The 72,089-nt window shown below is 38.9% G+C and overlaps 1 protein-coding gene and 2 long non-coding RNA genes across 3 annotated transcripts; all 3 read right to left on the bottom strand.

Annotated features, from left to right (window-relative positions):
• Positions 1-34,880: 34,880 nt before the first annotated feature.
• On the bottom strand, positions 34,881-36,558 carry LOC131255687 (uncharacterized). The gene is made up of 3 exons (XR_009176247.1): positions 36,413-36,558; positions 36,295-36,341; positions 34,881-35,041 (listed from the first exon to the last, which is right to left on the bottom strand). It is a non-coding gene; the product is annotated as an uncharacterized LOC131255687 (long non-coding RNA).
• Positions 36,559-38,880: 2,322 nt separating this feature from the next.
• Positions 38,881-39,343, bottom strand: LOC131255688 (uncharacterized). Its single transcript, XR_009176248.1, has 3 exons — positions 39,253-39,343; positions 39,017-39,154; positions 38,881-38,935 (listed from the first exon to the last, which is right to left on the bottom strand). It is a non-coding gene; the product is annotated as an uncharacterized LOC131255688 (long non-coding RNA).
• Positions 39,344-48,096: 8,753 nt separating this feature from the next.
• On the bottom strand, positions 48,097-49,407 carry LOC131255123 (uncharacterized). The gene is made up of 5 exons (XM_058255817.1): positions 49,165-49,407; positions 48,957-49,061; positions 48,788-48,859; positions 48,453-48,707; positions 48,097-48,363 (listed from the first exon to the last, which is right to left on the bottom strand). Exons 1-5 carry the CDS (start codon positions 49,306-49,308, stop codon positions 48,097-48,099), a joined length of 843 nt encoding a protein of 280 aa, XP_058111800.1. The 5' UTR covers positions 49,309-49,407.
• Between the last annotated feature and the right edge of the window lie 22,682 nt (positions 49,408-72,089).

The raw sequence follows: 72,089 nt of genomic DNA on the forward strand, positions 1-72,089 counted from the left end.
ATATCCTATGCACCCCAATGCTCAAGTAACATTTTTGGTGTCCACACACGGCCATCCACGATTTCTCTGTGGAGGCTACGATCCTGATGAAGTAAGGGTGAATATCCACATGCTATGCAATGCCATATGCATGAATCACACAATCATCCATGCATCAATCCCAAACATCTACCGTGCTCAAGAGGGTAAACTCCATCACTCGGGGAGATATCAACATGTCCTATACAATGACATAACCATGCCCAATCATACCTCAACTAAGCATGCGTATGATGCATATGAGAGTGGGTCATGAAGATGAATAACTGTGTCAATGAGGTGAATGAGAAGGTGTACTCTCTACCTAACCAACATGGTCTAGGTACTTAACAAATTTCTCATAAGGAACACAAACTCTAGTGGGGGCCCATTTACCTGGGGTAGCCCACGAGACTAAGCATACAAAACTAGGGCTTAGATAATATGGGAACGGGCCTAGCAAGAGACTAAGGTGGGCATTCAACCACACTTAGCAACTAATGAGCCTAGAGGGGTCCAAATGGGGACTTTCAACCACCTTGCCTCAAGGCATCTAATCCACAAACCACATAAACATAAGGCCCAAGGTCCAAATCCAAACCATATGCACATGGGTCCCACAAAAGGCATAAGGAAATAGGCTCAATACTACCTCTAACAACCATGACCCAAGGAGTGGAACTAAGGCCCAAAGCCCAAGTCCCATTGGCCACAAGACCCATACATTTAGGTGAATTTAAGGGGCAGCCCATGGGCACAAATACATGGCCCAAAAACAAGTCTAAGTTGGGTGGAATGGGCCCCTTTTACATCAGCCCAAAAACTAGCACATTTAAGTGGGCAACCAAGGGCCCAAATTCACCTTTATCTAGCCCACAAGTCCATCTAAATGGTGAAAATCAGCCCAACATATGGCTGGGCCAAGGTGGTACATTCCAGCCCACTCTGGGCCCACTAGGAAATCCCAAAAATGTGGTCATACTTAGGTCCACAAGGACCATAAAAAGGGATAGCCAAACTATGCACTCATCAAGCCCAAAATATTACCAAAATAGGTGTGCATTTGTTTTCTAAATAAAGTGGGCCCCACATCTCATACAATTGAGTCCAAAACAATATTCATTTGAGCCCTTATTAAATTTTCAGTCCATCAACAATTTGGGCCTGTTAAAGCCCAGATACTTGCTAAAACATGTAGAAAATATTTCCATAAGGGTCAACAATAATTACAGGGGGGCCCCACAGATGGAGAAAGAAGGTGGCGTACACAAAATAGGTGGGCCTGCTGCTGGGCTGCAGGCCCAGGAGCGGCCCATGGCCTAGGCATCCCAAGGCCCATACACACATCAAAGTGGGCTCCACACATTCCTGAGGTGGCCCCACCTAGGACGTCCACCTGGGGTGGTCCTGCACTCCATGTGGGCCACCACAGAGGGGGGAACAGCGTGGACACAAAACGTACATCATGGTGGGCCAGCCCATGGACGGTCCACCATGTTAGACGTCCAGTAGGGGACCACATACATGGTCAAGCTGGTTGGCCCCACTGTTGAGGGTCAAATATTGTATATTAGACCCCAGTTATTGCTTGGATTTACGAACATGATACCGTTTAATGGCCCGCTTTAATCATGTTTGTGATGCAGAGTATATTTACGAGCATGGACTGAAAAGGAAGTTTAAAGCATGGATTTAACGCTCTGATGACACTAAAGGCAAGGGAAGGATCCTAGGGGACCAAGATCAACGGATTTACACGCCAGGGATCCAAGAAAATCAAGCTGTTCTCGTTAAAAAGGCCCGAAATTAGTCTAGAACGCAAGATCACAAGGTTTCCACCACTTGTTCAGTCCGAAACTTCATACACTGCCTGAAGACCTTAAACTAACCGTAAAAGTCAAAATTCACCCATTGGATCATTGTGGAAGTGGCCCGACAGATAGATAAGCCCATAAAACTCTGATTTGGGGCCCGCATGATATTTGGATATGCCTCAATTTTGGTATCAACTGTTTAAATAAGATGATAACGGGGATGGACGAATTGGATTTTGCATATACATCAAGGTGGGGTCCATTTTATGTGAGTGGAGTGCAGAGGAATCGTGCACTCGCTGTGCATCGAACAGACGAAGTAGGTCAGCAGGCGCTGACCCGACGCCCGTATTTAAAAAGGAAACAGCGTTCGCTGATTCGCAACAGAGCTTTGCGAGCAACATCAGGTGGGCCAATATCAGCGTACGTTTTGATGATCCACACCGTTCAATGTGATCAGGAGGTCAAACCGACCACACACTGATCTACGATTTGATTTTCGCAAAGCAATGCATGTATAGGGAGTCCAAACGCCGGTCGGACGGCTGAAGAACGGAGTCAGTGGGCCGCAGTATCGGAAATAAAAATTCACTCTTTCTGCACCGAAATTCAACTGCAAACCCAATGGACAGCATGGATTTCTCAAACCAGTAGTAAATTGGGCCCCAACACGCATCAGCGCAGGCTTTGTAGCGAATGTCCAAGAAAAACGGACGCCGCCCGGCCTTCTCGGGCTGTTGTGTGATCTCGGTCAGCGTCGGATTGGTAATCCAGACCGTCAATCATGTAGGTCGTTCAAAATAGTCCCAGGGGACGTTGTCCTTTTGGAAAGAAAGTAAAGAAGAGAAGAGTGGAGACGCAGCCATCAGAATTGCGTGAGGTATTGTTGCAGCGGCTTCCGATTTTCGCCTATTGCTGTGCGTAAAGACCAACTCCAGCAAGGTCGGCTTTTCAACACCGCCCTCCTGCACTACCCCTGGCACCTATAAAGAGAGAGAAGAAAGGGAGAGAAAGGGGAGAGAGGCGGCGAACGTGAGAGAGCCAGAAGGATAGAGAGTTTTGTTTCTTTTTCTTTTTCCTGTTATTTTTATTTTAATTTGTTTATTTTATTTTTAAGAGATCCAGCCCATCCATGTCTGGCTGAACCTCTTAGCTAGGGCTAAGAGATGAAGCCTGTAGCGTGATGGGAGACCCTTTACTTGTGCTTTTTATTTACACTGAATGAATGTTGATTATAGTTTGATTATGGTAATGTTTTTAGTTTTTAATGGTCTGTTGTGACTAAAATTACAATGGGTCTGCGATAGCTTTGAGCATGTTCCTTCCTTTTTATGTTTATGATGTCAGGAAGTCCTTTTGTCCACCATCGTCTCCTGGGCATGGTCAAATGACGGTACCCTTCCTAACCTTCATAGCATGATGATTGATTGGTAATTAGTTTAATTCTATTGTTTTCTTTGTCTCCTGGGCATGGTTTGGTGATGGAATCCATTCTAATTCATATACTTTTCATCTCTTTAAAATTATATCAGAGGAAGTTCAGTTTAATTTTCATGATTCTTGAAGCAGGCCTAAGATCTCCCTGATCTCTACAAGTGGATCCTCTGAATCCCTAGTTTCTTATCTTTGATTTCTCTTAAGTTTTACATTAATCTCTCACCATTATTCATCAATTTATATTTGATTTAAATTTCATCGTAGGCTAGTTCTATTTCTACATCGTTTCAGATTACGTACAGGTTTCAGTCCCTTGGGATTTGACCTCGGTCTCACCGAGTTTATTACTACATCACAACCCTATACTTGGGGTGTGAACACCCACATACATGGTCCACATGGACCTCAGATACATCAAAGGTGGGCCCCAGTAAACATACACAAGTCAAGCTGGGCTGGGGCCTAAAATCAGCTACAACTCAAGAGGACAGTAAGGTAGCAGAAAATTCCAGCAATGTATGTTGCTGTACCAACTTTGGACATTCCAATGGAGTGGGTCTAGGGCCTGTAAAAATCTAAAAATTTAGGGCCAAGGTCCCTTATCATGTATACAATAAGGGAAAGTCCATAAAGATGACCCACCATCAGAGAAAATATTTTTAAATTATGGTTTTATGTGAGACAATGTTGCTAGAATTTACAGCAAACATCCAGCAACACACCCATATTGGCCCACTCTGTTGGAGACCCAAATGAGATCAGTTGAGGCTGAATTTTGGCATGCTTATAGGTGAGATATACACCTTAAAAATTCATATATTACTTAGTACAAAACTCTCCACCAAAAGCCCCAAAATCCGGCCTTAAGTTGTCCCAAAAACCTGTCCAGACAGTTCTAGACAGTAACATATAACTGAAAAGAATTAAATATAAACATTGTTTAAAATGAGATTTAATCCCAGAAAATTATGAGATGGACCACCCTAATGGGTCCCACAAACATCCAGGCCTTCCCCAATTTACTCCATTTAGGTGGATTTTTGAGGCCACATGTTCAAGGTGGACTGTCCTGAACGTCTAACCTCCATGGATGGTCTGAGTTTTTGTTGGTCCACAAGGTGGGCCACACACACATAATCAGAGGTTATCTACAAGGAAAAAACAAAGATCCGGCCATAAGAAGGGCTCCGCCACTATGAACCCTTCAAAATCAATCACAACCATACATCATGCATACATTAACAAGTACATATTAGATCTTAAACATGCATGGGTCTAGAATCAAAATCTAAGGTGGAGATGCCACCCCCACCAGGGATTTAGAGTCTAGTTGACCCAATCATGCCATGATATTAAGAAAACCACCATGATGGGGCCCATAGATAATGGCCCAATGCATGGATCATGCATGCACATGGTGGGTCGTTGGCCACACCCATGGGATTATGTAGGATCTCCACCATTGTTTGGTGGGTCCTACACCTCCCTTATGAAAGAAAGAAGAAGATCTAAGCAAGGAAATCAGAATTTCTATTCTAGGAGAGCACCCATCTCTAAGGATCAAATCTTCAAATCTACATCAACATGATCTCCATGCCCCAAGGGTCATGAATCAATGGTTAAGATGAGATCTTAATGGTGAGATGGAGGGAAAATAAGGAAGAAAAGGGGCTGCAAAATGGAGGGAGATTCGCTGGACGTCCATGTCTAGCAAGGAAGGCGAGAAGAGAAAATGAAAGAGAAAGGAGAGAGAGAGAGAGAGAGAGAGAGAGAGAGAGAGAGAGAGAGAGAGGTAGTTGTAAAGGGGTTATGATAGCATGTAAGGCTTTGGGAAGAAAAAGGCAATGATGGATTTTCTTGTTTAGAGAAGTAATGATGGGTTTTGGGGAAGAAAACTCATCATGAGTTGCTAGGCTAGGTAGCTAGCTAGGGTAGCCTTTATGGGAGAAGGTGCATTAGGGTGGGGCCCATGGGAAAACGTGTACACCCTACTAGGTGGGTTCCACACACATGATCAAAGACTCAAAATGATGCGCGTCTACAACTTATGATCTACAACTCGGATGGACGCACGGGACGCAACATTGGAACCATGGCAACGATGCGGACAAGATGACATAGGTTTCCGATCGATCTGAGTTGGGTTAACGTGACCAAACTTAAGGACAACTGCAAACATTACCCGAAGGGCGCGGGTCGCCGAGATTCGACTGGTAGGACTGTGTGACCTAAAGAAACAATGTGCATACTTGGGTTAGGGTCTTACACCTTTTAACCTATAAGAAAGTGCCACGTGGCATCTCCCTTCCCTCCACCAATCGTATGCTACCACATCAGCATTTACCCTCCATAATCTCTAAAATTACCAGAAAACCATCCTAAAATGCTATAAATACCCCACTCATCTCCTCATTTCAAACCAACCACTACCAAGTAAGCCTCCACTAAGAAAAGGGGGAGAGAGAGAGAGAGAGAGAGAGAGAGAGAGAGAGTGCTCGTGTTCTCAAGCTCCCATCCTTTTAGTCCCCTCAAGCCTCTTCCAACCATCTCTTAGCCTTTCAGTCTTACTTGAGTCAATCATCCCTAACTATGGTGCACCCAAACATGTAAGCTATTTCAAGTGGAAGCCAAAGATCATGCAATTATCAATAGCATTCATATTTTATCACATTGCATAATTACTTCCCTTCTTAACCCCCCTGCTTCTCTAGATTGCCATCAAATGTATGCTTTGTGACTTGCTGGAACTTCGGATCCTGTCACATCAGAAACTTATGGCAGCCTAGTCCTCTCACATAACATCCTAGCATCTCCTCATCCATTCTCAACCTCCTTGCTCCTCTAGACATTTTCTGGACGTATGATCTGTGGCTTGTCAGAATTTCAGACCTTGTTATATCAGAAATCTGAGTCTATCTAGTCTCATTTTAATACTTGGCATCTTATCATCTTATCCTTTAAGACTATCTTACCATGCGAAGTAAAGACCGTGCATCCGTACAGGCAGAGAGGGTGCCTAACACCTTCCATCTTTGTAATTAAGGTCATTTATTCAGAATCTCAAATCGCAGATCAGGAGTCAACTTAAAGTAAAGGAGTCTCCGGATTCTCTAGCATTTGCATATTCTGTAGGTTTTAGCCGACTGCGGGATTTTGAGTTAATTGGCTAATGGCGACTTGAAGTCTACTACCTCATCAATCCAAATCAGCCCAATCACCCCCACCACAAACATAAAATTAGCGTGGGCGCCGATTTCCAGCGTTCAGGACCAAATGCAATTTAATCTCACCTAATCCCAACCTTCCCAAATGCCCAAAAGAATTTGCACGGGACCAAATGCAATTCCATCCCACCTAATTCCATTTAATACCATGCACTAAATGTCCCCTAAAGTTTTTAATGCTGGACGTCCCAGCCTTTCCATGTGTGGTCCATTTAATAATGGATGAGCCTTTTTTTTGGGCCACGGGAGAGCATTAAGGGAAGAATATGATGAATAGATTGGATATACCATACACATTACGATAAGCCCCACATATCATGAGTGTATATTAACCATTGTGTTCTAACATGTATGAAGCCTTTTTTTTTTCTTTTTTTTTTTTTGCTATAAAGAATTTACCTATAATTTGAAACATGACTTTTTACTAGGTTTCATATTACAACTATTTACAACCTATAAATCCCTTACAGGTAAATACATGCATCTAAACAGCTCCCTGTAATCAGATTACCTATAATCCCTTTATAACTTAAGGACTTTACAGGCATCTAAACAATCCCTAAGAATTAGGGTTTGCCTATTGAAAGTCAAATACATAAAACACAAATAAAAAATTATACTTATTATATATTTTTATCTTATAAAATTATTGTTTTTACAGTGATGTCGGGATAAAACAAATAAAGTAGCAAACTCATCATTACAATTAAATGTAAGTAATATCATCACATGGTTAGTGGAGTAATTAGGTATAATTCATTTTTAAGTATTCATTGTTGTAATTGAAAAGTCAAACACACCCTAATATTCTCGATTTTAAGCACGAATTGAAATTTAAAATTTTGGTTTCAAAATATATTTTGGGAAGCCATACATTTCAATTTCAGTATGATTAAAAATCCTTAAAAGTTTAGCTTTTGAAAATATAAAATTTGTTAATTTGTAAAATTTAAGTGTTTTAATCTTATCCAACTTTCATAACTGCCCTCTTATCTTTTATTTATGCCTTGTTTGGATTGAAGTAAATTAAAAAATGCAAGGGAAAATAAAAAATGTGACATAGGTGGGAGGTATACTAACATTAGAGCTGCTAAAAGTAAATCATTTGCAATTGTTTGTTTATTAAAGCAAAGTCTTAAAAAGTGTTTTTTTAAAAAAAATAAATTTATTTTACATTTTCAATTGTAATACCACACGTAAAAACCTTTTTTCTCTTTAATATTTCCATTTTAAACATCACATGAGATATAAACTCCATTCCCTCAATTTAACTTTTTCTGAAAAAATAGAAGAAGAAGAAGAGATTATACTTGCTTGTTGACTGAAAAGCAAATGTAAAGACTTTGCTGCTAGAGGTGGGCATCAAGTCGAGTCGGACCGTATTGGGTCCAACTCGACTCAGTCCGAAATTTTCAATGAACTGACCCGAACTCAATCCGATCCAGGACTGAGTCCGGGTCATCTGACTCGATCCGATCCGTTACAGTGCTAGCCTAACCCGAACTGAGTTTGACTCGGTCAGGTAAATTGAGTCGGATCGGGTTAGGTACGGTTCGGATCGAGTCTTCTGTTTTATTTTATTATTTTTGAAAAATTTTTAAAAATAAAAAAAAATATGATTTTCACCATTAAAAAATTCGTAGGGCCCACCATAAGCTTTATTTTCCATCTAATCAATTAATAAGGTCACAACTACATGGATGAAGAGCAAAAACAAATTTCATATTGATCCGAAACCTCTGACCCCTAAAAGAGTTTCAATGGTAGACGTTCAACCCCCACTACTTTTTGCAGTGTGGTCCACTTGATCTTTAGATCTGACTTATTTTTTGGGTCAAGCCTTAAGATGAGCCCGCCAAATGGATGGAAGGTTTGGATATAACACATACCTCATGATGGGACCCACAAAACTTGCTGACCTCAATGCACCAGCTGCTGTGTGGTACCCCTGCCCATCCACTTCCTCATGTCAATACAATGTTAGAGTGTCAGAAGTCAGAATTGGTGCTTGAGGCGCCAGCTGAGAGGACTGAGGAGACGGATTGGCTACTCCCCCTGCCACCAGCCAATGGCTAGTGGTCGGTGCTCTGTGGACCCCACCATGATGTATTTATTTCATCCATACCGTCCATCTATTTTTCTTGATTATTTTATGGTATTAAACAAAAAATGAGGTATATCCCAATCTCACGTGGAAAACATTATAGGTAACAGTGTTAAATGAATGTTGTGCGGATCGGATCGGTCCAGATTGACCATTGACCCGAACTCGACTCGATGTACGGTTGGATCTGAGTGGGCCAACTCGATTCGACCCAATCCTGGCCTTCGATTCGGGTGGGATTGTGCCCAGCTCTATTTGCTGCAACATTCGTCACTTTCCAAACTATACAAATTTCTTGTCAATGCAAACTTGTAACATTCCCTAGTTTGACTCTATCCAAACAGACCATTTATGTATTCATACTTATTCATATGTTGGATATTTTCACTTTCATTTTATAAAACCTAATGTACATCCATTAGAATAAGTTTTTTGATCTTAACTCTTACCATCAAGTTGACAGCCATTAATGGCGATGATGGTGGAGCTCACCGGAGATGAAAATGACACCAAATACTTCCTTTTCTAGTGTTCTCTCTGTAATGGGAGCTAAGAACTAACAACATAGGGCGTAAAGTCAGGGACGGGGGCAACATCCTACCTATCGTCGGATGCTTGCCAATTTTGTTTCCCACATGTCTCTCTGTCGCAAGAGAGAGAGAAAACTCTAGCAAAAAAATAACACCTCTCTTTGGTATGGTACTTTGTGGGACATTGACAAACTATACACATCGCACATGAAGGGCCCCCATCTAAATTTTTTTTTAATGATCCAAATCCTCCACTTCATTATCCTGACAACCAATGTCATGGTAGACATTAAAATTCCAACATTCTCCCACTTGGTTCACTAATAATATTGGGTTATATGTAATTAAAATGGTATATGTAGTATACCCTTAATAGCTCAAATTCTTACCATATATTTATTATGTATCAAGAGTAGTACCCTTAATAATCTGGTCTATTAAGATTACTGATATGGAACCATGATAGTCGTCACTACAATTATCATAATGGGATTAAGCATGATTATACATAGCAACGTTCCCAACAACATATATTTTGAAAGGTAGGGAGTGTGGTATGAAAATTTCATGTATAGTGTGGTCTTCCATACAAATTTTCAAGCAGTCCTACCACCTCAAAACTTTAAAGCATTTCGTTCATTTTATGATCATGCATATGAAAAAAACTTTACTTTAGGGAACTAAAACCAAAATGCCATAAAAGAACTTAACTATCTATTATATTGAATAAAATTAAAATAACACAAAACTGAAATATTTGTATATCCCACTAATTAAATACATATTTAATGGGAACCGATCACATGCCATTCACTAACTCCTTAAATGCATTGAGAGGTACGCCCTTAGTTAGTAGGTCCGCAATTATCAACTTTATCCTAATGTGTTCTACAAACACTATATGGTCCTAAATTTTATCATTCACAACTAGAAACTTTAAGTTGATGTGCTTCGACTTATATTAACTTTGGTTGTTATTTGAGAAGAATACTTCTGTAGTGTTATCACAGTAGATTCTTAAAGGCTTTGGAATTGAATCCATAACCTGGAGTCTTGAGATAAAGTTTTATAAACAGATTTCCTAACATGTGACATCATAACAAGTCATAAAATCTACTTTCATGGAGGATGAAGCTATAATTGTCTGTTTTGTACTTTTCCACAATACAGCTCCATGAGATATCATTAAAACATATCTTGATGTCGACCTTCTGCTGTCAAGGCACCCAGCAAAGTCTGGATCCGTATATCCGATCAACTCTAACCGATCAGTTCGTTTATATGTGAGCATGAAATCTTTCATCATTTGTAAATATTGTATCGCTTTCTTTACATCTCTCTAACGATCCATTTTTGGATTGGACATATATCTCCCAAGTATCCAACTGCAAAATCTATGTCAGGTTGAGCGCAGACTTACGCATGCATAATGCTTCCATTATAGATGCATATGTAATATCATGCATTCTCTTCTTTTCGAGATCATTCGTGGGACACTGTAAAAGGCTAAGCTTATTGCTATTGACGACATGAGCTATTCCTGGTGCAAAAATCTACACACTGTATCTGCTAAGAATCCTTTCAACATAGGTTTTATGAGAAAATCTCAAAATACCTATTTCTCTGTTACGATAAATTTCTATACTTATGACAAAAGATGCTACTCCAATATCCTTTAATTCGATTTTTTGTGATAGAAATCCTTTAACATCATACATCATTATTTTATCGTTACATACTAGTAGAATATCATCAACATATGACACTAGGAACACGAACTTCTCTCACTGATCTTTATGTATATAGATCGATCAACAGCATTTTCCTTAAAATCATATGAAGAAATCAACTCATAAAATTTCAAGAACCACTAACGTGATGCTTGTTTTACACCGTAGATGGACTTCTTTAGCTTACATACCAGATGTTTAGATCCATGGTTCCGAAATCCTTTTGCTTATAGCATATACACATTCTTCTTTAGTTTCCCATTGAGAAACGTGGTCTTTGCATCCATCTATTGTAACTCAAGATCATATTGTGTCACCAATGCCTTAATAATCCGGGAGGAGTCCCTTAGAGATTGGTGAAAAAAGTCCATTTAAAATCAATACATTTCTTTTAAGTGAACTCCCTAATGACTGACTGGGCTTTATATATTTTAATTTTCACTTTGGTATCCCATTTGGTTTTATAAACTCATTTATAACCAATCAGGATCGCCCCCATTGGGTAAATTGACTAAATCTCAAACGTTGTCTTTCATATACTTTATTTCATCTTCCATGGTATCGATCCATTAAGAAGATTTAACACTTTGTTTGACTTGTGTGTAAGATTCGGGGTCATCTTCCACACCTACGTCAAACTCATGCTCTTGAAGGTATACAACGTAATTGTTGGGTATTGTTGATTTCCTATCCCTTACGAATCTCCTTAATGTAACTTCTTCCTGATTTGGTGATTCTTCTATCATGAGAGTGGCTTGTGGAGCATGTGAGCAATCTTCTCTTAAAATTTTATTTGTGAAATGAGGAACATGTTGATCATCTCCTATAACTGATACAGGATCAATTACCATTTACTCCTCAAAGATAAAGTTTGTATGTTGTGCATCACTATCGTTGTCCTCAGGAAATTTTGTAATCCATGATTTAACTATCCTTGCAGTGTGAGAAGGATAATAAAACTTGAATCCCTTCGACCTTTCAAGATAATCAATAAAATATTCATTGATGGTCCTTAGGTCCAATTTTCTTTCCTATGGGTTGTAGTTCTAAACTTCAGCATCACAATCACATACATGGAGGTGATTAACGCTAGGTTAGCTTCCCGTCCACATTTTAAATAGAGTTTCGCTTAAATCCTTGTTCGGAACATGGTTAAGGATGTAAACCACTATTTTAAAGGCATCACCCCACGGTGATTCTGGAAGAGTAGAATTACTAATCATGGACCTAACCATATCCTTTAGGATCATGTTTCGTCTCGTAGCTACACCATTTTGTTTTGGCGTACCAGGCATGATATACTGACCAACAATACCATATTCTTTTAGGAATCTGGCGAATGGCCTTGGGTTCTATCTTGATTTATTTCTGTTATAGTATTCACCACCATAGTCAAATCTAACGACTTTAATCCTTTTATCGAGTTGGTTCTTGACTTCAGCCTTAAAGGTTTTAAACATATGTAGAACATCTGACTTATCATGAATCAATATATCTATCCATACTGAGAATACTCATCTATAATGGTGATGGAGTACTTTTATCCATTCTAAGAAGCTATAGGTAATTGACCACATATATTTGTATGTATCACCTCTAAGAGACCAATGATCCTGGTGACACCTAATTTCCTTATTATCATCTACTTTCCCTTTATACAATCTCCACAGACTGTAAAATCTGTGAAGTTCAACGTGCCAAGAATTCATTCTTTAACGAGCTTCTAAATTCTCTCGCAAGAAATGTGACCGAGTCGTTTGTGCCATAACATGGAGGAATTCTCCTTGATCAATTTTCTTTTTATACCAACATTCACGTTCTCATTAACATGCATAGACCTTAATTGGAGGTACAAATAGTCAAGGTGTAACTGATATATTTTATTCACTAATGAACCAAGGCCAATGATATATGAATCATACAACAATATAAACTTTTCATTCCAGATGAGAATGTAGATCCGCTAGTGTTGAGACGTGATATAGAAACCAGACTGCACCATATAGACGACATATAAAAAAGTGTTGTTCAGGTCTAAATAATTTGATGACTTCAACTTTAACCTATAGATCCCTACAACCTTAACCTTCGCTTGAGTGTCATTGGCTATGAGAACAAAGCATTCTCCATCTATTGAAGAAAACAATTATGAATTCATGCATGGAATTAGAAACAGGAGTTGTAGCACCTAAATCGATCCAGCATGAAGTTACTAATATATCAATTAAATTTGATTCCAAGCAAACAAGAATTGTTCGTATTGGTTTTGCTAGAATTTTTTTTCATGTTTGTGACCCTTAAGACTTTTTCAAAGTTGGATTGCACTAATATCTCATTGGAATCAGGATCTAAGTAACTTTGGGAGATAACATAAATATTAGTATATAAGAAGGATTAAGAAACTCACATAAGAAAACATCCCATGTTGAGACTTTATCTCAGCGATGGAGTAGTCAATCAGATTAACCAGGATGGACCTAAATGTCAACCCTGGGTGTGAAAATTAGTGCATCATTGTGATCCTCTTTTGGGTCGAGAGTGCAACATGCAAATGGTTCACAACATGAGGCTGGATGTGTGCCAATAATATAAGCCCAAACGGTCCATCAACTTTGTGGTAATATGTCTAATTCGATCCTACAATATTAACATTATCCACCTCATCCCGTTTGGCTCGCACAAGACTACAAACTCCTTTAGGTCGACGGCATTCTGTTTGGAGAAAAACACCGCTCAAAATGGCCCTCCATTGCATGACGCGTACGTCGTGCCCTTAATTCTAGAAACTGATTTACATCTCTGGGCACTGCCACTTTAATGGAGCACACAACTAGATACGCTCACCAATCCCTAAGGATTAGGATCACACATAGTTCAATGCCCCAAATGGATATCCTCAAAGCCCACTGGCTAAGAGGCGGGTTACCAGGTTAAGTAAATCATCTCCTTTTAATTATCTAACGACTACAACGGGCAATGGTCTTTTAATATCCGGATGGGTGTAACCCATTAATTCTATCCAATGCCATTAGCCAGGATGGGTTTAGGCGTAAATAATCTACATGTGACTAAAACTGAAATTCACATGAATAATAGGTGTATTAGATATATGGTACAATCACCACTACAAAACATAACCCTTATCCAACATGTTCTTTTAAACGACACGAGCACAGTATATGGAAATTGTCATAAAAGCCTTCAAATCATTCATCCCTCTTTTTTTTTTTTTTTAACAGTACTGGCCCACTGATAAATGTTTGAGGACAAACAGCCCAGGGCCTATAGAGCCTATATATTGGGTGAGATTTCTAGCTTTGGCTCTAGCTGTACCATTAACAATGTAGAATTAAGAAGGTACTAGAAAGATGTGGGTCTATGTTATGAATTTATTAAATCCAGCCCATTCATTAGATGTAATATAGGATATGCCTTTTAAATCTAATGCTCTAACATGTACTCACTCCATCCTTTTTATATATTATGGTACCAAAAAATCTAAGTGCCTAAAAAACCACATAACCCATCACATGGAATTCTAAAATGCAAATACATGGTCTATGCTACACTTCGCATCCAACCACTTGTGTTGGTTTGCTAGCATGAATGATGGACAGGACCAGCACAAGAGGTGGGACTGTACATCACCATCTGAGGCCCATGGTTTCGACAACAATGTTGGAACACCGACAGCCACACACGATATGCCCCAAATAGGACCATTAAAAGGAGTTTTTTTCTTCTCCAACTAGAGGCCGCAGTCAAGGTCGATGGGGTATCCTTCAACGATTTTAATGGTGGAAGCCAACAAAAATAAACCTATGTAACCATTACATGGGTGGAAAAATTATCGACCACTTATAATAATATGGGATTTTATTTCAACTATGATATTATTAGGCTTACTTTGTAGGCCATATGATGCTTGAAATTACCTTATATTTTAGTAAGGTTATCTTCCATTGCTCTTGGTAATATGATTTGTTGTATATGTTGCACACAAATTTTATATTAGAATTTTTGAAACAATCTATTGCATCAAATTTATCATTGTGTGATAATAATTTAAGGAATTTCTAAAGCTAAAATCCAGGTTGCGAGCGAAACATATTTTTTGCAATATGGGATTTTGAAAATTCAACCTGTAAAAAAATTAAGGATTTAAATTAAAGACATATGAAATGACCCTTAAACTAATTGTGCAAATTTATGTGGGAATTTTAGGGCTTGCTTAGATTTGAGTGAAGTTGTGTTGTGAGTAAGCAATCCAGGGCATGCTATCAGGGCTAGTTGGTCATGAATAGATTATTGTTGACTAGTTATTTCATGCCTTATTTGTTGAACACCTTGGAACATGGACAAAATAAATTATAACAGGTCTAAGAAACTTTAAAATTAGTTAGTGGACCATTCAAGCATGTGCATGTATACATTTGACTTATGTGTACATTACCACATGTGCAAGCAATTTGCAATGTTTGAAGATTTATAGTGGCACGTGCACGTTTGGAATGATTGAACTTGGATGCTAGCACATTTATTATGTTGTGACGTGTCATTAACATGTCATTCATGTGCGCAGATTAGTGTGATATTCTTCTTGCATCGTAGTCATAAAATGTCATCGAAAAGTAGTTTCACCTCTCCACTAAAGACAAGAAATCCGTGGTCTATGAGTCATATGTTTATGATTGTTTGTCCAAAAGTACATTGGTTTCATCCATATAGAGTTTGACAAATCATGGGCATGTACAATTTCTCCAACTACAAGCTTTGACAGAATTTAATTTGCCCAAATCTAAACAACTCTTAACTAGAATTTTAGATGAAATCTTGTCTAAGAAGGAAAAGTACATCTTATATGGAATGGATGTGAACTTTGAATAAAAGTCTTATCTATAAGACAAATTATTCATTGGACAGCTTGAACCCATTTAAGAGATGGACATAATTCACAAGAGTGTCAACATCAGATCAAGTTGAGTACCCGTAATTGGTGAAATCCCACTACAATGTGAGTGTGTAGGTGTGTGGGTGTGGGCAAAAAAAAAAAAAAGAGATGTTAAAAAAATAAATAAGGTTTAAAGTACTGGAATGTGTTGGGATGCATGTACAAATGGAGTGTTTGATGCCTGAGCTGAATGCCCATTTAAAAAGAAAAAAAAAATAATAAAAAATGTTGAAAGTGTGTTTGGAGACACGATGCACTTTCACAAACCTTTTTTGATCCTCTACTCATCGATATAAGCGTGGAATAGCCCACTCACAAAAAAAAACAATTTGGAAAGTCAATATCCAAGCGATATGAGTCATCTCGACTCCACTAAATTTCCAAGTCAGTGAAAAACTCGGTTTAGACCATCACTCAATACTCATTAAGAGTCGTTGAGCTGACTCGTCAACTCTATTAACTTGACACGACTCGGCTTGACTCAAATTAAGTTGCTCGTTGATCGGTCTTTCTTTAAAAGGTGAGACTCGACCATGTGACCTCAAAAAGAGTGCTCTGTGTTGTTATCAAACTCCCATGCATTATGTTTTTAAACTAATTTTCCGTTCTTTATTTATGCAAGATTGGTAATTTTGTTAATTACTTTAAATACTTCTTAACTTATTCAACATTGAGTTTCTTGAGTCTAGTCAAGTCAATTAAAGTCTTCGGCTTAACCCAACCGGCTAGATATCAAATGGAGTTAAGTATTTTAGGTTTTGAACTATGGTCCAAAAATGTCCTTGAGTCATTTTGGAAATAAAAAGGAGAAAAAATTCAAAAAATGAAATAGTATAACTTATGTTGTAATGTAAGTATGGGCATCCCATATTTAGACTGATTGACCCCTCCCGTTATGGAAACGGATTGGCTAGTGACCCTACCACTATCCAATGGCTAGTGGTTGGTGCTCTATGGCCCCCACCATGATGTATGCGTTTCATCCATGTTATCCATATCATTTTACAATATGAGCCCACAAATGAGGTAGATACAAATCTCAAGTGGATCACACAGTACTGATTTACTATTAAAAATTTCTTCTAGAGGCCACAAAAGTTTTGGATCAAGCTGATATTTGTTTTTTTGAAGGGTGGATCATATAGAAACTGATGGTGCCTCTTCAAATGTGTAGATGTTAGTCCCTCGTCAATTAAAAAATTACACTAATATGATAGCATTACCCATTAGAAGTTTTCTTTTAAATTTGGACCGCTGATATTTTAACATCAACCACCCATTTGATAGAAATTAATTTGGATAGTTAGGATTGCTTGATCAGTGCCCCATCCACGGTGGGCCCCACAAGTTAATGGTTGGAAGAGTTACATATCACTGCCACATGTGAGAGCCACGAGTCACTGCTATTTTCGACAGACGCGGATTGCCAGTGCCTCCGACAAATCCACTCCGTCCATCAGTTTTGAAAGGCCACGATGGGACAGGAATCTAAAAATCGTGTGGGCCGTATCAAACGAGACAGTGAGAACAGAAACGTCCACCGTTGAAACCTTCCAGGAGCTGACCATGACGTTTATATGAAATCCAAACCGTTCATAAGGTTACTACCAGTTGGATAAACTATAGCCAAAAATATCATCCTGATTAAAAAACTTCTATAGACTCACCAAAGTTTCCAATGGTGGTTGTTCAATCCCCGCTGTTTCGTGTGGTATGAACCACATGAGTTTTGGATATGCTTGATTTTTAGTTTCCTGTCTTAGTGTGGTCTTGAAAAACTGATGGACGGAGTGGATTTGTCACGGGCATACGTGTGGGCCTCACACAGTTTCCGACAACTGGAGCACGAGAATATCTCTGTGCCCGAGCACGGGCAAACCGCATCTCACGTGAGTGCAAGATTAACGCAGTCTGTCACTTCTTACAAAAAAAGGGCAAACTCGTCAATATGTTAAGAGGGGGAGTTATTTGATACTCCGGTGCGCTTGACACCTGATACACAGGCACTTTAGAAATAGCATACTTGTCATGTACTAACCCAAACTAAATGGGATAAATTGTCGAAATCAACTGAATTTAAGTTACAGAATAAAAAATCAGGTGGGTTGAATAATCCTAACCTTTGATTGATGGACACATGTTTTTTAAAATAAAACCGTTCATGACTAAGTGGTTAAATAAATGTCCAGAAATCCAATATTTCAATAGAAAATAATTTCAATTTATTTTCATGATACATCTAAACTGGTGCCCATAATTTGGACGGTTTAGCTTGAATTATATATATAACACGTAAGCAGTTTCTAAGTGCCTGAGTATCATCCATCACACCCGTCGGAGTATCAAAGTATTTCTCACGTTGGGAAGGGGCAATTCCGACAATTTGAGCCGATTTAGGTGCAGGCCGCAGTTAAAGGACGTATCCATCCCCGTCCAACGCACCGCTAGATAACGTTATAACGGCCGTCAACGCCGTTCCGTTAGTCCGAACGCCACACCAGGGAGGACGACCTCACGCAAGACGGACGCCACGTGGCAATGAATGTCAGGGGATGGAGCGCACGTGACCTGCACCACCTCCTCGCTCACGTGCACTTGCCACGTCACACTTCAAAGTGGGCCCGGCAGGTCATTATGACGTAGACGTTCGCAGGATCAAGCATCACATGCCGACCCCCCTCTCAAAACCACCTCCCCACTCCAAAACCGCCTTCCCAATCCCAAACTACCCTTCAAAACCACCTCCCCTCCTCAATCCCGGTTTCAACCCTCCCCATTTGTGGGGCCCACCACTCTACACCCTGAGTTGGCCACGTGATATGGGAGGCGACGATGCGGTAGGCAGACATTTCTAATCACGTGACGCCGTGCTGCTTCCACGGAAAAACTGACACGTGTCCCCCACAACAGATTAAAATAGACCCCCTATATTAAATGGGATATTATCTAATAATAGCTACTCGGTACGCTGCAAGAGCATGATTTACCGTAACCATGCACTGCCGCTCCCCAAACCTCATACACGTAACATAATCTCCACCGTCCAAATTATATGGCCCAAAATTTAAAAATGACTTTCAGACAGATCAGTGGCCTTAAAATGAACGGTTCAAATTAAAAAATCTCAACCGTCCAAATCCAACAAACAGTCAACCAATAAATCTGAACTTTGTTTCTGACTATACTGACTGTCTTCCATGATTATACGGTTTGGATTGGTCACGTTTCTGACACGTGCAGACACGTGTGTAGATGGTCAGATATTGTTATCATTATCGTGAACTCCAAACTAGGGGTGAAGATTATTTACTGATCCCTAAACGGATACCTTAAAAAGGGAATGTCCATGTTCCATAGGACGCTGTGTAGAAAAACCCTAGCTTTAAAATATAAAAAATTAAAAATTTAAAAATTTAAAAATTTAAAAAAAAAAAAAAAAAACAACCCTAACTTAGATTAGGGTTTAATCACATAGACTGTCATAGGGTGTGTTCATGAACGTGGTGTGCTTTTTGTATGTATTGGAATCTTTAGCTTTTGGTTATTTTAAGAGTACTTATTTTATAATCTGGCTGTGTATGGCACTTGATACACAGGCACTTAGAAATGGTACATGTAGCAAGTATTAACTCAAATTAAACGGAGTAAATTGTGGATGTAGTGTTGTCACGGAGTTATGTTCCAAAAATCAAGTCTGAGTTAAACTGTCCAATAAATTTCAGCAATTTAATGTGCTAAATAAGAGTAGATTTTGGTTCATGATGCATTTAAATTATGTAATAATCTTGTAATTTAGATGGTTTATTTCACAAGATGGTAGGACGCTAGTGTTGGTGTTTTACCTTCTGTTTTTTACAATGCTCTTACACCATGGTAGGATTTCATTACAATGGATTATGGATCCACTTACACTACAGTTGGATCTCATTGCAATGGATTCTCAATCTCGTGACCTTGTCTTGAAACTCCTGTGGGTCTACTATCAAAGCATACATATATTAGGCTCATACTACTAAGGCTTGTCCGGATTTATTAATTATTCTTTTTATGATTTTAATTCTAAAAGTTATTACTTTGGGCTTTAAGTATATTTTGTTAGCTATTTAATTAATTAATTTAAGAAATATAATTTTCCAAATATGTGCTTTTAGCAGCAAAACCTCACCAATGGTTTTCTAAAGTTGTGCTATCAGCTTGCCAAAAACCACTCATAAAATTAAATCACTCTCTCTTTTATTGAAAGGTCCACACGCGTAGGTCCAGGGTCAAATTCATCCATTGGTTGGTCCAAACATGTTTTCTCTAAAATTAATTGGTCTGCTGTGAAAGTGGGCCCCAACATTGAAAACAAGTGCATGGGTTAAAAATCTTCATCCAATTATTCCAGAGTTGTACATTTGTTTTGCAAATTATAGCCCACCTGATTAGTGGATCAACCCAATTCTTGAACTTAGACACTACTTTATTAGTTCCTTTCTAACATATGGGTTGAACTTTAATCCTCAATTGTAGTGTCATGAGATTTATTCATGCGACATTCACTTCATCCATTCATTTAGTCGCATCGACATATATATAAGATTTAATTGAGCAACGCTCAGGATTCACCTATTGCCATCGAAACCTTTCGGAAGTTGTTTTCCTTATATATGCTTGCTAAATATATTATTTTCTGCATAAGCAATTCTCAATAGATATTTTTTAAAATTAATTTCTAAGTTACATAATGAAGATTTATTATTATTATTATCATTATTACTAAAATCAATTTCTAAGTTGAATAATTAAGATTAATTATTATTGTTGTTGTTGTCTTTGTCATGGTTGTTTTGGAACTATTTTGGTTTTGAGATTATAGTGCTTTTGAAATGAGGTGTACACTAGTGTTGCGGATGTAGCTCCCAAAGGTCAGCTTTTCTGTTGGCCCAACGGGCTGTTGGTGGGCCCCACCTTTTGAGTTTTTGATCTAGTGGGGGCAGCCTCCTTTGGATGATTCTGATTATGGTGTGGTGTTTGGAGGTTAGGTAGGCCCACACACGTGTGTAAGGTAAACCGCCACCCCATGTGCCCATCGGCACATGAGTGTGAAATCCAAGTTGTTCGTTGGGTGGGTCCCAACAAGCAGATGCCCCTGCCTAAAACTCAGGCCGTTTAAACGGGCTCCAGTGCTGGAAGCAAATGGACGGTTGAGGAAACTTGGCCAATTGGTGTCATAACTGCAGCTCAGCTGATCCGGATGCGGGTTACCTGTGCCCCTGATGTTGGAAGCTGTGAGAGGCCCACAGAGATTCCCGTGACAAATCCACTCCGTCCATCAGTTTTTCAATACCACAATATGATAGAAATACAAAAATCAGGAAGAGTGAAAACTCAGATGAGCCACACCAAATGAGATAGTGGGAACGGAAACGTCCACCATTAAAATCTTCCTGGAGCTGACCACGATGTTTACATACCATCAAAACCGTTCGTAGGGTTATTAACACTCAGATAAATCGTGGACACAAATATCATCTTGGTAAAAAACTTCGGCGACCCCCAAAAATATTCCAATGGCTGGCGTTCAATCCCTTCTATTTTGTGTGGTATGGCACACATGAGTTTTGGATCTGCCTGATTTTTAAAATCCTCCCTTATTGTAGTCTTGAAAAGCTGATGGACGGTTTGGATTTTTCACGTACATCTCTGTGGGGCCCACACAGTTTCCGACAACATAGGGAACAGAGATATTCCTGTGCCCGCGGGCACAGGTAACCCGCTTCCAGCTGATCGGTTGTATACGTTATTTTATTTTATTTTTTTCTGAAGGTGAAGGGCATCTTCATGGTAGGACTCGTCTGATGTACGGCATGGATCTAGATGGATTCCCTTCCCTGGCACTCACGTGGGCTTAGAAAAAGCTCAACGGTGCTCTTATCCAGACGGATCTTGAATCCAGACCGTTCATTTAGAGGGCACCATCGTCGATTGGGAATTCTGCATAATGTAAGGCTAAGATTGATGGACATGGTTGCTCCAATTGATGAATTGACTTGCAAATGGATTCCACCAATTGTAAGGCAAAGGTTAGAGCCGTATACTAACCGAGTTAGCTTAGTTAACTCACTAGACTGGACTTGAAAAAGCTCGATTCAACTCGGTTTGAAGCTAAGTTTGAGCTGAGTCGACCTGATTACTTGGAGGTTGAAATTTTTTTTAGTTAGTTCAAACTTTACTTTTTTGAGCTCAAATAGACTGGAATCGTACTTCAACTCGAGTTGACTTGAATCCAATCAGTTCAGTGACTCACCAAGTGTGTGATGAAATGATACAATGATGTGTTGTTTTGGGTGCATATATACTCCGCAAAATTGATTGATAGTAAGGTAGGTAGGTATACAAAACAAATCAATACAAATAATAATAATAATAATAACAAACTTTACTTGATAAAATTACATCTTTATTTTGATACTGCTTAATAAGTATTTAAGAAATACATCTGAATTGTTACTGCTATTTTGCATATCATGGGAAATTGAAGGTGCATTATCTGTATTTAAGAAAATGTCAGGTAAAATCTGTGTATTTAAGAAAATGTCAGGTAAGCTTGAACTGGCTGATCCAACATGTCAGACTCGAGGACCGAACTGAGTTGAGTTTGAGTTGCCGTCAACTACTAGCTGAGCCGAGTCGACTCAGTTCAACTCGTGTACAGCTTAAGCTAAGATTGCACCACGCAAAAGATAGTCGGCAAATGTCCCATCTGTGATCTGGACCACCCAAATGTGGGTCCCACTTATATAATCAATAAGAAAACGCCAAGCCTTGTACATGTTATTTCTTAATAATCTTGCGTGCAAGTGAAAGCATAGACGTGCAAATAAAACACGAGATTGCTTAAACGGATATCGAGGGGGAATGATCACGTACGTTGGAATTATCGTACGTTCGAGCTGTGGAAGGCCCACCCTTGATGTTACATTTTATCCAAACCGTAAATCTGGTGCACCTTCTTATATCTACCGTAGGATACACAACCTGAGATTTTGCACACTACGTGCATGCATGTTTCGACGTGTCACGTGCGACCCATGCAACCGTAATGCTGACCACTAGTGTGCCGCATCCCACCCTGGATGGACCATGCTCGAAAGATCCAAAGACGGGTGGTTAGGATCTTCCTATCGAGAGGTTTTTTTTTTGGAGCATGTCCATCCATATGGGACGGAAGCAGAAAGGCTGGTGTACCACACACCAGCAACCTAGCTGTGTGTTGACGTCACCCAGTACCGTGGGTCCCATCATGAGGTATGAGTTATATCTAAACCGTCCATACACTTGGTGAGCTCGTCGTAAGGATTGAACCGAAAAATAAGACAGATCCAAATATCAAGTGGACCACACTGTAAAAAGCAGTGGAGGATTGAACACCTGCCTTTGAAATCCTTTGGGGATCACAGAAATTTTGTATCAATATCATATTTATTTTTGACCTTATGATCAGATTGGATGGAAATTAAACGTTACGGTGGGCCCTACGAATGTTTTAACTGTGAGAATCATAGTCCCCACTGCTATTTGTGGTGTGGTCCATTTGAGCCTCCTAAATTATTCATTTTCGGTAAAACGATCTAAAATGATATCCAAAAATGGATGAACGGTGTAGATATGAACGGTGTAGATATGATAATTACATCATTGTAAGGGCCATGTAACTTTGATTTCCTTTGAACCGTTCGTACAACTCGGAGCTCGAGGAGCGTTAGCGCTCTTCTTCGCACGGCACGTACCCACACCAGCTAGGTTGCTAGTGTGTGTAAACCAGTCAATCCGCTTCCATATGAGACAGCGGAACAACGGTACGGATTACCTAATCATATCGCCACTTGTCATAAAAGAAATCCTGTTGCATACTTTGCAAATACTCCGCATTGTACCTTATTATTCCCCCTTAGTAAATAGGATTTCGTGTTGCGAGAGAAGTGTTGTTAGCGAAAATGGAGACAATGACACCATAAAAGCACGTTTTCTTTAGTAATTTAAAGCAAACTCATGGATGAATGTAGGCCGTCGGATCACGATTTGATGGTGATGAAATGATGGGCCCCAATGCTAAAGGTGATGAATTTGTTGCCGTAGATCACAAAATTTCTGAGAGAGGAATCATGAGGCTGATGACCCACGGCGACAGTCTAATCATATTTTTTATCTGATAGTTGTGTAGTGTGTATACACTAATTCATTAGTATATGATCTATGTGTCAGATCATTTCTCTATGGATAAAGCCATAGAGTCGAAAGAAGATTATACCACGAGAAAAACAATGATAGCCTTGGAGAGAGTGAAGGATGAGAGGTAGACACTTAGAAAATTGGAAATTGCATGTATGGCATGTTTTGTAAAAATAATATTCATGCACACTCAATGCAAGCAATAGCAAGATATAAAAGAATAAGAAAAGACAAGAAGTACAAAAATTCATATTATTAGATACTATATTTACATCTACAAAGCAGTAATATCAGACTATGTTCTTTAATTATTTAATAAAGAGAAATCAAAGAATACAAGAATTATTTTCTCACAAGGAATTGTACTCTCTTTGTGTGTGTATATATATATATATATATAGAGAGAGAGAGAGAGAGAGAGAGAGAGAGAGAGAGAGAGAGAGAGAGAGAGAGAGAGATGAACAGAACATATAAGAGGCGTCTTATTCCAAACCTGGGAAAATTCATTGTATTTAAAATGAATTTTAAATAAAAAGGTATTTCAAAAAAAAAGAAAATATCCCCTATTTTTTTTACTTGCAAAAATGTGTTTTTATTTTTAGTGGCTCTCTTGTCTCATATAAAAAATAAGTAAGGAAATTTTCATATGTATAAAAAAGACATTTTACATGGAACTTAAGCCTCTTGTCCTGGAACATGTGAATTTGACCATATGGGAACTATATCATTAGCCCTTACTTATGCCTTCGACCATGCATGCAAGCCAAGCCATGCCAAGCTGTGTGACGTGCACGCGCCTTGACTCAAACACATAAGTTTTCTTACTTTATTTTTTATTTCTTTTATTTTTCAATTTTCTTTTGATTTATGTTATTCAAATATCTATCTAATGTTTTCAACACAACCTTCCAACAAAATTAAGCTTGAGAGTGTGAAAGGAGTCTTATGGTAAACAACCTACGCTAGAGGTGTATTCTCGCGCTATCTTATCAGACCACTACCACAATGTGTTATACAAGTAACTCAAATTAAATTGTCCACATTATAGCTCGTAGCTTGATGAATAAATTTTGCTTGTTTTGGCTAAGTTGTAGACATTTTTTGGATGGTTAGAAATGAAAAACATCCTATCACCATATTTAAACGGACAAGTGTCCACGAATAAGAGGTAACAATTGTTCAATCAAAATAATTTTAAGCTTGGCTCAATAACGATGGATTGTGTTGGTGCTTTGTTTTTGGCAGTTGGAATGTAAGCGTGTCAAAATTGAATTTGCGGCTCAATTCAAACCAAACAACTATGACCCCAAACACCGAGAAAGGCATACACGTAGTGTATGATCAAGATTTTATGAGATCGGCTATCTATTCAGCCACTCACTCAATATGTAAATAGGATCAAGTGATATTCAGATGGTAAGGTTTGTCTTCTTACGATGGGTTACACCTTTGCCTTCTATACGAAATGACTTCTTAATACATATAAAGAGAAACGAGAAATTACTGCTAAGATTATCATCTACTTAATTAACGTTACGAATTACACTATGGAATGTAAATAACAAGCTAAAAGTAAAGGATTATACTAAGAAATATAATTTACTTAGCAGAGAAAGTAAATGATTACACTAAGGAATGTAAATGATGATAATTGAAAGATAATGTTTAGTTTTGAATAGGTTGGTGTGAAAGCAAATCTTCCTCTTACATTCCTCTTTTATTTATAGCTTTGCTCTTGCCACTGGATTATTTCACATTCTGACGATTACCATAACTGTTTCAGCACTATTAGGCTTTCTAGATGCATCCCGCGTGCTAACAGTTACTATAATCGTTTAGCACTACACAACCTTTTAGAGACTTCCTTACCACCTGTCTCAGTAACCACTCCAGGCCTCCTTATTGACTCGATCGCATTTTTCTCAACCGCTTAATCAGGCTCCTGGATGACCATCTACTGATTGATCGACCTCTTGATTAGTCATCGGCCACTTAATTTGCCTCCTGAATGGCTATCGGCCGCTTAATCGACCTCTTGAATGATTATCGACTTTTTGATTGACCTCCTGAATGGCTATCGGCCGCTTGGTTTGCTTTTGAATTCCTCTCAACTGTTCACTATCTTGTCATCTGTGATTTCGTAAAAAGCACTCTAAATATCCTCAGAGATCTTTAGCCTGTAATATCTTTCCCTTGTAATAACACTTGTCATTTCCAGTTGAATTTTTTAAGAACGATCAGAAATAAATACAACAAATTAGACAAGTTTAATTCATTTAATTCAACTTAATGTATCATACACTGCCCCCACTCCATTCCCTTTATATAATAGTAAGCTTGACTTTATATATTATAGGCGGGTTTTCAATTCCATAGTTTAAATACCAAAAATTTGACTACCCAAACCTCTAATCATGTCTAGGCTACTTGGGAAGCCAAGCAAGTTTCTAAATAATTAATATGATATTATCTCAGTTTTAGTATTGTTTAATATTATGAAGGTAAAATAATTTTTATTGTATATTTCCTCTTTGGCTATTTTTTCCCTCATAGTAGTCTTCACAACATTGATTAAGGGTGATAAATTCATCTTAAAAATGTAGCATCTTGGTGGGAAGAGGTTAAAATTGGACCCACTTTCTTTTACTTCATGTAATGCATGCAAAACATGATACCTCCTCTTCATATGCAGATTAGGTATTGCCCTTGTGTAACACCTCGGGTTTTTAGAGGCCGTGTAGGAACTCGGCCTCCAAATTCTCGATTGTCGCTTATATCCTAATTATGGTGATTTGTACATAAAACAGTTTAAATGAGCAATAAAGGAATCGGCTGAAACATAAACCACAACCACAACTAATCTACTAAAATAAATGCGACTAAAAAATACAAGTCAATAGGAATATCAAACAGGTCGCATAAGGCGTCACCCAAAAAATTTATAAAATAAATGTCCAAAAGAAATGGTGCGCTAGATCCACAGCTCAATAACCCATAATCAACCCGCACAGTCTACGGTGATCCGCCTATAAGCTGGAAGTATGAAGCTCTTCTTCCTCATCCATGCTCACCCCGCTCAGCTTGTCGAGCTCTGCCTCACCTACATCTAATAACGTGTCTGGTTGGTGTTTTAAAACACCGTCCCAGAGTGGGAGTGAGTAGCTAACTCAATGGGTGCTATAAGCCATAAGTTACATCAAATAACAATTCCATGATGAATTTAATGAAAAACATAAATTCATAAATCGTTAACTAGTCTTTGTTAATGCGTATGCATAAGTTATGTATGATGCATGACCTCACCCACAATACTCCCTCGAGTGACTTTGTCTCACGGTCGCGTATGCCAACACTCCCTCATAGCGACATCAACTGCCGAGTTACCAAATCCTAGCTAATGCGATATGTGAATAATGTATTGACCGAGTTTTTAATTAATTTCGTTCATCCAACAGGTTAAAAAAATTGGTACACCCCGACGATATCAATGCCCTCATCCATTTGCGAGCCAGGACCCCTCAATGTGCTAGGCCAAGACCCCACGATCCTTGATCTCATCGGAGTCCCCACCCCTGATTGCAAGCACATGGGGAGTGCTAGGAAAAGGAATCGCTCGCAGTCACTACAGGGAGACTCATCACCCCAGCGTAGGCCGACAGCTCAGATATAGTGTCCCATTCCACCATGCCCGGCTCACGAGACCGTGGATCAGTTTCTAGCTATTGTCAATGGGCGTCAGTGGGTGAGGGGTGTTTCAAGTTCCAAACAAGCGTGAGCAAACATAGTTAACAAATATAGTTGGTCAGTAGGTGGACTATTGTAACGCCCTGTTCAACCAGAATAGTGTCTTGAGGCGTTCACGTAGGATTTGCCGCAGGACCATTCGCTTAAATCATTCATGTGTGGGGTACCACCAATAAATTAACCTAGATTATCCCATTAAGGTGGACCAGTCTGGTTGGGTTCGGGCCAAGTGCGGGCCGTCAAGCCAGATAGCCTATTGTTACTTGGCAACAGCCTGTGCGGGCCATGCAACGGCCAAGGAAGGTTAGAAAAATCTAAAAATTGGGAAAATCGTAAATCTCACTGGGCTTGTGGTCCATCGCAGACCACAGACTTAGTAGATGCCTAGAAATTAATTATTCGCGCCATCCTGACAGCACTTGTCAAGCGTGACTCACCCCAACCTTGACTCAAAAGCTAGAATTTTAAGTCACGGGCCCTTTTAGATGAAACTGGAATATTAGGCTTTGCAGCCGTCGGATTTCTTCTACATTTACAGTGAAGGCCTAAAATATTTTTCTATGCCCATCCACAAATCTGGAACCCGATCATGAAACGGTGACCATTGATCGCAAATCAGATCTTTGCGGTAAAACCCAGCATCCATTTGCCTTCAAACTTTAAACGGCCCTTCATCGGGTTATGGGGCACATATCCTATAAATTTGGTGGCCATAGGGACATCAGAACTGCCCCAACAGCTAGAATGGACCCCATAGGGTCATTTAAAGATCGGAACCATATGATAAAACCCGCGTCCATTTGTCTTCAAATTTTTCACAGCCCCTCATCAGGTCATGAGACACCTACACACTAAATTTCGTGGTCAGGGGGGTGACAGGGCTGCCTCAAAGCCAAAAAGGGCCCCCACAATGCCATTGAAGGAAATTGTTAGAACTTAAGGCCATTTGGCCCAAACCTAGGAAATAAAGCCCTAAGGTTCTCTCTTACACACTCCCACCACTACTCCAACAACAAAAGAGAGAGGAAGAAGAGAAAGAAGGAGAGTATGGAAGGAAGAAGGGAGAGAAAAGTGGTGCCCAAGAGAGGTGAAATCTAGAAACCCCTCTTCCCTTTCCTCAAGGAACCCCACATCCACAATTACAAGCGATTTCCATTCGATTGGGGAGGTAAACACCCCTCCTTTATAGAATCCTTTGTGTTGAGCTAGGACTTGCATGAAATCCTAACATGCAAATGCATTGACTCAGGATTTCGTCAAATTGACTCGCGAGTTCGGCACTTCTAGGTTATTTCCCTAAGTCTTTCACGATCCGTAGGTGTAGACTATTATTCTTAGGTGGCTTAACACCAATTTTAATATGAATCTAATGATTATGAATGCTTCAGTGATGTATTTGAATAATCTAGAGAGAACCTAGGCAAGACCTTACATTTTAAATCCTCCCAATTGATATGAAATGATTATATAATGTTTGTTGTTCCTCAACATGATTGGGCATGAATTTGGTGATTGCATGTTCATCTCTTACTTGATTCTTGTACAATGTTTCCTTGCAGCATGTATGATACATTAACCCTTATGTATTTTTGTGTTATAAGATATATATAATTCTTGGCCTCTTCACTAACCCCACACAACACACATACACATTTATTTCGTAATATTGTTAGTAATTACATTTATAGAAAAATATAATTTTTTGTGTTTGATGTATGAGTGCATGACGTCACTTGTATTAGATAATGAATTCTGATTTGTTGAAGCGTTATTGAATACCATCAAATCCCTAGGTTGTTCAAGAAACTGAGGTGAGAGAAGGTGGTCCTATCGGTAGAACCATCCTGAGACTAGACCAGCGGATTTGGGCAGATGCGAATGAGCGACAGTAGTTAGACCACATGGGTCATTTGTACCTGATGTCGTCTGTCACATACTCTCTTGAACTCGCACGATCTAGTTCACTTACTGACCAACCATGTTCGTTAATCATGTTTGCTCACTCCTGTATGGAACGTGAAACACCCTTCAACCACTGAAGCCTATTTATAACCATTTGAAATCGATCCACTGATTAGAGAGCCGGGCATGGTGGAATGGGACACTGTGTCTAATCTATCTACCTACACTAGGTTGACGAGCCTCCCCATAGTGACCGCGAGCGATCCCTCTTCTCAGCACTCCCCATGTGCTTGAAATCGGAGATGGGGAGCCCGATGGGATCAAGGATCGCGGGGTTCTCACTTCGCATGTTGAGGGACCTTGGCCTTGCAACCAATTGAGGGCAATGATACGTGGGGTGTATTAGTTTCCCCAATCTGCTAGATGAACGGAATTAATTAAAAACTCGGCTAACACTATCACGATCGTATCACACTAGTTAGGTTAGCGACTTGGCAATTGAGGTCGCAATGAGGGAGTGTTGGACAAGCACAATCGTTAGACGAAGTCGCTCGAGAGAGTATTGTTGTGAGGTCATATATCATATCATATTACATGCATATGCATTAACAAGATTAGTTATAAATTTATGAATGTCTGCCTTTCATTAAATTCATCATAAAATTGATGCTTGTTGTAACTTAAGACTAATAGTACTCACTGAGTTGATCACTCACTCCCACTCTGGGACGGTGTTTTAAAACACCAACCAGACTCTTCAGTAGCCGCAGGTGATGCTGAGTTTGAGGAGCCGTGCGGTGCAAGCATTGCGAAGAGGATGAGTTATCCTACTTCCAGTTGATAGGCGGCTCACCATAGATTTAACAGATGATTTTGGATCATTGAGTAGTAGACAGCGCACTATTCCTTTGGACACATTAATTTTTATATCTTTGCTGGGCGATGCCTGGTGCGACCCATTGATATATTTTTGGACTTGTGTACATTTAGTCACTTCCATTTCAGTAGACTAGTTGTGATTGTGATTCATATTTCAAGTAATTCCATGTTGCTCATTAAACCGGATTAAATGCAAAGCAATAAAATTGGTTATAAGTGATACCCGGGAACTTGAGAGTCGAGTGTATGCACGACCCCCAATTTTCAGGGTGTTACAACTAAACCGTCCAAGTTCAGGCGAACACACAATACACGACATCGGGTACAAGCAACCCATGTAGTCCTGTGTAGACACTGAAAATCGGGACCCACACTAGTTTAAATTTTATGGTTTTGATGGTGGGGTAGTTAGGCTGATTTATGGATATTAGAGTCGTCACTAGCCAATTAATCTCAAAATTTCACAGTCGGCTAGAACCCACGGAATATATAAGGTTGGAGAAATTCGAAGACTCTCCTACCTTAGATTGACTCCTGGTCTGCGATCCGTGATTCTAGGTAAGGGACCTCGGTTACAAAGAGGGAAGGTGTTAGGCACCTACTCTGCCCGTACAAATGTACGGTCTCTACTTGGTGTGGTAAAAATAATCTCAAGGGATGATGGATGCTGTGGTCGAGATGGGACTAGGCACACACACGGATTTCTAATGTAGCAATATCCGAGATTTCGGCAAGCTACAAAGCATACGTCCAACGGTGTACCTAGAAAGCAGATGTGATGATGCTTATGTAAAAAAGGTAAAAAAGAATGGACTAGATCACTAGGAATTTCTGATGTGACAGGATCCGGTGTACGGCAAGTCACAGAGCATATGTTCACGAGAGATCTAGAGAAGCAGGGAGGGTTGAGAAGGAAGTAGATGTCATGATGAATGCTTATAGGATAATGGATCCTTGGCTTGATTTTTAAATAGGCTTATACATAAACTGAACCATGACCAATTTGGGTTAGGCTTATGGGTTGGAAAGGTTGAGAGGGTGGTTAGGGGGGTGGCTGAAAAATCAGAACTTTGAAGGTTTGGGAGCTCCTTCCCTTTCCCTCACTCTCTTCCTCACTTACTCTCTTCCTCTCTCCATTTCTCTCTTACTCTCTCCCTCTCTTGGTTGTTGTGTTGAAATGAGAAGAGGAGAGGGCTATTTATAGCCTTCTCCAATGGCATTGCTGTAATTTTTGACTTTGGGAGGGGTAAATGCTGAGGTGGCAAGTGGTGGTTGGTGGAGAAGAGAGAGACGCCACATGGCATTCTCTCATTGGCTTATGGGCTGATAAATTGGTAAATAGTGAGGGTAGGAGGGGTAATTTTGAAGGAAAGTTGACTTTTGGACGCTGGGACAGCTATCCACACGCGGGCCGCGAGCAGCGGCAATTGAAGTACCACAGGAGGTAGTCAGACTACCGCCCGCCGTAGTCAGACTACCTCTTGGGCCGCGTTCGGGCCAGGCCCGAGCATGTGGGCTTTATGTGACATGTTGGTTCGTCCGATGGTCCTTTTTGAGTTTTTTTTTTTGCAGCTCGGATAAGTCGGTTTAGGTTCGGGTAAAGGGTTCTAACTAGGGCGTAGGGTAAAGGCGAGGTTGTATGTGGATTGAACGGTCTAGATTACGGTTTCTGACTGCGGATTGGAAGTTTGGAGATTTTGGCCCAAGGATAGGATTAGGGTTTATGATCGTGGTTCCTAGATTGTCTTAGCCTTCTCGAGATGTTAGCCTGGGTGGGGTGTCTACATCTGTTACCATCGCCCGTTCGTGTCCGCCCAAATCAGTCGGACTAGTCACAAGATGGTCCAACCAATGAACCACCTTCACAAATCTCAGTTCCTTGACCAACCCCGAGAATGGGTTGTATTCTATAACACTTCTAGTAATTAAGAATTTATCCTCTAGTACAGGTGGAATCATTCGTACAATACATTAAGCATAAAATTTTAGGTCATTAAAATAAATGCAACTACTCATAATAGCATAAGTTAGACATGTGTACGTGTGATGCTGGATTACCTAAGAGACCAAGAACAACACATCATTCATAGTACAGATAAATACAGCAAGAAATAATGCAATCATACATGCTACAGGGAATATCATGCAAAAATCAAAGGCGCAAATGAACATGCATCCCTAATTTCATGCTCAAACATGTTGAAGACCAATCAAACAACAATTAATCATTACATACAAGTTGGGTGGACTTATCATGTAGGCTCTTAGCTAGGTTTTCTCTAGATTACCCATGCACATCACCGTAACATTCACACTACCAGAAAACAGGGAAAAGGCTACGGATAAAAACCGTAGCTAAAAGTCTACGGCTACGATTAAAATCCGTAGCACAACCGTAGCCATTGGTGTCGTAGCCATAGGTCTAAAAGCTATGGCTACGGCTATAAACCGTAGCTATATAGATAATAGATACAGATTAAAGCCGTAGCCGTTGCTTCTATAGTGGTCAAGGATTTACGACTACGGCTTATATCTGTAGCCAAAAGTTGGGCAACAACCGTAGCAATAGGCTGAAATTAGCAACAGCTACAGTTTTCAGATACAATGCTACGGTTAATAGCCGTAGCTAATGAATGTATAGATACGGATTAAATCCGTAGCAATATTATTCGTAGTTTAAAATTACATACAGCTACGGAGTTTATCTGTAGCGAAAAGTAGAATGAGAACCGTAGCAAAAAGCTAATTTTAGCAAGAGCTACGGTTTCAACAAAGGGCTACGGTGGATAGCCGTAGCTAATGCTTGTTGTTAATAGAAAATTTAATTAGTAATGGAAACTCTTACCATTGTAGTACACCCTGATAAATCATTCATTCATTCAATCAAACACAATCATTCATTTTCATTCACAAAAGTACAATGCCAACATAATAATAGTTATATGTCTATTTAAAGTTCTCATTAACAACAAGATCCAATCGGCATCGATAGTAAATACTCATAATCACTTGCTCTTACAACTATTCCCACCTCCGGTGTCTCTTCATTTTCTTCTATTTCCATTGCCTCGCTGGTATCAATGCCTTTGGTTTTAAGGAACGGTGTGAAACCCTTCTGCTGCAACTCGAGGACCAGATCTGCTCTCTTCCTGTTACTTACAATAATCTCTCCTTCTACCACCCCAATGATGAATCTGACTTTGTTAGACAATCTCAACAGCTTTATTTCAAGACTATCCAACATTACTTTCTGCATGAAAGTAGCAAGTCAATACTACCATCTTCTCAATTACCAAAAAGAAAAAATGGGGGGCCTAAATCAAAGCTCACCTTTCTCTTTATATAGAACTCAAGTCTTAAATGAAAGAATTCTTCAAGAACTGCAAGAAAATAAGGCACGGTGATGAGAAAGCATATATAGATTTAAGAAATTCATAGCAAGTACATAGAATAAGCAAGCTTACTTTGTTCGGGACTGTCATATTTCTTGATGACACCCCTCACGTCGAATGAGCATATCAATGATCTTACCGAGACTGAACATGATGAGCATATCAATGATCTTACCGAGACCGAACATGGCCATCCCAAGACCTGCATTCGACAAGATTGTGACAAAATTTTTCATGATTTGAGGCTTCTTAACACCCCATCTATGGTAAGAAAGATGTTAGAAGAAAATCAGATTCACATGGAAAGAGCAACACATCTAAAATTCAAATCTCTATCTGAAAAAAAGAAAACTATAATTCCAAATACCCACTTTCAGTTCATGAAGAAAGACTAAAGATCACATTGAAATCCATTGCTCTCCCCGAGGACCTGAAATTCCAAACTCCCAACCTCAAATTCAAGAAAAAAAGAACAAAAGAACAAAGATAAATTCAAATATCTCTCTGAAAATCTATAAAACCCTTCACCAACTGTTCTATACAACAGCAACTGTTCAACTAAACCCTTCATACCCCAACAACTGTTCCACACACTTTAAAAATCTGCTACCATTGTTCTAACAAGAACATTAAGATATATTTAAACAACAACGGAGAGTTAATGGCAAGTGAATAATCATACATTTTGAACTGTGTTTGGACAGAGATGCTAAAAAAGATTATTTTCTGTTGATCTGAAGAGGCTAGTGAATAATCAGATATGATGCATCATGTGTTCATGAATCTGTAGCTCCACCATTTTGCAATCTTGGATTAGCATGCATAGATGATGCCTGCAACCTTCTCAATTCCTAAGAAAGTTGGTGGGAGATGAGCTAGCCAGAATGGGCTTGAAGGACCTGTGAAATATTCATGTGCATAATAGTTCTCTATGACGCTATGTATAGGTAATAGAAAAAGAAATTTTGGAAGTAAAAACCTTCAAAAGAGTAAAACTTGTCTCTAGATAAAGATTCATGATAGAGCTGGAATGTTGGAAAGGATTGGTAGATGCATCATTTGTTGCTGCAGAAGGTATTTCTTTTAAGAACTTGAGGCAATCCTGGGAAAAAAAGAAAGAAAGACGTCCATGAGTGGACTCTTAAACATTTTCATGTTCAAGAAGCTTTAAGAGAAAAAAAAATGCAGCATATATTGAGGACAAGTTCATTCATACAATGGCAATGAAATAAAGCATGTGAATCACCTTGAAAAAGTATCCTTATATGTGCACAGAAGTTTTGAATCAAGCTTATATTTTTGTTTAAATGGACCACACCACATGAAACAGATAAAATGTTCTACGGTTGAAAATTTCTTGGGGGGCACAAAAGTTTTGAATCAAGCTTATATTTTTGTTTAAATGGACCACACCACATGAAACAGATAAAATGTACTACGGTTGAAAATTTCTTAGGGGGCACAGAAGTTTTGGATCAAGCTTATATTCTTGTTTTCCATTCATCCATGTCTGTATGATCTTATGAACAGGTTGGATGACAAATAAACATCACTGTGGGGTCTAGCAATCCAATTTCCTTAAAATGTCATGTCCACATTCAATTGGAAAAGTCAAACTGCATGTGCAAGATTTTCCAGAGGTGAACTTTGGGAACAAATTCATGATGGTGCGACCAGTGAATGGTCAGGTCACAGAAATGTGAAGGCCAACGGCACCATTGCTAGCAAAACCAAAAACACCTTTTTGTTCGGCCAAACATCATCTCTATCCTTGTAAATTCATCAGAAATTGGGTCAAGTAAAAAGAATTGATGTATTTTTTAAACAGTTAAGATTTATCCTTCAAACTTCATCAGGTTTGAGAAATCAAGTTCTATTTTCAACTATTCTCATCCGAGGAAAACATCAAGATTCATGCATTCCGTGTGAAAGTTGACTCCAAATGGCTGGGACAAGGCTACTACTATGATGACAACATGCCTTTACAGTGTATCCTTCTCTTCTGATCGATAAGCTAAAGCAGAAACATTTCAATGCAATATCACAATGTCGCAGAGTCAGATCCATTTATCTGCTGCTACTGGGGCCAACTAAGAGTCTGCACCAAGACAGTGACAAGAAAGGAATGCTAATAATAGTTCATTTATGACCAGAAGACGCTTGTTTTTTGTCCAGTTATGATAGAATTTCATTGTTAGGAAATGAATGAATGACCAGCCAAGTTTTCAAAGAAATCAAAGTTAGATTATGCTGCATTTGGACTAAAATACCCAAGAAAAATTTATCAACAGATAGCTAATCCCATGATATACTACATAAGAAAAGCGTTCAAGAAACGAGGGAATGGAGACTTACTGCAATACATCGACAACACGACCACGGTCCATTAAGAACTCCCGTAGCTGCAACAGAGCATCAAGACGATCAGACAATGCTATGAATTATATTAGTCTTTGTTGCTCGTAGCTGTCACCTTTATCATTACCTTCGCATTCTCCTCTGCTTCCTGCTGAAGTTTCTTTGACTCTTGGACCACCCTTTCCATGATGAGTTCTTATTCAGCAAAAGAAAAAAGAAAAAGATTCCTCCTTTTCACGCTTCTCCTGTTCAGCCGCTACCCTTTCTGCCTCTGCAGCAGCCAGTTGGGCTTGGAGATCTCGGCACATCTGGTATAAAATGCAAGATAAGGTTAGAGAAGAGGTGAGGTCTGAAAATATTAATATCTTTCTATCAAAACAGTGGGTGGCATTTGAAACAATTGATACTATCAAACATAATAATTGCTAAAATTAAATATATTATTTAAAACATTTGGCTGAAAGCATTTGGCTGAAAACCAATCCAACAAACGTCCTTGGTTTTGCTGCAAATATATATAAGCCATCATTAGTGACAAGTTCTCAATCAGGTAGCTACACATTCCATAGAATTTCAAGTTTAAAGGCTATGACAGATTACAAACACTGATGAAGAGATTGGTGCCATGTCTTTTTCTTTTCTTTTCTTTTTTGTTTTTTGCCATTTTTGGTTTCATGAAAAACAGAACCCAGATTCAGATAGCAATGAACTGAACACAACATTATTCATGCAGTGCTCATACCAGGATCATGATATGATGATACCAATGCCAATCACTATTCAAATTCACTGTTCAAGCTAGATTAATGTTCAAATTCACTGTGCAAAACCTCAGAATTTGATGGCGTGTTTGCAAGGTCCGTGTCAAAGAATTCGATGACAGGCATGCATCCATTTTAAACCAATGCTTTGGAAATAAATAACCTACAATAGGTGGTTGTTTGATTAATTCAAACTAGGAGGAATTTACCAAGGCCTCTAATTGAATGCACAAATAACCTCCCTAACTGCTGCTGCTGCTGCCACCATCAAAGTCCCAAACAAGAACAGCTTGCATATCAGTGAGCTTCACATCAAGTCATCATAATTTGGAAACATTGAAACTGTTTAAATCAAATTCATTCATGGTTGAAAAGAGACGTCTACTTCTCACAAACTTTCCTAGGAGCCTTCTGTATGTATATCACAAACCTGACCTTTGGAGAGCATGTGGAGGCATGGACAGCTTATAGAGCACCATCACTTTTCACCCTTGCTTGGTGGCTTATCTTCATCTTTCTTTTGCTCTGTTTGACCTTGGAGAGATGCCAACAAATCCTTAACTGAAGGATCATTAGGGTTAACTCCAGGAAGCGAAGCAAGAATAGATGACAAGAAAGATTGGTCTCCAAGCACCTTGCTCATGTCATTCTGGCTCTGACATATCTGTATCTCCCACAAACACATCACCAGATTGACTAGATATAGGATCATCCATTGACATTGCTAGGGCTTGTTCAAGCAAGGCAGTCTCATCCTCTGTGAGATCAGCTCTTTTAACACCCTGCCAATACAATTCATATAAGAATTCAATCGATTTCTATGTTAAGAAAACAAAAAAAAATCCTGACAGATGGCTCACAGCTGATCTCTACTGCCGCCTAGAGCATGCAAAAAGAAAAAAGAAAAAGAAGATGAATATGCTAAATGGGTAGTAGTCAAAATTGTCATTTCGTTTCATTTAGGTGGGAAGCAGGCCCTTAATTTCAATCAAATTCAAAAAAGCATTCACTTTGACAAAAAACCAGTAACAAGCACGCTGCTAGAGGGGAAAAGGCCGAAACTGCAAATTCAGATGATTTTGAGTCTGAATTAAAATACATGATATGCAATGCCAACCTCATTCAAATTAGAATAATGATACCTGATTCAAGATTGTTTTTTTCCATTTTTCTTTGTTTCCTTTAGTTCAATTCAACTGAGCATGCCTTGCATCCAAACACGCCTTACGTTTAATATAACAACCCATCACCTAAGACGAGAACCCATACTCCCAACAATGACCCCCTTACAACATTTAATAATTTAATTGGCAATGGACGCCCATTTAGACTGATGTCAACTGAACATCCAAGATACAATGAACCAGCCATTTTCATCACTCGACTCAAAAACATGAAGGACAATGTGTTGTGATACTGGGTCTAGCAAAAATAGATTAAGCTACTACCTGTTCAGCTTGAGGAGCTACAGGTAGTGAGTTGGCAATCATACCCATTTTCTCTTCAAATAGCTGCTCAATTTCTTCACTCTGCCCTGCTTTCCCAAAAGCATCCAATACAGACTCGTGGAGTGCTTTCCCAAAAGCATCCAAAGAATTATGACTTGCAAATAACAATGCTTTTGGATTTTAGAGTGTGACTGTCCCATTGTACTGTTTTTACGAATAGCAAATTTTTAACAAAATGGGACTTTTCATGTTAGAGTGAACTAATCCCATCATGGTTTAGGATTCTCAGGACAAGAGCATGGTTATTATGATCACTTGAGGGAAGAGAAGAATGATGAACTTGGTATTTCCTCAGGGAAAGAGAGAACTCAGACATGGGGTTGCAACAGATCATCCCATTGCTCCTGATACTGTTCATAGATACCCAAACTGTGATGGAAACATTCATCAATTTAGTTTCCATTCATTGCATGAAGCTCAGTCAGAAAAAAAAGAAGAAAAGATCGCTACCTTAATAACTAAAACCACAAGCTTTGCATACATATCAATAACAGCAAATGAGAGATGCTGGACTTGTTGTGGCGTTTGTAGGGACAATGAGCTTGGATTAATCATGTCAGTGGCCAAACAATTTGCTACAGAAATTTCCTGAAATTATAGGTAGAAAGAGAAGGAAAACTCTTAACCACTGTGAGGGTCTGGAGGATTCTCATGGAAACATAATAAAAACCACAGAAAAAGTTTACCATGAGGATTCAGAAAAAGTGATCCGTGTGATCATCCCCTTTAAGCAACCCACTTTGTTGTAACTGTGAGATATAATGGGTATAAGCTACATCATACACAGTCAACTAAAGTTCTGCATTTAGCTTTATAAAAATTTAGACTATATTTAAATTTGAATTTGAATTTGTTTATGGATTCTTTAAATATTTTCACGCTTTTAATTGGATAGTCTTCTGTTTGTTTAATTCATTTCAAGGTTTTTTGAGACTGATCAGGTTATTTCGAATCTTCAACTGAGCAGTTCATCTTTCCTTCCTTTTCCCCTTTCTTTCTACGCCTTTTGCAAACTGCACTACATGAATTCTACTGTTTTATTTATATCTAGTGGGTGATGCATATGCAATCTTCAGGTATGCCTGATCTTTCTGAAGTAATCAAGACACTCAATTTCATGTTTGCAGAGTAGGGACCTTTGTGCTGTAATTTTAATCTTTTTTCCTGTTTTCTTCTTGATAAAATAGTATTTACGGGTTTCAACTGAAAATAAAATGTAGAAAATTACACATATTCCTCTCTCTCTCTCTCTCTCTAAAAAAATAAAAATAAAAGGAAACGATGCATTAGTGGGTTCACGTGTATCATGGCACGTTCCATGAACTGATATTCATATCATGTTCCTTTTCAAAAAAAAAAAAAAGAAAAAACTTCGTACTATGTTCATATTTCTGGAAAAGATAAATAAAAGAAATAGTAAAATATTGAAAAACAACAAAGAACAGATTGCTCTTAACCTGGCATCCTAGACCTGTTAAAAACCAAGATCAGATCAGCCTAAACTTGCATCCTAGATCTGGTTTAAAAAATGAGCTAAGTTGCTACTCCTAATCAAGCATCCTGAATCTGTTAAAACCAAGTTCAAATTGTTCCTAATCTAGCATAATAGATCAGTTAAAAAAAAAAGGCTACAAGGGGAAAAGGAAGGAAAGATGAACTGCTCAGTTTCAAGGGATATTTCATACAATCAAATCACTGGAGAGATTCCTTACAACATTGGTTTCCTGCAAGTAGCTACATTGTATGTTTCCATCTCTCAAAAGCTCTGCTGTATCTCTTTTCATCTACAAATAACTATTCGTTTCATCTACTAATCAACCAACTAGAATCATTCAGCTACTGATATTTTCGAACTCTTCTAGTTAAACTGCTTGCTGTAGTATACTCCACTGAATCTCTATTACAGCTGACAATCTGCAACTTTTTTTCTTTTATTTTTTGCTCCAGTTGTCATCCATTCTTGTTGCATTTAATTAGGTTTGTTTTTCTTGATAATGGTGTGCTGACCCTAATGAAAAAAAACTTTCTATTATTAGGTCTCTTCAGGGAAATAGGCTTACTAGGAAGATGATAGGACTCATGCAAGCTCTTGATGTTTTGTAAGTTTTGTACTGTCTTCTCAAATTCTTTTCATTTTTTTTTCAAAATTTCTTTTCTTCCTAAATAACTGCATGCACGCATCTTTTAAGAAATAAGCTCACATAAACAAATCCAACTATAATTTTGACTATAGTGCAATTTTTTTTAAAAAAATGAAAATTCTTAACTGACCTTTCAGAGGGGATGGTGTCAATATCATCACTCAGTTTTAGCAATGATGCAACCTCCTCAGCTATCCTTTGCTTCTCAACAGAAGCTGGTCCAAAGAGCAATTATAGGACTTAGGCAAGAGATGACGTTGTCAATGAGTATATGCAGTGTTCTTCTTTTTTAAAAAATTAAAAGGGAAAACGGAAAAATAGAAAAAATCACATGATGATATGCCTGACCATATTCTTCCACAGAACATGTGACTTGAATGAATCTTTTGACAATGAAGGCTACAGAAGATCAGCTACCAGAGCTTAAAATCTGTGTAATTTCTGGAAGCTGCAACCTTATCAGAATAAGCATTTTCCAAGCCAACAACAAATGGTGACCAAGCCTGAAAACAAAAAGCAGAACATAAGTGTAGTCAATCCACAGAACAAAAGTACTTTTGGATCAAGCTGATATTTGTGTTTTGCGTGAGATATAATGGGTATAAGCTACATCAATATAATTAGTTTCACAACGCATAACATCAACTTGAAAGTAAATCATAAGTACAAAACAGTAGTTTTCCAAGAAGTTATGGACACCGAAATTTCGGCAGTCTAAAATGGTTGTATATTCTCCACTGTACAACTTAACAGTCCACCATGTACAGCTTTCAATTTCCGTACTAAAAAAAAAAAAAACTGTACAAGTATGAAGCATGCTAACCTATGTGTGATTTGGAGATGATTAGATTGTCATATCACCTCCCAATTCATCAATGACCATATCTACTCTAGTCATAAAATCTGGTAAGAATTGAACAGAAGTAGCATCATAAAAAGGAGTAAGAACAGACTGCTGACCAATAAGAAGAATATTGGGTCGTTCGTCTAATCCATGTTTAACTCTTGATCCATAACAATTGGACTAACTAAATGAAGAGTCTAGATCTCACTGAAGACTAATTACAACATAGGAGGACAGTGACTTCCATACTACTTACTGGGTGTTGATTAATGAAGCCCATATATATATTATGGGGAAGAGCTCGTTTTTTTGTTCTTTTTTTTTTTTTTGCTTTTTCTTTTTTCCTTTTTCGAAGCAAATAGTGAGGAAGAGCTTTACTAAGCCCACAGACGAGCACAGTCAACTCATGCTCACACCAGAACATGTGACAGCATGGCACATATGTATGAGCCAATCCATCCAATAGAAGGATCCCACCATCTTGATGCCCTGTACAAAGAATCAGGTCGATCTAGGCACAACCTTCAGATTAGAAGCAGAGAACTAGTAATGAAAGAAATTCACATACCATGAAAAGAAGAATCGGATATGCATCTCTGCAACCAAAAAAGTTCAAAATTTTAAAACTACACAAATAGAGAGAAGGTCATACTAAAGAAACTAGTAAATATAGTTTGCATATCTTACCATTGTTCTCATGTTCAGTCAAACGGCCAGTCAATAGTTCAATGAAGCTAGGAGGCAAAGCTGAGAAAACAGTTCCGAAGTTGTTGTCAAGTAATGGCTGCTGAGAACACTCAAGCTGCTCACTGTCAACTCTCGAAACAGGCATCTTGGCATGATAACTAACATCATGTTTAACAAAGCTCGACTCCTAATTAGTTCTGCAAGACTAAAGAATTTGTATGACTAATGCTCTTTCTTTTTACGTTTTACAGAAACTCAAATTAATCAGCCAAATGGAGTATAAAGATCGTACCTGAGATGCATCAAATCCTTTGAAATATTTCTGCACATGGATATTTTACCCTCTCCTGCTCCTACATCCAAGTAATGAGTTACATGCGTAGAAACCACTGCAAGGCATGGAATGAATAAGTTCCTGAATTGAAGTAGGGGAAAAAAGGATCACAGCTGCGAAAGGAAAAAATAGGAATTTGGGGATTGTAGGGTGGATTTGTCAATGCATATGGCTAGGATCATATAATTCCTGGCAGAGGATCATATAATTCCTGTTTACATTAGATATGTTGGAGTCCTTGAGGAATTCTATTATGGTGAGTGAATGATTGAAGCAATATGCAGTTCCCTCATCACTGTACACATGAAAAACATGTATGGTAATTGGGACTGTCTGGCGGGAGTGGGTTAGAATTGACCTAAGATAAGTTTTGTTGTTTTTCGTGCTGTTTTTTGTATGTGGCTAATTTTATTTTTTTTTATCTTAACTACTCTCTCCTGCGTGGCCCACTTGAGCTTTGGATCTACCTCATTTTTCATCCCATGTTTTAAAATGACCTCAAAAAACATATGGATATAAACTATGTGGGGCCCACTATGGATGTATGTCTTATCTACACTGTCCATCCATTTTTCCAGCTCATTTCAGGGCATGAGCGAAAAATTGAAGCATATCAAAGGCTTAACTGGACCACACCACAGGAAACAGCGAGGACAATTGCATCCAACTGTTCATATGGTCACATGGACATGGATGAAGGGAAAACGCAAATATCGGCTCGATCCAAGACTTCTTTAGCCACTTAACAATTTTCAGCCATAGGCGTTACATTCATACAGTTTCCTTTGGTGTAGTCCAATTGCATCTTCATCTTGGATATGCTTCAATTTTCGGTTCAAGCCCTAAAAGGAGCTTCACGTATCATATACCCCAACAAAAAAGATCTGCAAAATAAAAAAAAAAACAATGCTGCATGATAAGCAGCTTGCATTGACTCAGAGACACATCCCCAAAGCAATACTGACAATTAACTTCCTTCTCAGCTGAGCATTGTGTCTGCTTCCCGAGAGTACACCTCCTCCCAATCCAAAAATCGACTCTGAGCTTCCAAACAAAGCATGAAGACTGATCCTTGAACTAACTTGCTAACCAGAAAAGCAAGGCAATTCAAATTCTTTGCACAACAAAGATTCCCCATGCAACCCAACTTTTGTTAACATTTTCAGGTACACTTCCAAACAACTGATATGTTGCTAAGTTGCAGTTGCAAATTTCTTTTGGGTTGCGGGGCTGAGAAAAATGAGAATGCAGAGGTGGCATTCTCTTAGTATGCTATTATTACTCTTAATGCAGGCATGAGAAAAATGAGAATGGAGAGCCGTCCATTAATTTATGAGCTCATTTTAGACATGAAACAGAAAATGAGGCAATTCCAAAGCTCAAGTAGACAACACCACAGGAAGTAGTAGGGATAATGACACCCACCTTGAAACATTCACAGGGCTACTATGATGGCTAATTGCCATCCAACTTGTTCATAAGGTCACAAAATTTGCTTACAGTCAAGCAGTCCAAAGTGGATCAGGGTCACTACCGATCCGGTTTTAAATGGATCATGGTTCTTTTTTCTTTTTTCTTTTTTCTTTTTACCCATTTAAAATTCAAGTTAGTCATAGGTCCACAATGTTAGACCTGATTTTGTTTTTTTTTTTTTTTTTTTTTTCAAGTTACTCATAGGTCCACAAAATTTGCGATTACTCTTCTACCTTTGTATAAGCTAACTACCTCACGTAGAGACACCCCAACAACAACTAGGATCTGAGAGATATCAATAGACAGACATTTGATACTCCAACACATTAAAAACCAGGCTTCTCAGGAGCATTCATCTCTTATCAAAGTAATCATAAAAACTCTTTGAGTTGCTCGGTCAGAAAATATGCAGGTTGAGTTGAATGGGGCCCAAGTACTAAAAAATTATGGAAAACAAACTATAACATATTCTTGTAAACTAACTGTAAAGAGATAACATTCCTATCTGTTGTCCCAAATGTAAACATTGTAATTCTTTTAAATTAAATAACTACTGTACTTAAATTTTGTAACCACATCTCAGTAAGTTCAAAATGTGTGTAAACCAAGGATCAGAGCAAGATCGTACCTGCAATAAGTTCAAAACCCAGTATGCTATCGAACAGGTTGCCGTGTAATGCTGCATCAAACAGGTCAAGCTACTGATCGGTTTGCTCATGTTCTAACCCAGTATGCTATCGAACAGGAATTGTAAGTCTCAAAAAAAAAAAATCCTATTTTCCACATAATAAAATTACAGCTAGAAATACAGAGTTCTGAAGAGCTCTTTTTGCCTGAATCTCCTATAGTTAGGTTGGAAAAAACAAAGATTTTTAGCTACAAAACTTCAAAATAGAGAAATTCAAGAAAGTAATCTGATCTATGACTTCTCATTTCCCATTGCTGCATACAACCAAAAGAGTAAGACCAATATTAAAATCAATATAAAGAAGGCTAAGAAGCTGTCCTCATTGGTAGGCAGATTTGCGACAATTAAAAAGCTCATAAAGAAGGCTGAGAAGTGTTCTGCATGCTTACTTTGAATAAATGCAACCTGTTCTGGAAGCCATGTGTCGAGTGTAGCAAATCGTACCTACAGCACATAGCCAATACTTTCATTTTTAGACCTAGCAGGGATACAAAGCTAACCAGTAAATAGCTGTGTACAAAAGGGATGTGTACACAACTTACCTTCATAGGCTTTCAATTTTGGAACAGTGATTTGTTTGGGGCTGCAAATTCCTGTAACCATATCAAATTTCAGGATCTTCGACAAACAACGTAACTAGCAATAAATAAATAAATCTCACGGGCCTGCCACACGTATAAAAACATATTCTTAGGTCTGAGGGCCATAGACACTTCTGTCTAACCTGAAAGCCATCATTAGTGACAGATTCGTTTTGCTGCAAATATATATAAGCCATCATTAGTGACAAGTTCTCAATCAGGTAGCTACACATTCCATAGAATTTCAAGGGATGAAATGTGCAAGACATTTTGGATTTTGGGCCTCAAGGAATCTCCATTTTTTGGTTTTTACCTATGTATAGAAGGATATGGGATAATCTCTCATCGTCCCTTTCCAAGAAGGAGAAGAAGAAGAACTGACAGGTCAGTGGTTAACTTCAGAGAATCGGTATTCTCTTTTTGTCAAGATATTAAAAAAAAAAAAAAAAAAAAAAAAAAAACCAGATTCAAAGAATACAGAAGGGTTAAGGGTGTTTTTAGACTGAAAGATAAAGGATCCCAGAAGCCAAGTGTTTCTGTTTCATGTTCTTCAAACACCAGAAACAAGCCATAAGACCATCGAAATCTTCATGATTCAGAGTTTCAAGGCAGAAGAATAGAGATGGACCTTTTTAATATCCTCTAATAGAAGGGTTTTTGTAAACAGTGACAAGGGATGACAAGGTGAGGATTCTGGGTAAAACGACGAGGAATAAGAAGACTATTTGCACTGACCGGTAGCCTCAGCAAAGGATCAGAATGACAAGAAGACGATGAATTATGTTTCATTCTACCTGTCCAAACTCTCTCTTAGATGCTTCATTTTTATTTTGTAATTTTTGGTCTAGCCAATTGAGCTGAACATGACCCCCACGAACCACAATGCCCTAGATGATGTTCAAAAAATTATGGCTTAATTGTCCGAATACATGAGCTTGTTGTCAATGCAGGCATCATTGAAGGAGGGTAACTTCTAGCTAAAAAGGATGATAAACTAACAGACATGGGTGACTGTGCAGTTTAGGTGTACATGTGTGTGTGCACATGCACAATGTGTATTGAATACATGTGCAGTTACAGTACAATTTTTTTAGAGGTGTGCAGGAACAGAACAATGCACATAATAGAGATTAAGAGGTTCCACAACTGGTAAACAAGAGTGAGAAGTGATGGGAATATCTGTTCAAGATTGTGGGCTGCAAATAAAGGGAACTGATAGATATAATGGCACACAGCAACATTTCACAGCAATCTTCAAAAAGCATCTAACCTGAATGGAAGTCAAACAGTGAGCTGCTCTGATTGCCCTTGATGTAAGCACCGACCCAAAGCTATAGATCCAAAAAGAATAGAAAAATATCATGGAGAGAACATTGAGGTGATTTGAACATGTAAGTGATAATATTGAGATGATTTTAGTGTATAGGCAAGTGAGAGGTTTAGCCTTACGTTGCCTTCTCAAGAGAATAGATGCGCAGCTCATACATGACTTGGTACATGCGCCTCGATCAAGGTTTGCCACTTACGGACTAGCGATCTTAATTTGTCGGTTGTAAAATCCTGTAGGACTGATCCTCATCAGCCTGAAGGTCAGCCAAGGAACGCTCAAACACTTGGTGTTTGAGACCTTCATTCTGCAAGTTACAGACATTAAAATAAATGTGAGGCTTGTGACTTTAAACAGACATTAAAAATACTGTAATAATGTCTTCATACTGCACTTCTAGCAGCAAATATTCAGCATACAATTTGCTCCTTAGATTTCCACCATTGGAAACTCATTTTCTAACTTTAAATAGTATCATTTTCAATACGGCCAAGCGTGTCAACACATTTAATAAGTTGTCCTTCATATTCCAGTAATTCGTAAATAATATGAAATTACTGTGCTCCATACTCAGAAAATGCTCCAGCTCCCTTAGATCACTATAAGTTACTGTGCTCCTAGTATAACCAAAGAAAAAGATCCAAATACAACTTCACCTTGAACTGCAGGGTACTGTTGATAGCATCACTTATCAGCTCCCAGTTTGGACCCATATCATGCATGAGGACAACAAGTGCCTGAAATAAGAAAATTTTAGTTAGGGAGTTCTCAATTGTCCTTGCAATTAGATTTCATATTTATTCTATTTACACGGGTTTCAATTTCTCAAAATCATTAAAATGACCAAACAGAATTTTCAAAAACAGAGTGTCTCCATAAACATCATAATCCACTGAATGTAAAATCATAAGATACAACATGAATGAACTTATAGGCCAATGATCCTGTTAAGTTCCATGCGTACCTCTAAGAATTGTAAGGCCATATGCCAACATATACGAGCAAATCTACCAGCCTGCAAGCAAAAATAAACTCAAAAATTATAACAGCTTCAAAAAATGAAAAAAAAATGATAAAACTCACCTTGAAGCCCTTCTCCCTCCTCCTTTAGACCGACAATGCAAGGATTTGCATTGGCGGAGTTAAATAGGGCTTAAGCTCCATTTGGTTTGAGATAAATTTACATTCATAAACACCAATGTAATGACCAAATGGAGCCTAAGACTATAAATATATTCAAATATATAGTGCAAAATTCAAGCAGACTATAAATATCGATGAACTATAGAGTACGAAAAAAAAAACAAGCCAAACATCATGTAGAGTAACTACTTAGGCCAAACATCATATAGAGTAACGACTTAAGCCAAAAAACAGCATCATGTAAGCCCCAACCAAAACCCACTTAAGCCAAATTACTATATGTTCAATTATATAGTACTATATTTGTTCAAATTATAAGAATCTCATTGATTGCTTCCCCCATTGCACAAGTGATCCCGGACCGGCCTCTCCAAGTGTAGATGCGAATCCATCTTCTTTCCACAAAGGAGCATCAGGGTGTATAATCTCAGTTAGGATAACAACAAAAGCTCCCTCTGCTAATGGCTCACAATGGACAATTGCATTTGGACTAACTTCGTGTACTTGACCACGAGCAACAACACCACGTAAGCCCCAACCAAGCAACTCGCATTTCTTACCAATATATATCGTATCCGGCTACATGTACACATAAAATGGCGTTAGTATTATTAGCATTTATAATATAATTGCAAGCTTATTACATTAGCGAAATTATAATTGTATACCGATGATCCCTGAGTAGATTTAGCCACTGGTGGTGATGGGAGGTTTTGACCAGACTGTGCCTCTTGATGCATACCCACCCAGGACTTTATATCAATCAATGATTTCTTTATCTCTAATATCTCCTGCGCTAGGCCTTCTCTTTCTTTTGCCATATTATGTAGCTTTGAACGGGCAGGGGTTGACTTCTTCAGTCCTGTTTTGCTTATCGAGCAACCCAGACCACGCATTCGTCCTCTACTATCAGAACCAACCAACTGTAAAATATTGCAAATCAAGTTATTAGGAAATTCATAATTACCATAAAACTCAAGTAATTTTAAAACTTTATTAGTACCTGTGTAAGGGCATCGTCAACGCCGGTCATCTTAGAAGCAGGATTGCTACTATAAAGCTCATCTAGTTTTTGCTGTGACAAAATTAATACAAATAAACGTAAAATAATTTAAAGTTATATAATGACATTTCATAATGGTACTAGTTAGTGGTAAGAGGGGTGCACTTACAACAAGGTCAGGATACTGGACGACTTTGTCCTTGCTCGTATGGGCTCTTAAGTAGACATCACCTCTACCTATCTCGGCATCAGAGGTAAGATTCCTCTCCATCGCCTTTGGCACATAATATATCGTTCAAATACACATCATTAATAGAGTTAATTAGATCAAAATTAAATTTAATTTTAAACTATAATACCTATCTTTATATACATACCATCTGATGGCGAGTAACAGCCATGCTGCGCCTCCCAAGACACGCAGGTCCTTTTAGCTTTGCCCGATTGACTTTATTCCTTGCACTTACTCTCTTGAATTGCTCGGTGTTGTGTTGATCCACAAAGGTCCTCCAATCCTCCATAGGGACACCTGGGGGGGCAGGACTATCTCTAACAACTATAGGATCGTTGTTTTTTATATATTATTTAGTCAACCTTTTCTTATAATTTCTCCATGTTTCATTGATGCGTTGTGTTATGTACCAAATACCTGCATCCCAACTTTGACCCTCAAACTCATAAAACAGTGACAATGTTTCTATAACCTTTTGAATGTGTGCACAACGCACCTGGCGAAAGTCCTCATATATGATCGGGATATGAGCACGGGCTAGGACAGCGATATGCGATGCAAAGTCTTTGTGATTGGGACTGTCCTCATTTGGTTGCCCGAATTCATTTGTCTTAAGGACTTTTTTCCTATCAGGTTGCACATGTAAAGAAGCACCCTTAGTAGGGCCTCTCTTTCTAGATGAAGAAGAAGCTGGCACATCTACATAAAAAAGAATAATAATTATATATAAACATCGTTGATTACCGCCAATATATAAGAAAAATGAAATCTACATATCTAATTAATGAGAACTATCTTGTTACCTTTGGTGTTGCTTGCATTTGCAACCAATGCCTCTGGCTGTGAGTCCATGTGCTTATTTATATGCTAATAGAAAAAAAAAACCCTAATGGTTAAGAAACAATTTAGATAACAGATAAAGCACAAACAATTCACTATATTATCCATACCTTCATTATATTTCCTTCGATATATATCATTTTGTTACATGGATTAAAAATACAAAGAATTCAATAGGTTCTCCTTGATCGCTTTCTTTTCTTTGTTTTCTTAACTACAACGCTGACTTCTTCAGGTTCATTGAATATCAACTCATCGGCATTTGCTAAGGTGGTGAGATCAGGTCCTGCATCAGCATCAGTTACAACCTTCAATCATTCTGATAGAAGGCATGTCTCCTCTTTGACAAAAATCTTTTTTGGAACCTCCAAGACCACGTGCCATTCAGGATTTTTATGATCTTTGGAGTAGAAAACTTGTACGGCATGCTCCGCGAGGATGAACGGCTCGTCACCCACTTTGTCTGAACTATAAAGACTAGATAAATTTACTAATCTCAGATTCGCTTCAACATCAACAGCAACACCATGATGTGTCACCTTCACCCAATCACACTTAAATAGGATGGGCTTATACCCTGTACGGTACTCCAATTGGATAATTCTATGAAGGACTCCATAGTAAGGTTGATTTTCATCCACTGTATTTATATCCTTAGCACTAGATCGGAAAGTGGTCATACCCTCTGTCATAACCCCACTATTTTGGTTCGTTTTATTCTCCTCATATTCCTTAGTGACAAAAAGGAAACCATTAATACAATACTTATTGTATTGCGTAGCAAAAGCTAGAGGTCCTCTCACTATATCTTTGAATTCTTCTTCGTTAGATTCGTTGAACTCTGTTTGTCTCTTCAACCAAGGTATGAATTCATCCTCGCTAGGCACCTTGTTAGTCCTCCTGTAGCATCGTTGCAAGAAATCTTTGTACTTCCTGTGGGTTATTCGATACCAATGTTATATTGAAATTGTATAAAGTAAAGAAGATATATATGAGCTAAAAGTGCATACCCTTCCCACGCATCATAGCTGGGATGACTCTTCATGACCCAAGTACGAGCTTGTTCATATTCGATACCCATTAGGATAACACTTTGACTCGAACCTACTGGACCAACATTGTCATCATTAGAATCATCGTCAATAATTTCTTGTAACTTTTGTGGTTTTGGAATGACTCCATCAAAACGTTTTTCCAGCTTTTCTAAGAGGCTTGTTTTATGTTTTCCTCTGTATTGGTTGCAGTATATAACCGTCTCCTCGTGGATGTATTGTTCTGCAATGCAACCCTCAGGTCACGTCTTGTTACGGACATAAGCCTTGAATATCTTCATGAACCTGACAAAAATAATGATACATTACATATACATGCATCTTTAGACGTTTCACCTATTTACTCTTACTAAGTTCATAGCGTACCTTTCGAATGGATACATCCATCGATAGTATACAGGACCACATATGCGAGCCTCGTAGGCCAAGTGGATGGTAAGATGCATCATCATGACAAATATCGATGGAGGGCATATAATCTCAAGCTGACATAACGTCCTAGCCATGCCCCTCTCGAGAGTAATGAGCATTTGAAGGTCTATGGTTGACGAGCACAAGGCATTAAAGAATGTGCAAAAGCTTATAATTATAGGACGAATGACCTTCCTATCCTTGAATGCATGCTGGATAAGAACTGGGAGTAGATGTTGCATCAACACATGATAAGAATGAGACTTCATTCCCTTTAAATCCATGCAATCTTCCGTTACAATGGTCTTCCAGTTCACACTAAAACCAATAAGAACACGCAGATTATGTAAAGTCTGAATGAAAAGCTTTTTCTCTTCTTTTCTTAGACAGAAAGGACCTTGTTTCTGAATCGTCTTGCCATTACTCTTTTTCAGCCATAGACGCTTCTTAATTCCCAACCATTTCAGGTCCCTGCGCGCATTAACATCATCCTTGGTTTTGTTGGGCGTGTTCAACATCAAAGCGACAAGGATTTCACATATATTTTTCTCGACATGCATAACATCAAGGTTGTGGCGCACGGGAATATCTTTCCAATACTCCAGATCAAATAATATAGACCGTTTGAAGAACCACGGTGATTCAACGTCATCGATTAGCTCTTGTCGGCCTCCATCAATACCTCTTCTATTCTTCTTCCCAGACTTCCCCCACCGCATATTGAGGTTCGCAGTTTGTCTTTCGACCTCAATCCCATCCAGACGGATCGGTTGTCGTCGTATCTCCACTTTCTTATTGTAAGTGCCAACACTTGTGTCCTTTCTAGCCTGGTCCAACATTGGCAACCACCGTCTATGGCCCATATAAACATGTTTCTTTCCATACTTGAGTCGCAAGGAATCTGTGTTGGGACCACATACAGGACAACCATATTTACCCTTGGTTCTACAACTGGAAACGTTACCATATGCTGGAAAGTCATGGATTGTCCAGAGTAGAACTGCACGCATATTGAAATTGCTTTCATGGTATGCGTCGAACGTCATGACCCCTTTCTGCCATAAGTCTTGAAGTTCATCAATCAATGGTTGTAAGTAAACGTCAATATCCTTTCCCGGTTGTCGCGGTCCCTCAATGAGCAAAGTCAATATAGTAAATTGAGGTTTCATACAAAGCTTAGGTGGAAGGTTGTACGTCACACACATAACGGGCCATGAACTATATGAAGCGCTATAAGTGCCGTATGGGTTAAACCCATCTGTAGCCAAACCCAATCGAACATTACGAGACTCAGCTGAAAAATCCGTATACTTGTCATCGAGATTCCTCCATGCAATGGAATCAGCTGGATGCTCCATCTTTTCATGTTGCAATTTCCTGGTTGAGTGCCAGGACATTTCTTTCGCCAACCATGGCACACTGAACATTCTTTGTAGCCTTGGTGTTAATGGAAAATACCTTAACACCTTGGCAGGTACTTGAAATTGTTTTCTGTCATCATCCATTTCTTTCTTGAACCTAGAAGCGTTACAAGTTGGACAACTAGTTTTCATCTCATGCTCTCTCCAGTACAAGATGCAGTCATTTGGACAAGCATGGATCTTCACATAATCAAGACCCAACTTTGTAATAATCTTCTTTGCTTGGTAGGTATTAGTTGGGGCCTTATTACCAGAAGGCAACACCTTCTTTAGTAGTTGAAGGAGCTCTGTAAAGCTTTTTTCACTCCATCCATGGTTCACCTTTAATTTAAAAAGTTGTACAATGAAAGTCAGCACGGTGAAATCTTCTGCCCCAGGGTATAGCTCAGTCATTGCTTCTTGTAGATTTGCTTCAAAATCGTTACGTTCATTTTCCCTAAATTCGCCTCCAACTACAGGGGTCACGTTCGGCTCATCCTGGACAACTTTATCTAGGTTATTACCACCGAGTTCTTGAACGATCGTGTTGTGAACATCATTTAAGTTTGGGACACTATGGCATTGTTGGGAACTTGATGCACGTTCAGTGCACTCAGGTGATACATGCTCACCATGCATGTTCCAAACCCTATATTTTGGATCGAATCCATTTTTCATTAGATGTATTTCCAAATCATCATAAGAAATCGGTAAACGTGCACATCTGCAAGTGGTGCATGGACAAAAAATGGCTTCTCTACCAGGAAGGTGATCTCGCGTAAACTTTAAAAAACTTCTCATTCCAGAAATAAAACATGGGTCCGGAAAACTTAGTGTTATCCACTCCCTATCCATTACAGGCGAAACCCGATTAACCAAAGGGTCCTTTTTGAACCTGCACCTTACCAAAAAAATAATTAATAAGTATTTTTCACTCATTCACGAATATAATTCTAAACACATGCATCTATGATCTTGATTTGAAATCAACTAAAACACCAAAGAGTTTTGAAGTACTTAGCTAAAATGCAACAAGAGGTAGTTCCCTGTTCAAGCTATCTATTCTAATTGTGTAACTACTATATTGACGTAGCAAAGTTCTTTGAGTTGAATATATGTGATTTAATTACCAGAAATGAAAGAAAGCAGGAATTGCAACAAGAGGTAGTGGGACCATAAGTGGTTGAAGTGGGCCAGCACCTTAAAAGTAGGGATTCATGCGGCTACTATAAATTTATGGCATTCCTTTTGAGTTGAAAGAAAGCAATCAATTGCAGGTTATTGGATTAACCAGGGGAGTTGTTATTAACGCCTGTTCCAATTGATTTAGCTGCACCCTATTTTCAATTTTGGGTTTTGAAATATTACCACAAATGTACTCTTTAGAATGCCCAAAATGAAAAATGGAGGGTAAGCAAATCAATTAGGTTGGGTGTTGACATCAATACCCTTTACTAATATTTCAGCAGCATCAAACAAAATAGTAGTCTGTTGTGAGTATCAAACAACAATATACCCTGAAAGTATATTCCATTAACGGATAGAGAGAGAATACAATCAAACTGAAAATATACTACTCCACAAAATCACATCTCATTGACATTTTAACAACCAACTCCCCTGCATGTTTTAACAACCAACTCCACAAAAATTTCATATTCATTGAAATCAAGTGATTGAAAACATTGATCTAGAAATTGAAATAAAGATAAATGCTATATAGAACACTTCATATGAGTTCTAGTAATTGAAATCATTGATCTGGTGTGCCACCCCATGAGTGTATATAGGCAAACAAATTCGGAAAACCCATCTGTGCAATTAAGATTCAGAAACAAAGGCTCCACAGGCAACAGGTAATCATACAAAGAACTTTCTATCCTTGCATGGCATTTGCTATGATTGAGGTTTGATTTTTTAACCCATCCCACTTTGAAATCCCACCATTAGATTTCTGATCATCCCATGACCACTCCCCAGGCTCTGTCTTCTACAGCCCGTCAACCAATGCTTCTTGTTTGAGTGAACAGTTCCTTTCTCATGCCATTGGTTGGATGACTACTACAGTCCAATGACTTATTGCAGCATTTCTCATCATCATCCAAGCCTCATCATCCAATAAATTGGGATGAGGCTTGATTTGCAATGAATCAAGGTGACGGAGATCAAGAGAGACAGAGAAAAGGGGCCGGAGATCGAGAGAGAGAGAAGAACGCATACCAAAATCCTCTCTGACGATGCAATCTAAGGAATGCTGATGATGATTTTTCTGTTTCAAACAATGGTGCGGGAGATCGAGATCGAGAGAGACAGAGAGAGAGAGAGAAAGGGACAGGAACAATGGTGTCGGAGATCGAGAGAGACAGAGAAAAGAGAAGTGGGAGATTGAGAGTGAGAGAGGAAGGGACGGACGTGAGAGTGAGTGAGAAACGGACGGACGTGAGAGCGAAATAAAAAAAAAATTGAGAGAGGGGGAAAAGAAAAAGGAGCGCGGTTTTCCGCATTTTGTACCTGCTACGGATTTACTACGGTCAAAAGCCGTAGCTAAAAATCCATAAAGCCGTAGCTATTATTCCGTCCGTAACCAGCCCTCGGCGTTCACACGTTTGATGGGATCTGGACGGATGGATTTTTTTTTCTATTTGGGGGGCCCATATTGATGCATTTGAAAAATCCACTCCATTCATTAATTTTGAAATTTTTTTATAGGAAAAGTTGCCACAAATCTACAAAATCTTTTGTCCAATTGAACCACACCAACTTTCAATGATAGGTATTAATCTCCACTATTTCCTAACGTGTGGTCCACCTGATCATTCGATCTACTTCATTTTTTGGATCCTACCCTAAAATTATTTTTCAAAACGGATAGACGTATTAGATGGAGCATACGATTTTTAATGGGCCTCGTAGAGTCCATCGAGGGGCTTGGACGGATGTGGGAAGGTTGTTACTTTTAGCTACGGTTTTTTGACTTTTAGCTACGGATCGGAGCCGTAGCATATGAGCTACGGTTTATATCCGTAGCCAAAAACTAACATAGTCCGTAGCCGTTGATCGTTTTTTTGGTAGTGTCATAATAATTAAATTCATCCTAAAATTGGTACTTGGCCACCTAAGGATAATAGTCCACACCTTGTGACGAACCGCTCGATTCACAGTACCCATAGGGTTAGGGTGTTAGAAAATCATCGTTGAAATGCTTAAATAAGCATACAAGCTTGTAAGAATTAGAAGAAATTAAATACAAGACTTAAACTTACAAACATAACTCAATACTCTCCTTCAATCGTCGCGGAATCGACACTAAGGAAGGACAATGTTGCTATAAAGGGGATGAGAGGGTGAAGGTGCACCCTCATACTTCCAAGTTCTCCCTCTCTCTTTCTCCTCTTTTCTCCTCTTTCTCTTCTCCCTTTCTCCCTTTTTTTCTTGTTGAAATTCGTATGGGAGGAGGGGTGCCCAAAAGAAGCCCTTATATAATGTCAGATTTGGTGTAAATGGACCCAAGGGCTAGGTTTTTACTATACTAGCCCTATAAGAGGGTCTTTCTAACCTCTAGGGCCCACTATGGGGCATACATATTGATATACACCATATGATAGTTAGTCCTAACGATGATTTACGTATGAATATAATCGGCCCGCCATTTGGATGTGTCGATCGACAGGTATGATTAGAAGTCTGTTCAACGGTCACCGATGGTCGATCGGGGCCGCAGCTATACGGATATGAGCAGGAAAATATCCTTACTCCACGTGTGAAGTTTAGTCGTAAACCGATGGTTCGAAATCTTCAACTTTACATAAGAGTGGACGACCCAATTCACTTAAGTTTCTGATTCTTTCATTAGGGTATTTGTACTTCTCATGCACTTGTCCCTTAGCTCAAGTTGAGCGATTCTGAACAGTACCCAGGTTCGACTCCCACGATGGACGTCGAGCCTAGTAAGACGAACATTATTCTATAGTTTTGGAACTAATGGCCCACCAACGAGCGATCTAGAGCTTATTCGGAAAATCGGAGCATTTCTGAAGTGAATTAGGTATTGAGATTTCTCGTGGGCAATGATTAGGGTTTAGATTAACTATGTTCATAGTGTGGCTTATTTATAGCTAGTGAAAGTGAAAATTTAGTCATGATTACTCTAAACCGTCAGTTTTAAGCTAAAAGAATAACGAGGTTGATTTGGTCTATTAGTTAAGATTCAGGCCTTATCCGACTTGGCTTCGGTTATATCTTTAATTTAGTTATGATTGTCTTCATTAGATAGCGATGGGTCAATTAGATTTGGATCTTATGTGAGTAAATCATGAGACTAAACTTGATGTTCAAGTGATCGAGAGGGTTCGTTGGCTTCCTACGGTTGATTAATCGGACTTACGGTTCTTTAATGGTATCACCCGTGTATAAACTAACATTAAGTGTTAATAGTTAGTAAGTGATATTATAAGTTAATTATAAAAAAAAAATTTAAGGATTTTTAGAAATCCAAAACAATGAAAATCCAGGACATTACACCCTGCTTGTCCTAAGTTCTGACTAGGTTGGGGCTTTGAGGGGCCCACCATGATGGATGGGTTTATCAATACCGTCCATCCATTTTACCCCATCATTTTAGGATAAGCCCAAAAATGAGGCATATCCAAGGCTCAAGTGGACCACTCAATAAGATTTAGATGCACACCATTAAAAATTTCCTAGGGGCTGCAAAAGTTTTGCAGGATCAAGCTGATATTTATGTCTTGCCTTCATCTAGGTATATGTAACCTTTTAAACAGGTTGAATAAAAAAATAAAAATAAAAATAAAAGTAAAAATGGCAGGCATCATCATCTTCGCTGCTTACTATGGTGTGGTCTACTTATTCATGTCAAACAACCACTTTCTCTAAAAGCTCGAGCCTATAGAAAATATTGCATCGATGTGTATTGAAGGACTTTAATAGTTCTGACAAAGACTTTGATTTAAGTTAGAACTTAGTCTCAAAATTAGGTAGATTGGAGAGTCAGGCGAGCCACGGCAAAGGAAATAATGAAAAGCACATCATTTCCTTCTCTTTCCTTGTTTTCGTGTGTAGCCCACCTTTCTTTCCACGTATTACTCTTTTCTCTCTCCTCCCAGTCTCTTTTCCTTCTTTCTCTATTCACTTCTATCTTGCCACTGTGCAAGTGCCATCACCCTGTATAACTAATGAGTATTGTGACCGTCCGATTGAAATATGATTGTGCCCAATCCACTCATCAGAGTTGACTTGGGACTTTTCTTCCGAGTTTATAAACTATGGTCCATTCTGACAAGTGGGGCCGACAGTCTGCTAATCCAAACCATTAGACTATTGGTCCCACAGCAGATGGACCATTGACGTGAATGGTTCATAATTGTAACGTAGCCAGTGGATGGTTAAGAAGAAAGAAATCAACATTGATCCAACTGTTCAAATTCAACTAAGAAAAGATCCCAAGATTTGCGACTGCGATATTCCAATCTATGAAATGTTTACAGACCATCCACGGTGGGACCCCAAATACCAATCTTCAAGATTCCCAAACATGGCCCCATTTTTAAGCGTTGAAAACGTGTGTACGTTTTACGTGTAGCACAATTTATTCAATGGAAGAAAAGAGGGCCGTAATCATCCACAGACACTTATCTTACGCAACTACTAAAACACGCAAGGATTTGTGGGGCCATCCATGTTTTAAATGTATATCCACGCCGTTCATCAGGTGAGAAATCTTTCTTGAACCGTAAATATGAAAGATCATCCTTATAAAATCTCCTATGGGCCACACCAAAGGGAAAATGGTAAAATTGCTCCTATAACCTTTAAATTCATGCAGTGTGGCCCTCCCGATCATGTTTATCTCTTCACTTCATCCTGGTTTTACATCTGATTAACGGGTTTGATGAATGATACACACCATGGCAGCACCACACATAAACCTATGGCCGGCATCCCATCCCAATTGTTGTCTGTGGTGTGGTCCACTTGAATTGTGGATCTAGCGGATTTTTCTTCCATGCCCTAGTATCTGAGATTTAGAAACTGATGGACGGATTGGATTTTACATCTGCATTGTGGCGGACACCAGAAAGCTTGGCTATATGTGTTGCAGAGGATTCCTAATGAAGAAAAGACTATCCTTCTAGAATGCATGAGATCATGCCTTGCGTGCATGCGTGCATGCATGTGATTCTCTCTCTCCGAACAAATTCAATGAATGTAAAGCACGTGTGTGTATAAGGAAAACATACAAAGTATACGAAGGAGAAGGAATTCGGATGATCTGAACCATGCATCATACAAGCGTTGCTGCTGATTGATCATTAGTTTTTTTTTTTTTTTTTTTAAATGATCAGACGATCCTAACCATTTAATTAATAAGGTTTTTATTGCTAAAAGTGACCCTTTACACAACTGATTAAAAGGTTAGATTTATCTAACCATGTGTTTTTTTTTTCTATGGTCCATTCACAATTTGACCTACTCGGTGAACGGGTCCGATTTTGTTCATCTATGCCACGTGTGCTTCAATGGGATGGAAGCATGGTAGCTTGTAAAGGGTGCATATGCTTCGGTGGGGTGCGCCCGTGTGAGTATCAGGCATATCTGGGCCCCACGTGACATATTCACCACACCCAACCCATCCACCCGTATGGACCTCATTTTACGGGACGTGGTTTGGCTGCTAGTCTGCTACCCAACATCAGCTAGCTAGCAAAGCTTTGTGGGCCCCACTATGATGTATGTGTTTTATCCACTCCGTTCATCCATTTTGCCAGTTCATTTTAGTAATGATTTAAAAAAAGGAGGCAGATATAAATCTCAGGTGGACCACACCACAAGAAATAGTGGTGATTGAACTCCCACCATTAAAAACTTCCTAGGGCCCACTGTAATGTTTATTTGCCATCCAGCCCGTTGATTAGGTAACATAATTTGGATGAAGGGAAAACACAAAAAATCAACTTGATCCAAAATTTAGGTGGCCTCAAGAGGTTTTCAACGGTCAGCATTCAATCCCTACTATTTACTGTGGTATGGTTCATTTGAAATATAATCTACCTTATTTTTAAAATGAGCCGGCAAAATAGATGGACAGTATCGACAAAACATATACATCATGGTGGGGCCTACATTGCTTTGACACCAGCAGGTAGCTGGCAGGTGAAAAAGAAAACTCACGTGGGCTACAGTAAGGGAAATAAGTTGGTAGGAAACATTGAATTATTAACCAACTTGATTTTTGGTCCAATCCATTTGGGTCTAAGTGTCATATATCTCAAGGATAGGCTATTTTAGTCCTTGGTTATGTAAATCATTCATCTTCAAGGTTAATCTTTGGTATATTTATCTACAATGTCTATTTCTTTATGCATGTGTGGCCCACCTGATCAATGGATAGATTAAAAACATTTAAGTACTGAGAAATAGGGATTTTATCAATTTTCAGTGAGGCTAGTTATGCTAGGCCATACCAAAGCTAGGCTGTTGCGTGGCCCACCCGAGACCTTTGGGTCATGGATTTAACATGTGCACACACATCGGACGGATAGATTGGATGTCATGCATGCATCTGGTGGGCCCCACATATTCCTGTACCACTGTAGTTTACTGTGGTAGCGGTACCACTAGTGCACGCTCACGCTTACTTGGGAGATGGCCTCACCCAAGACGGTGTGGCCCTTACCGTGAGGCCCACTTTGATGTATCTCTTCTCTGTCAATGCCATCCATCCTTTTTTACTAATTATATTAGGGCAAAATTCTAAAAATGGAGGATCCTTGCTCTTGCTCGGGTGGTAGACTCTGGGGAGTTTCAACACCCCCCCAAGGGTTCCAGCATTTAGGTGTACGTGCGTATGTTAAAAATAAATAAAAATAAATAAAAATTCTAAAAATGAAGCAGATCCAATCATTAGGTGAACCATACTATAGAAAACAGTGGTTATTAACCATTAATGGTATACAAAAGTTTTAGATTAAGCTGATATTTGTTCTTTTTACCCTTCATCTAGGCTCATGTGACCTTATCAAGAGGTGCACCGTGCCTTGAGAACTTTCTACTGATAGGGCCTTCAGTGGCCACGGTTTCTCGTAATATAGTCCACTTGAGTTTTGGATCTTCTTTGTTCCAGAGATAATATCCTAAAATGATAGACAGCATGTCAAGGCAGGCCCCACAGGAAGGGCCACACCATCGTGGGTGTGGCCAGGGTCTCACCTAATCCACTGCACATATATAGGAAATGGTACTATGAGGTAAACCTTAGGGGAACTTCTCATGAGGTCGAGCTGTGTGGGTCCCATTGTGATGTGTGTTGAACATCAACACCGTGCATTTGATGGGTCCCTTTTATTTTATAGTATATCTCAAAAATCATCCATATATGAAACTCAGGTGGGCCATACCATCTAAAACCATATGAAGACATGCCTAAAACTTATAAAATTACTTGGTGGGGTTCACTTGAGTTCTGGATGCGGCTGAAACTTGGTCTCACCTCTCATCCAAGTGGGAAAAACACAATGAATGGTCTAGATTTATGAACCGCATCTCGATGGGCCCAATAAATTATTGTGAATGTTTTAATGGGAGGGTAATCCCTTTCAACTGTTGTATGTGGTGTGGCCCATCCAAGTCATAGATTGACTTGATTTTTAAGCCTGTGGCCCACCGCGGAATGGTGCATCCAACGGATGGGATAGATGTTCAACACTTATCCCAGTGGGGCCCATACAGCTTGAACTCATGAGAAGTTTCGATGAGGTCACCTCACAGTACCATTTTCACATATATATATATATATATATATATATATATATATATATATATATATATATATATATATATATATGGACAAAGGAGAGAGAGAGAGTACACCTACTACTCCTATATTAGTTATATGCACATGCAGGCATATGTTCCTTTTCAAGAAGAGGTGTAACATGGGACGGTTATGCGTAGGGATCCCATACCCTTCCCTGTCCCCTCATTTGGACAACTAACCACCAAAAACATTTTTGGGCCGTGTAATCTTTAAGACGTGGCCAGCTTGGAAAATGTCATTTCCTTGCCTACTTCATGTTTGGACATGCTATTAATTAGCTAGCATGGAATAACATAGAGAAAGAATAATAGGAAGATTTGATAAGGTAGAGCTGGAAATATACCAACTTATCATCCAACCAGGTCTTTCTGGCCAACATGCCTGACTATGTAGGACATCCAACCGTTCAAATGGTAGGACCCACTATGAAGATCACCCAGCATGAAATTTAAGCCGGTTTGCTGATCAACTGACTCGTTCTCATATGTTGAGTCATACCGTCGGTTTAATATTAATTCTGGCTCGACCAATGAATGAACTAGCATGGTTTTTATTCAATGTAAAACTCATGGTGGGACCTATCATTTTAATGGCATGGATATTTTACAAAGATGGCATGTAGGAGGGAAAAACATGGTTGAATGATTAGTTAGCATGCTTCAGGTTGCACCTGATCATTTCTCTAATATATGTATTGTGGAGGGGAAGGAATGACTGGGAACAGAAAAAATAAATAATAAATAAATAAAGGCTAGTTGGTTGATACTCTAGCTGGGTAAGATGCTTAGATACTCGGTCATTCAAAAATTGTACACATGTCATACATGAACTCAGAAGTAAACCGCATAAACTGTGGAACATTCCAACTGTTAGAATTTCGGTATCTAAATACGTACCTGATGTTGTTGTTTCCTCATTTTTTAGAAAATAGTGGACAGATCCTTCTCACTGTATAGTATTATAATAAATATATATCTTAAGGGTCCTGCCTCGTTTTATGAAACGGATTACCTGTGATCCTGCGCACATAAATACACTTGTGCATGGGATTGTGGAGCCATAAAGATGTCCGTGACCAATTTCCGTCCATCTATTTTGAAAGCCCATATTATGATGGGATTCTAAAAATCAAGTAAATCCACAACTCAAGTGTGCCATGCTACAAAAATAGTGAAATAATGGGATTAGAAATATGTAACACCGTTCCATGGTATTTCTGATATTTCTGGTGTCACTTTTGTTTTGCGAAATTATGAATTTTCAAGCAGGATTATAATGGCGTTATAAACAATCATAAAAGCTAATTAAAACAGTGTATATAAGTCCAATGTAAGTGTAACTTATTACTGTACTTATTTGTGCACATATTTATCAATCATGTGGGTTTATGTGTTAATGAGTCATTGAGTCTTTGGAAGCTGAAAACCAAAAACATGAGATGACATGAAACATCAAGAATTGAAGAACATGTAAATCATGATGTGCCTTGGTGACCCTAACTTTAGACCTAAAACAATCTAGCCTCTAGATGATCCTAACCGTAATAGTTAAACATTCTTTTGATCATCCCTTAGGTTTAGAAGCTTCATTTGAACATGTTTATATAGGTTATAAAGGTCTCGAGCTGTTGGAAACCAAATGACCTGTACTAGCATAATCACAAGTGTTGTCGAGTGTAGCTTGATCGATTGGTGGCCTGGTCAATCAATCGATGGCACTAGTCTAATCGATCAACGGCTGCCATAAATGTCCAATAAGCAAATCATATATATTTGAAATTTCTTGATCATATTCGCAAACCTTCAATCAATCTTGATCGAATCGTCGATCGATCGACAAACCCTGTTCCAATGATCGAAGACGACCAAAATCGTCCAGCAAGCTTTCTTTAAAAAAATGCTAGAATTAGTTGATTAATTGAAGCATCACTCGATCGATTGAAGGTGTTATTTTCTGTTATTTTTAATATTTCAAACCTGTTTATTATAAAAGGACATTCAGGCTTTGGGTAAAATGATTGATTTTTGGTGAAATTGGAACCTAAGTGATTCCCCACTTATATCACTTATCCTAGACTCCAAAACAAATAGATTTGTGACATCACTCTTGTGATTAACCACTCCAATAAGCATTCCAAGCACTATTATGAAGGCGTTCATGTGTCTTTTCCTTGTTCTAAAGATTATACCCAAATCTATAGGTAAATCTTTGTCTAAATTCTCTAAAACACCCAAATAGGTGAATCTCCATTGAAAAATAGTTATCCATTTAATTGTATGAGATTCTATCATTCCCTATCACCTTGGACACCTCATTGGAGCATTGCATGTAAAGCATTTGTTCGTGAAACTGAACCAACGGCAATGACGAACGTGGGAGAATTTGAGAAGTTAATTGAAACACGAGAGAGCATCGATCAAGCATCTCAAGCAAGACACTACAAAAGGGCTCAATCCAACAAGTAATTTGTCAATTATAAGGTCAATTCACACTCTTTCCTTGTGCAGGATTAAGTGTAGAGTTTGTGACCCAAACTTGAATAGGTTCTTATGTACAACTTAGGATATTGTGTAGGACTAAATTCACCGAAGATAGGTATGTACGTGTTAATTACCATGGAAGCCCCCGACGGGAGTGTACGTAGGCCCTTGGGTTAGGATCGCTAGGGATAATTAGTTAGCCGATAAAAAACCAACTAAGTTCTCAAGCAGAGGAGCCACCGACATGGGTGAAAAGAAATTCATCCGATACTGGAGTATATGTGTAGGTTAGTGGTTAGCCTAGGGGAAACCATTTGTAACGCTCTAGATTTCGGGGGCCGAATAAATACTCAACTAAAATTAAATTAAACTATATGATGTATCCTGGAATAAATGTGAATTTAATGCAAATAAATCAGCTATCAGTAAAACATGTCCATTCAGAGTACAGGACTACCGATGAGCAAAATATATAATCCAAAATTTACAAACAAGGCAACTTTAAGATCTCATCGATGAACCACGGGCGTCCTACATCTGTCATTTTTCGTTGGCCTTCTTCACCAGCACTACATTGGAGAGCTAATCGGGATAGTAGACCTCTTCAAAAAAAAAAAAAAACTCACCCGAAGAAGCTTTCCAACTTCCTCATTAATTATGGCATGCCTTTTTGTGTTGAAAGCTCATCTCTTCTATCGGACATGCTTGTGGTCGGGACCCACATTTATGCAATGAACCATGACTCTCGGAGGTATCCCAAGCATGTCTTAATAAGACCATGTGAATATGTCAGCATACTCTCTTAAGAGGTCGATCATCTTAGCTCAGAGTTGGGGACTGTGAAGGACGTAATCTGAAATGTCCTTGTTGGGTCTTTCTCTTAGAGTTGTACACGGACAAGATCTTCAACTGGAAATCCTCTTTCTGTTACTTCCTCACTAGGATTTAGGGAGTTGATCTGCATTGCCCATTGTTGTCGTGCTCTTCCTTAAATATTTGTCAAGTAGAATTGTCAGGCTTCATGCATGCTAGTCGTCCCTGACTCTGCTGACCCTATGCTCGTTTGAAAACTTCATGGTGAGGCGATAGATGGAGACTACAACCCGCATGGTGTCCATGGATGATCTGCCCAATATCGTACTGTACATTGAAGAGTAGTTCATCATAAGAAAATCTACCATAATGGTGACCCGGTTGGAGTCCTCTCCTATTGTGATCAGCAGCAAGATGGTCCCTTCTGAGGTCACTCTCTCCTACGAAAACTGAGCAAAGGGGATCGCACGAGCCATAATATTGACCTCTATATCCCCATCTTGTTTAAGGCAAATGCAAACACGATGCCTATCGAGCTCCCTATGTTGACCAACATTCGGTGCACTTTGTGGTTGGTCATAGTCATGGTGACCACCAACGCATCGTCGTTGGGGTATTGGATCCCCCTTGCATCCTCCCAAGTGAAGGCAATTGTGCATGATTGTATCTTAGAATCCTTCCCAGGATGACTAGCGAGGTTCACCTGATGGACCTCGTCTATGAGTTTTGCACTTTGAGCATGAGCTCGATGTGCTCAGTTTGAGTCTCTTCCAATGACAAGTCCATCGAAAATGGTACAAATTTTTCTAACCAGCTCCTTGTCATTATGCTCATCTCATTGTTCTTACCGAGGAGCTGGTCGGTCTTACCTTGTAACACCCCGGATTTCGAGGGTCGAGTAATGCCGAACTCCCGAATTTTTCGGTGCCACTTATGCTTCGTAGATTAAACTAATTTGGGTTTTATTTGATTAGTGTATGAGCATTTGAAAAATTAAATGGATCATGCAGCGTAAACTAAAATCAACTAACTAAATTAGAGCATAACTAACAAAATGATATGCATATACATAGTGTACGGGACAGCGTCTCGACAAAATACATATAGTGTAACACCCTTAACTTTTCAATACCTGAGTATTGAAAGTTCTTGAGTGTTACCATAAAAGTTAACTTATTATATACATGTGTACGATACCAATCTAGCTATCCTAACCTTATATCTATTCTCTAATACGAATCTGACCGTTGGGATTAATCTTCATTCATAGATCAAGCAATCTGACCGTTGATTTTAAGATAGAATCATCATATACCTAAATATTCTCATCTATCCATCATAACCAATCGCTTAGTCAAATATGCACTGCTAGATAGATACATCTAACCATCCACTCTGATTTTGGACCATCCGATCATAGTAAACTAGCTACTTATCTCTACATCTGCCCGTACACACATCAAGTTAAAATTTTGATTCATCCATCTTGTTCATCACCTATAAATATGCTTAACCAACCATCAAAACTACAATCTGAAAAACTAACATATGTAAACAAGACACTTGAATCTAACGATACACATATTCTACCCCTTAATCACTCCAGAAGCCCACCTTATGTTCTAACATTTACAAAATTGATCGTACATATACCTATATACAATGTTAGAGTACTAACCATCAAAAAAATTTTATTCTTAACATGTCATCTGACCATCCATTATGTTGGTTGATATACGTACATTCCTTTAATTAATTTGGTGAATAATTCTTTATTCATAATAATTTAGATATAGGTTCATTTGTAAGAACTACTTAGAAGTGTGCCTATAACCATGTAGAGCCATTAGATTTTTCAAAACTCTCATATCAATAATAATTATGGAATGTCATTAACCTTAACCCCTGAATTCTAGATCACATGGTTCCCAGGATCCGTTTAATGTGAAATTCCATACCATATCTATACATCATAAATTAACCATATATGTCAATTTCCATCCCTTAGATCATTGTAAAAGTGACCTAGTTGACAAATCAGCCCCTTAACCATTGATTTTGGTGTCCATTGAGTGAAGAAACCTCGAGGGTAGTCGTAGTAGGATATTTTCCTTCATATAAATGACTTGGATTGTTCATAATATGGTCCAAGTGTGAAATATGAAGACCCCACTTTGGTAGGCTTTTCCTTAGGCGCGAAATTATCCTGTCAAGGCCTACCAACTCCTTATAAATCTGGATCTTCCGATTTAACCACTTCTTTCCGTCCATCACAACTACACATTAGTTTATATGACTAAAAGGTTATACAAAATTTAGGCCCCGAGCTATGATCCTACACCGTTGAAGGTTGAAGCCAATTCTTTCCTTTTGGTACAAAAGGTGAAATTTTAGATTTAGTCTTTTTCCACCATTGATCAACTACCAAATTTTGTCCAACCGTTTTTCTATCCTAAGTACATATTTCTCCCAAAATTAGGCCCTGATCATTAAGTGTGGACCGTTAATTAACATTAAGTTCGTTTTGACACCTGTTAGGAGAATTTTCAAGATAGGCCAATCTAAATTTCGGATCACCAAGATAATCATATACCCCAGCTCTATTCGACGACCCTGACACAATAGACGAATTAGATTTAAAGAAAAATCCTAAGAAAAGAAAAAATTGGAGAAACTCAATCCAAGTGGGATGTGAAACACGCCCCTCTCACACACCCACTCCTTTTAAAAATGGGTGTGCATCCCTTCTCCACTCACACGCCCAATCTTCCCAACGCCCAAGGAAAAGAGAGAGAGTGGGAAAAAAAAAAACTAGACACCATCATCTCATTCCTTCTCCATATGTATGGTGTCTCCTTTTTACTCAAGTGATGTCGTGATTCATGTGGAAGCTTTTCATGTAGAAACTTTCCTACATAGATATTTACCTAGGGTTTATATCTAAGACTAAGGTGAGAGACTCCTTTAATAATACATTAATTTGAGCTGATATGATTTATCTCGTCTTTTACATGCCTTCATGTTACTGTAAATTATCCCTGCAATTGTTTGATTTACCACCATCAATTATTTATCCTTTGAAAATTATGATATGACTTTAATTATGCTTGTGATCTTTATAAATTTATATTTGGCGATGGATATAAGCCTTGTCCTTACCTTTACTAATTTTATTTTGTCATTGCTACTCTTTTATTTTATTGAATTAGCCATTCCTACTCTTCTCTTGTGTTGAGCTAGCCATTGCTACTCTTCTCTTTATTGAGTTAGCCTATCGCTACTCTTCTCTTTAATTGAGTTAACTTATTGCTACCATTCTCCTTTATTATGTTAGTCATGTGCTACCTCCATTTAAGGCTTGGGCATGTATCTTGGAATTCTAAAACTCACATGATTCAAATTATTTTCTCTTTGGTGCAAGTGATGTGTTAGAGGTATCACAACTAGTTATTCAAATATTTATCATGGACGTAATGCGCTATGAGTAGTCACCCTCCTGGTCGACGTGTAATTCTATAGGTTTGGGTAGTGGTGCACAAATCGATGTAAGTAATTCGTAATGCGTGTTACATCACTTTTGAAATTAGATGTCACAAATAGTTGCTCCATGAACAAATCGTGTTACGTAATTCATCTGACTCATGTGTTATGTCACCTCGAAGTGTTCATGTAAATCCACCATAGCGTTAGACACGCCGGTGAATCTCTTTAGTTATGAGATGCGGGGCGAGTCAGGTTTTCTATGAATTATATTCCACATTGTGATAATCTCTACGTATAATGAGCCGCACATACTTTGTTAGGCATGCATTCATATATATATTTATTATGCATACTAATACCTCTCGTTGTAGTGGAGTACGTGACTTATCAGAACTCTTACATTACTTTTATGAATCTCTTGAATTATTGTTAATCTTAAAGGATAACCATCATTATGAGATGGGCGCTGACCCTCTCTAACCATACAGATGATTCAAGTAATGTACAGATTAAATACCCAGAGGACCATCTCCCTATGGAAGATTATACTGAATGAACCAAATGATAGTTTTATGATTTAGTTTTATATTTTTACTACAAACTCGATAATGTAATAAGCTTCCATTGAGAGAGCATTTTGATAATTTGTTGAATTCTTTTACTCTAATGGAATAATAAATACAATTGATTTTACTCTCATGAATGGTTACCTTCATAAATGTAACTGGATGTGATCTAAATGAAAAAAAAAAAAGTGCGATATTAAAGCATCCAATTCATTCAATTATTAACACACGATTTTCTCAGGCATGAGTGTAAACTCTGGCCATGAAAATTTGGGATGTTAATATAATCCAAAATATGTACGAAATGGACATGCCCTACGGTCCCATAAATGGCCCTAGGGCAACTACAATGGCCCGCCCAGGAGCTGAAAATAGGAGAGCTCCTCTGAGTCTATTGATGCATCATCTAGCATGTCGGACTCTGTGATACCTGCATCTAAGATAGGGTATGCTTGGTGTTTTAAAACACTGTCCCAGAGTGGGAGCGAGTGATCAACTTTGTGGTTCCATTAACATCAAGTTACACAAGTTATCAAATCCATATGCACAATTAATTAAAAATAATTTAAGCATACAATCCATAAATACTTTTGTTAATACACATGCATGCTATTATGATATGATGCATGCCCTCACCATCCAACACTCCCTCGAGCAACTTCATCTACACGTTCGCATATGACCAACACTCCCTCAACGTGACCTTGACTGCTAAGTCGCCAACCTAATTAATGCAATGCGACAGTGATCATGTTAGGCGAGTGTTTAGTTATGTCTGTCCGTCCAGTAAGATTAGGGAAACTGAGGCACTCCCACGAAATCAAGGCCGTAATCCGATCGTGAGGCCCAATGCGGCCGTAGCGACCTCGTGCCTGCAATCCTTGATCTATCTGGGTTTGTCACTCCCAACTGAACTTATGCGAAAGGCGAGTTTGTGAACTGGGTTGCTCGCGGTCACTGCGGGGAGGCTCTTCACCCTAGTAAAGACCGACAGCTCAGGTATAGTATCCCATACCACCATGCACGGCTCACGAGACTTGTGGATCGTATCATAGCAGTTGTAAGTGGGCATTCCATGGGTGTGGGGTGTCTCAGGTTCAAACAGGTATTATCATACCGGCACTGGGTGCAAGCATCCCGCGTAGTCAACTACTGTCGGTTGTTCGTATTTGGCCTGATTCGGTCGGATTAGCCTAAGGCAGCCGGTCTAGTAGGGTTGCCCTTATGAATTTTTCTAATTTACTAGCCATCCCAATTACCAATGATTAAAATTCTACAGCATGCCACAAACAATTCTATTCAGGAATAGGCAACCAACTCAACAGTATTTTAAGATATTCTAGCTAATATGGGCAAACAAATACGCATGCAAGTGTATTATTCAATCATCACATGTTGTACCACAATCAACTAATTAGGTGCATGTATCAGGGGAAAAATAAGGAGCATGTGGACATGGAATTTCAGTGAATCTAGTCTATTCTAGCATGTAATCAATAATCGACAGCCATAAATGAAAATTGCACTTCATGGAGGATAATAGACCTAAGTATTAGTCACTAGTTAGCAGGCAATTCACAATTTTCACTACACAATCATTATTTGTGATATAGGTTCGATAATTGGCAATCTAGAGGTAATGGTCCGCACCTAGAGGTATCCCGCCGATTTTCTTACCACCGCTCCTAGGATTCCGGCCAAGTATTTGACGAATTAACGCCCTGCGTCGCATAAGTTAGCTTGTAATAGCGCATGCAATAGCTCACAAGGCTCAAATTTCAAAGGGGGCTAAAAGATTACCTCTCTATCTTCGTCGGGCCGCTCTCTACGGTGGGGCTACATTACAGCTATGTTGCGGGCTAACGGTGGTGGATTTTGGCTTCAGGTTCCTATACCACTTTCGAGCTACCCCAGTGAGTGTCAGGGAGAATGCCCTATACGTCACAGGTTCAGAAGCACTATGGAGCTCCATCCAGGTTCGGAATGGCTCCAGGTGCTCTGTCAAGTCACCTGAACCCGAATAATGTTGTATCAGGGGATTCTTAACCTGTGCGGTAGCTAAGCCTATATAATGTCGTCGGTGTAACGTCCTGAAAAAATCCATACTGAAACCCGAGTTCAACCACGGGAGGAGCTGCCCAAGGGCCATACCAAGACCAGCTAGTAACGACGACGTGTACGGTGGTACTTAAAGTTAGAGTAATTAAGGTCGAGTGACTATTTCTATGAATAACGAGTGGCTAAGATCGCAAGCATGACTAGCCCCAACACCAGCTGAGACCCGAGAGAAATTTTGAGGGCCCACCCCTCTTGGGAGTGCCCCAAAACACTTCAAGGGACCTAGACCGTGCATCGGGGGTCCGCTAGCCTTGAAATTATATAACAATCTCCATCTTACTGGGCTTGAAGTCCATCGCGGGAGCCGAACCTGGAAAGTGACTAGAGCCGCTCAACTTAAGCCGAAGGACGGGTGCATGAGAAGTGCAAATACCCTAGAGAAGAACCTGAAACTTAAGTGAATTAAGTTGTGCACTCTTTCGCGAAGTTGAGAGTTTCGGACCGTCGGTTTACGACCAAAATTCATACATAGGGTAAAGATAATTCCCTGCACACATTCATATAACAGTAACCCCAATCGAGCATCGATAACCATTGATCTAACACAGGTTCTCCACAGCCGATCTGCATGTCTGATCATGTCAAAGCTGTGTCCTAATAAGATCCATTGGTAGGGGACCTACCCCATGGTGTAGATGAGCTCACGAGCCCTCCTGGAGGCCCCATTAGTTAGAAAATACCTCCCATAGGGCATAGATGATAAATGAAGTGGCTCTAGGGCCATTTGTGCACCATTTGGAGCTATAAATAGCTCCCAAACTGCACCCCTTTCTCTCCATCCGAATTTAGCAGCCCTAAATTGGGAGAAAGAAAAGGGAGAAGGGAGAAAGGGAGGAGAGAGATCGAAAGTGTGGTTCTTAGAAGAGACTTGCCCCTCTTCTCATTGACTCACAAGCCTAACCGCTACCATTCCCGCTATCAGAACTCCTCCAACGACGATTTAGGATAAAGCTACGAACCTTCCTTATAAATGTAGATCTTTAAATGGGTTTTTTCTAACCCTGATGAACCTGTGTACTTGTGTAGGTGGCCAACGATCCTTTTTTGGAAACGTAACCCTATGAACGAGTCTGA

The sequence above is a fragment of the Magnolia sinica genome, chromosome 9, assembly GCF_029962835.1.
Source record: "Magnolia sinica isolate HGM2019 chromosome 9, MsV1, whole genome shotgun sequence".
Classification (NCBI taxonomy): Eukaryota; Viridiplantae; Streptophyta; class Magnoliopsida; order Magnoliales; family Magnoliaceae; genus Magnolia; species Magnolia sinica.

Bases quoted from the DNA above. Each gene is read 5' to 3' on its own strand.
- LOC131255123 (XM_058255817.1), bottom strand. From the start codon at position 49,308: ATGGAGGATTGGAGGACCTTTGTGGATCAACACAACACCGAGCAATTC. The intron at 49,062-49,164 runs GTATGTATATAA...TATGTGCCAAAG, and splicing joins CTGTTACTCGCCATCAGATG to GCGATGGAGAGGAATCTTAC. The intron at 48,708-48,787 runs GTACTAATAAAG...AATATTTTACAG, and splicing joins TTGACGATGCCCTTACACAG to TTGGTTGGTTCTGATAGTAG.